General features: G+C 34.3%; 3 protein-coding genes and 1 long non-coding RNA gene across 13 annotated transcripts; 1 reads left to right on the top strand and 3 right to left on the bottom strand.

Moving 5' to 3' along the window:
- Positions 1-219: 219 nt before the first annotated feature.
- Positions 220-3,638, top strand: LOC112277561 (putative choline kinase 2). 7 transcript variants are annotated; one of them, XM_090247375.1, is made up of 8 exons: positions 220-348; positions 1,144-1,647; positions 1,855-1,976; positions 2,118-2,310; positions 2,539-2,656; positions 2,787-2,834; positions 3,027-3,118; positions 3,342-3,638. In XM_090247375.1, the coding sequence occupies exons 2-8, from the start codon at positions 1,195-1,197 to the stop codon at positions 3,438-3,440; spliced, it is 1,125 nt and encodes a 374-aa protein (XP_090103501.1). In that variant the 5' UTR covers positions 220-348; positions 1,144-1,194; the 3' UTR covers positions 3,441-3,638. The 7 variants fall into 7 exon arrangements, with proteins under 7 accessions (XP_090103501.1, XP_073387447.1, XP_024365804.1 ...); XM_073531346.2 differs by having other exon boundaries at positions 223-348; positions 3,018-3,118; XM_024510036.3 differs by lacking the exon at positions 220-348 and adding an exon at positions 414-569 and having other exon boundaries at positions 3,018-3,118.
- A 17,719-nt stretch (positions 3,639-21,357) lies between these two features.
- On the bottom strand, positions 21,358-22,309 carry LOC141044958 (uncharacterized). The gene is made up of 2 exons (XR_012216787.2): positions 21,923-22,309; positions 21,358-21,683 (listed from the first exon to the last, which is right to left on the bottom strand). It is a non-coding gene; the product is annotated as an uncharacterized LOC141044958 (long non-coding RNA).
- Positions 22,310-24,828: 2,519 nt separating this feature from the next.
- LOC112277518 (uncharacterized) lies at positions 24,829-29,399 on the bottom strand. Its single transcript, XM_024509963.3, has 4 exons — positions 27,197-29,399; positions 26,556-26,740; positions 26,243-26,385; positions 24,829-26,059 (listed from the first exon to the last, which is right to left on the bottom strand). Exons 1-4 carry the CDS (start codon positions 28,150-28,152, stop codon positions 25,241-25,243), a joined length of 2,103 nt encoding a protein of 700 aa, XP_024365731.1. The 5' UTR covers positions 28,153-29,399; the 3' UTR covers positions 24,829-25,240.
- A 17,148-nt stretch (positions 29,400-46,547) lies between these two features.
- On the bottom strand, positions 46,548-55,069 carry LOC112277409 (uncharacterized). 4 transcript variants are annotated; one of them, XM_090247385.1, is made up of 10 exons: positions 53,902-55,012; positions 53,715-53,789; positions 52,115-52,685; positions 50,677-51,594; positions 50,089-50,393; positions 49,541-49,806; positions 49,150-49,325; positions 48,184-48,518; positions 47,797-48,051; positions 46,548-47,633 (listed from the first exon to the last, which is right to left on the bottom strand). In XM_090247385.1, exons 4-10 carry the CDS (start codon positions 51,095-51,097, stop codon positions 47,529-47,531), a joined length of 1,863 nt encoding a protein of 620 aa, XP_090103511.1. In that variant the 5' UTR covers positions 51,098-51,594; positions 52,115-52,685; positions 53,715-53,789; positions 53,902-55,012; the 3' UTR covers positions 46,548-47,528. The 4 variants fall into 4 exon arrangements, with proteins under 4 accessions (XP_090103511.1, XP_090103513.1, XP_024365405.1 ...); XM_090247387.1 differs by having other exon boundaries at positions 53,924-54,528; XM_024509637.3 differs by having other exon boundaries at positions 53,715-55,069.
- Between the last annotated feature and the right edge of the window lie 5,879 nt (positions 55,070-60,948).

The following is a 60,948-nucleotide window of genomic DNA, read 5'->3' as shown; positions in this document are numbered from 1 at the left end:
GCTCGCAGTGTGAATGCAACATCTCCCCCACTTTAGATGCACTGCTGGCATCGACCAAGACGTGGGGAGGCACTTCCTGCCAAATGGGAGTGACCACTCGACAAATTATTCCTCGCCGGTTTCCACTCCCGGTTTCCAAGTGCCTTCGCGGCCACACTCGCATTTTATCCAAAAAAATTGCAACCAAATCAACGGGGAAAAACACCGAAGTTGCCAATTTTAGGGCATTCCTTTTTGCTGACGCAGACTTGAATGTTTCGAGTCAGAGAATGGCGGATTTGGGTGTTTGTGGGGGAAAAAGAATGTCAGGAATGGCGACGAGGAGCGTTGGATCAAGATCGGAGCATGGTACGTAGAGAGTGGTAAAGCTAGAAAAGAGGGGAGAGGGGTGGGTTGGCTTTATAGCGGTGCGCCTGAATAGGTCGAAGGTTGGATCGTCGCTGGTTGCCTCGTATTGCCGTTGCCTATTGCCGAGTGCTTCTCGCGACGACTGACATCCATCTGCGAGTTTTCGGACACCGTGATTCCATACATCATCTGCTCAGACCATGCTGTGGTGCTTTTTGGGGGTGGGTGCATTAGATATGCAGTGACACACGTCTAGGTTTGCGGAACGGTTTCCACGGGCCTCGTTGGTGGAATTCGGTGTTGCAGAGACGACATGCGAAGGGCCGCTTTGTTGTCGTTGTTGTTGTTGTTGTTGTTGTTGCGTTGTTCCGGATCAGTCGAGAGCGTCGGTGGAGGACCGCAGGGAGAGCCTGACTGAGATCGGGTGTGAGTGGGTGAGTGGCGTTGCGAGGGTGGCAATTTGGCAGGTGCTGTTGGGTTTTGTGCGGATTTCTGTGCAGGGTTTAGTTTGGGGGTTTGTTAGATGTAGTGTGCTGTGGCGTTGCTATTGAGCATTTTTCAGGTGTTTGGCTGTTAAGTAGAAGAAGTAATATCTTGACAGTAGATTTCGTGACATGTTTTTGTGATAGTGCCAAGACTATTCGTGTTCTTGTTACCCTGCTTCGTGTTTTTTCTTTGTCCTCTTAGTTACTTTTGAAATAAAAAATCCCTCCCTCTCCCTCCTCGCAGTGTGTTGTTCTTTCCGGAATTCTACGTAATGTTTGGTTCATTTTTTTTTCTTCTCTCTTTCTGCAGGTTGGTTAGATCACAAGTCGAAAACGAGATCACATTCACGAGGAAGGCGGGATGGTGCTCGTTGATACAGTTTCACAGAGTTCTTTCCACACCACGACGAAGCCATGTACTGTAGAGAGTTGGCTGACTGGGACAGAGCCTGCGGAAAACGATACGGCCGATGCATCGTTGGTGAAACAAACGTCAATTGAGTTACCCGTCGAAGCCTACAAAGAGCTTCACAAGTTGGCTGGAAAATGGATGGACATCTTGGATCCCAAAGATCTTACGTTGACACGGCTCAAGGGTGCCATGACAAACCATGTTTATCAATGCCATTGGGAAAGAGACAATGGCCACCCACCTCGCAAGGTTCTTGTGCGGGTGTACGGGGAAGGTTCAAGCATGTTTTTTGACAGGAATGACGAGGTAATGACTTTCGAGCGGATGTCGCTGAAAGATCAGGGCCCACATCTGTTAGGCCGGTTTCCCAACGGTCGAGTTGAGGAATTCTTGCGAGCACGGGTTTGTACCATTTCTTTTAATGCCCCTACTTTTCAGAGTTCTGACTTCTTCTGAGGTCCCCCAGTTTGTACTTGAAGTGTGCTTGGAATAAACGAGTCATGTATTTTTTCGGTGATTGTGTTATTTATTCTCTGTGTATTAACGTTACGCTTTGTCCTCTATATGTTAGTCATCTTAAAAGGGTTTTTCTGGGCCTTGTTACTGCAGACACTTACGAAGCAAGACTTACGTGATCCAGAGATTTCGAAAAAAATTGCTGTGAAGCTGCAGGAGTTCCACAAGCTTGATATACCAGGGCCACGGAAAGCAAAGCTGTGGGAACGCCTCAGGTAGTCCTGTCTGTGCTATCTTGCTCACTTTAGCACTATATGTTGTGGAGAGTTTTTTTGCTTGTAGTTATATTTTTATCAGTGTTTTACTTGTTATTCATGTGTTGAATGAGGTTTCTGAAAAACTTTAGTGCTCGTCAGGGATTGGTTGGTGAAGATTTTGGAGCATCCCGACACCAGTGATGAGGATTTTGGGCTGAATAAATTGGATGATGAAATCAATGATCTGCAACGTCGACTGATGAAGCCTGATACTCGAATCGGATTCTGCCACAACGATTTGCAATATGGCAATATCATGGTTTCAGAGAAAGATGACTCCGTCACACTCATAGTACGTGCTTCTTCTCAAAATTACCTTTTAGTCGGTTCAGTGTAATGGTTAAAGAACGTGTTCTGCATTGTTGTCCTGTTCCCATCAGAATTATCTTTGAGAAGGAAAACACCTTTTACTTGATGTTCCAGATGCAAGTCATTTGCTGAGGTGGTCATTTTCTCTACTCAACATCTTATTACTTTTATGATTGGATCCCTAAGCTTCTTTTTTGTTGTATTGGAGCAGGATTACGAGTACGCCAGTTACAACCCCGTAGCATTTGACATTGCTAACCATTTCTGTGAGATGACTGCCGATTACCACTCTGATGAGCCGCATTTGTTAAACCAAGAGAGTTTCCCTGGTGAGCTTATTCATATGATTCTGATCTTGAATCTTCTTTCTTAATCGGACTTAGTTTCTACAAATGGGTACAGAACAGTTTCCTTTTTCCATATTTTATGACCATAACTTTAAAGGGGATTTCTTTGCAGACTATGAAGAGCGGAGCCAATTCTGCCGTGCATATCTAGAAGCTTCAGGTATTTGATATTAAGCATTTTATACAACTCTTATGTGTTATCGGATCCTTAATCATGTTAGTTGTGATTTGTATTCTCTGACGTGCGTAAACTTCCCCAGAGAAAGTTTTATCATTACATTTTTAATAGTGTTGCGCTGCCAACTTTTACGAAGGGAATATTATTGGATGTGGTCTAAAACAGGGGATTCAGTATCTCAGGAAGATGTGCGGAAACTTATTAAGGAAGTGGACGAGTTCGTACTTGCAAGCCACCTGCACTGGGCTCTTTGGGGCTTATTGTCGGTAAGAGTTCATTTTATTTATCACAACGAATCTGCCTCTGTTGTCTTTGGCTACTAGTTGTTGATTCGTTCTGACTTGTGTACTGTTTCATAATGAACCACAATCTTTCTGGGCCAAAGTCCGTAAGATTTGTCAGGTTGTGTCCATGTATTCGCATCATCTCGTCAAAGTTATTATGTTGATTGAAAGGTGTTGGAACTTCATGCCTTGAAATTTGTCACAGGCTGCACATCAAGACGTGGAATTCGACTTCTTGAGATATTCTCAGCAGCGATTTTCAGAATACTTTAAATTGAAACGTGAGTTATTTGGGAGCAGGTAGATCTTACAAACGTGGATATGTCTACTGCAAGATGAAAGTTGTTGATTGAACTCCATATGGTTTGATAGCACTTATGTATAGTAGAATGTTTTAGACCACTCTGGTAGGCTAGTTTAGAAGGAACACATGCATTCTATTGAGTCCTTACATCCAAATGTGCAGATTATTTGACATATCATTTACCTAAAACTTCTTCCATTTCTTGGTACTTGTGTAAAACTGTCTTTTCGTGCTGTATATGTCCGAACCATCATTTCTTGGGGGATATTAAGATGTGGGTTTTAAACCGTGCTCTTTGCTGCTCATTTCGTATTTTTAAGTTCCGAGGACCTTTGCTTGGTCGTTGGTCTTAAAACTGTAAACTCATATCTTTTATCATCTTTTATTGCTTGTATCATATACCAATTTGTACACATAGATGCTATGTTTTCAGCACGCTTAGTTTAGCACCAAATTGTATTTTTATTATCTTCACTTCCATCATTTTTTTATACACGTGATTTGGGATAGATCATCTTTTTAATCGTGAGGGAAATTGTGAACAATTTTAGATGCTCTACATGCATGTTATATTTTATTATATGTAAAACTAATCACAAAGAAGTTTTAAAAATAGGGTATTGCTAACCTCAACATAGCATTTGCTACTTCCACTACTAGTCACCCGATTTATATATTCTTTTAGTTTCAGTTTTTTCTTTTTAATTTTTAATTTTTTTCAAGCAATTTGAGGTTGAATTAGATTAGCAAAATACAATTGATATATTAGGTGTGTGAATCTCGATCCTTGCTTACCACATGCTATGGCTCTTGTTTGCTTGAGTTTTTTGCATGTGCTACAATGTCTTTCAAACGTTCAAAATCTAGAGCATCCACTACTAGTGACATACAACTTGTTGCAAGGATGAATAGAATATCAAATTGAAATAAAAATAAAAACAATTCAACTCTTAGTAGCTATGTTTTTATTATCCAAACCTCAAAACTTACAATATCATTTCAAAGGTTTTTGGATTTGAATCCAACAATAAAAAATGAAAGGAATTTAAGTCTAGTGTACCTTATGTTGTATCTTGTTGAGCAGTATTAACTTGATGTTACAACAGGTGAGAAAACCGTTGTATTTTAGATTTAGTTTTTTTCATGATTTGTAGATCATGGTTACATTGTTGTCAATATATATATATCCAATCAAATGAATCTGATGCGTAGTGTGCAGTTTCAACAAAGTGAATGAACAACATTGTCACTTGTTCCACTACATCATGATTTAACAACACTTTTTACTAGTTCCAAATGTTGTTACATTTTGCATTGTAAGAATGAAGTCTCCAATGCTTAGATTGAAGCTCTCACTTGCTCTTTCTTGCTCTCTTGCTCAATCTCATTAATAATTAGTATAATAATGCATTTTATAAAAGTTTACATGGTTTTTGCCTTGTCTTCTAATTCATCTTCCTATTTGAAAACATATTATTATAGAAGCAAGAAGATTGGAATTCTAATGCTATTCATGGTATAATTTTTAATATTTTTATTTACTTATTTACTTATTTTTATTATTCTTGATGTATCTTGATAATGAAAGGCAATATTTGTCATTGAATCAAAAGATAAGAGCTATTGTTAAAAAAAATCATAATCATGGCGATGTAATTTTGCAAAGAAAAGTCAATTCAGCAAGAAGAAGACTAGATCCAATGGTGACTAATGGTTGCTTGTATGCATTCATCTATTTGATAGAAATAGTTACACCATAGTCTATATAGAATCCATCAATTATTCTGTGCTAGGCAAGTTGTCAAAGATACAAATCTTGAAGAAAGAAAATCCTCAATACACTCTTGTGTCACTAAAAAGAACTAGAAAGTCACTCAAACATGATGTAATATTAAACTAGAATGGCTATTGCCAAAAACAACAAGACTAGAAAGTCTTGAAACAAGATTAAAGATTAAAAAGACATTCAAAAGAATGAAGCAGGCTTCACTCTTGCCTCTATATATACTCTTAATTAGAAGCTACATGATAATATCATATAGGACCTCCAATACATGTAGACATTGCAAGACACATATCTTAACTTGCAAGACAAGTTTTCTATATATACATCACATAGTTAGCTTATTCTGTAAGCTATCAACATGTGATTAATTTATTAATGAAGTTTTTAGCCTATCAATTAACTACAAATACATGTTAATTCAAAGCAATGTCTATAAAGCTTCTGGGAAGCTTATCTATAAGGTATTATGAAATTTACCTACTTCTACCTAATCATATAGGTATTTATTAGAGTATCTATGTATATCCATAATATTACCTCTTCTTTTACGAATGAGCTCCATCAAGAGTAATCTTCATATGTTGAAAAAATCTAAGATACATCAAATTGTATTTGCCACATAATCTAATCTTTGTTCCTTCAAAGATAATTGATAAGTCTTCTCAGCTATTGATAGTATCCTATACCAAAGTAAGAAGACCACCCTCTAATTTGATCAATGTTGAGGCCTTTGTAACTTCCTTTAAATAAAAAATTTAAAACACCATCAAGAGTTATTCCTACCTCTAATAAAATCACCACACATCGAGAGTCTCTTCTAAGGTCGTGATATCAAAGACGTTGTATCTTGCCATCTATTTAAGGAAGAACATGTCATTCTTGAAGATCTCAAGCTTGATTTCATCATCTTAATGGTTGAGACAATTGCAATGTCTCATTTGGTAAGTCTGCAAGTAAAAGTTCTTGAGTTGAATCTATTGGTAGTTGGTTCTGCATCTCTTTAATGTCACAATTATACAAAAGCTACAAAGAAGGGTAGAAGGTAGAATGCTACCTTCTTTGGATCTTATTTCTTTTATAGCAAAGATTTGCTATTCTTCACCTTAGTTTTGACAGATGTCATTGATGAAAAGATTCAACTCTCTTTATTGCATTTACAGGATTCTTTTTTAGCTCCCATGTGTGTTCATTAAAATCATATCCACACTAATGAAAAAAAATATTCTAATCTATTTTGGTGTTGCCTTAAATCTAAGAATTCTTCTACCTCAAACTCTTCATTATTATCCAATTTAATAGGAAGAAGTGGCATTTGTCTTCTTTTCAAGATATTCACAATTTTATATGGCTCAAGAAGAGACACATGAAATATAAGGTGTATCTTCATAGACTCTAGAGGATATAATCGATAAAGAGTAGGATTTATTTGTTCACTAATAAAAAAAGATCAAGCCTATAATAGTTAAACTTAATACAAGAATGAGTAGTCTTGACATTGTCACAAAGTAATTATACCTTATCACCTACATTGAATTATGGTTGTTCTTTGTGATAGGCATTTACATTAATTTTTTGTTTTTCTTAAGCTCCTTCTTATTGCGCCTTTACTATTGCATCTAGCTTTAAAAAATGATTTGTCAAATCTTTTGTCACACAATTATTAACTATTTAAAAGTCAAAAGTATCAAGTTGTGGATGATAACCATAATTGGAAAAAAAAGATGTTTGTTGAGTAGAAGAATGTACTAAATTATTATATGCAAACTTTGCCAATAGTAAAAGAGTTGTCAAATCATCTTAATGATAGTTGATGGTACACCTCAAGTACTCCAAAACTTGATTCATCCATTTTATTTGCCCATCAGTTTGAGAATGAAAAGCTAAAGAGAGCTTTATATCCACCTTCAAAAACTTGAAAAGGATTCTCCAAAATCTTGATATAAATTTAGTACCTTTTATTTGATATAATATCTTTAAGCAATCTGTAATAGTGATAGATGTTGTTAAAAAAAAGCTTAGCTATTTCTTCACATATGATAGATTTTGTACATGATACAAAATATGCCATCTTGGTAAAATGATCCACTACCACAAATATAGAATCATATAAACATGAGATTAGAAGATCTATGATAAAATCTATAGAAATCAAAGACCATGGTTGTTTTAGAATAGGTAATGGTTGAAGAAGTCCATAAGATCAATGGCAAATAGTTTTAAATCTTGAATAAATATCACATGATTGTATAAAGACTTTGAATACTTTTCACATTTGAGGCTACCAAAAATCTCTTGATATTAGCTCCAAAATCTTGTTGTATCTAAAATATTTGGCTATTGGAAAGTCATGACAAGTTTGAAGAATACATAATTGTGTCCCACCTTCTCGAATATATAATTGTCCCTCAAAATAGAGTAGGTTGTTCTTAAACTTGAACTTAGAAGTCTCATGAGACTTAGAAGAATTATTCTTAATATCACAATCAAAAAGATTAGGGACATACTTTACTGAATTTTCTTGATAAAGATTGAATCAATAGTCAATATTGATTTTGTTGCTCAAAGGTGAAAATATTTTAGCTTCAAGAGAATCATTTTTTGTTAATAAAAAGATGTATCTTCTTCTTTTGGTACAAGATAATAAAGTCTAGAAAAGGCATCCGATAAACCTTATTGTTTTTTAGGTCGATAAGTAATTTTGAAATCAAATCTTGATAAGGACATGCTCCAATGAGCTTGGCGACAATCTAAAATAGGTGTTGACATGAAATACTTGAGGTTCTTGTGATCTCTCTATATATATATCTAGTGACTAGACTTGAAGTGTCTTCTAAGTAATGACACCATTTTTGAAATGAATCCATAATTACAAGGAGCTCTTTGTTGTAGATCTCATAATTGATCTTGATTGCTGAAAATATTTTGGAATGACAAACTATTAGATGGATTTTGTCATCTACTCCTATTTGTAATAATATTGCATCCAAGGCTAAGTCTAATGCATGTATTTCTATAAAAAAATCCTTGGAGAAGTCAATATGATATAAAATTTTAATAAAATAAAACTCCTTTTTTAAAGCATCAAATGATGTTTTAGCTTCTTTACTCTACTCAAGTTTGCTTTTATAAGTCAAATGTATAAGTAAAGCTATAATTTGAGAAAAAATCTTGATAAAGATCGGATAGTAATTGCCAAAGTTGAAAAAATATTGTATATTTCTTATTATTCTTAGAGTCTTTCAATCTATGATAGTCTAGACCTTCTTTGGATCCATCATTAGTCCTTCATTGGAAATGATGTATCCTAAGAAGTCAAGTTAAGTAGTGTAGAATATACATTTTTAAAACTTTGCATATAATCTTGTATCTCTAAATTTTTGTAATACATGACAAACATGAACTTCATATTCTTTTGTGTTTTTAGAATAGATTAAGATGTCATCTAAACAGAAAAAAATAAAATCATCAAAAAATTCAAGAAAGACATCATTTATTAGATGTTGAAAAGAAATTGGTGCATTTGTGAGTCCAAAAGGCATGACACTATATTTAAAATATCCATATCCAATTCAAATTGTAATTTCCTATTCATCTCCTCCTTTAATACATACATAATTATATGCTCCTTGTAGATCTATTTTTGTATAGATCTTTACTTGATTCAATTGATCAAGAAGTCTTGAAATCAAAGATAGAGGATATCTATTTTTAATGGTGATCTTGTTGAGTCCTTGATTGTCCATACATATCCACAAAGATCTTTCTTTTTCTTCACAAATAAGATAAGAGTCCTAGCTAGAGATTTAAAATGACATATGAAATTCTTAGCCAAGTTCTTATCAATGTACTCCTTAAACGCAACTAATTCATTTTATAATAGGCTATAGATTGATCCAAATAATGATTGAGCTCTTTCAAGAATATCAATAGAATAAATGTAAGAACAATGTTCTAGAAGAATATTTACATTCTTCTTTTGAAAAACATCTTTAAAATCTTGATATTGACTAAGAATACCACTTGACGTCTTTTTGCCATCAGAAATAAGTATGGCATATAAAACAAAAGATAATCCTTCTTTTGTAGCATGCATAAAAGCTTTTGCACCTACTAATAAGGATTTGAATGTACTAGACTTATGTATTTTTACTTCACTAATGAAATTTTGGATTAAACTATCAAAAAAATTTAGGTTACAAGAAATCCAATCTATTTGAAGATTATATTTTTTTAATCAAGATAATCCTAAAATAATTGGATTAAATAAAGATCTTATTACATCAAATATTATCATATTATTATGATCTTTAATTGCTACATCTATAGGAAAAGTCTCATATATGACATGTTCAAAAGATAACAAACGACTATTTATGACTTTTATATATATAAATTTATTTTTTTGACTAACAATATCTCTTATTTTTTGACAAAATCTTTGTCTATAAAAATAGCTGAGGCTCCTGAATCTAATAAATTAAGACTTTTTGATTTTTTGATCCTAAATAAACTTCTATTATAAAATAAGGTGAAGGATTTGAGAAGAGAATAAGATCTTTATTAGGAGGTATGCAAGATTTCAACGGCATGTTGTCTTAATACATGAAGTCTTGCTTAAGATTGTTCTGGGCACCTGATTGTTAAAGGTAGAATGGAAATTTCTACAACAAAATCCTACTTCTAATTAAACACCAATAATGCTAAACCAATTTTAATCAAATTTAGAAAAACTTCAAAGGAATTATAAAGAAACAGTAAGAAATCTTAAAGAAATATGAAAATAATTACAAATATATCTTAAATATATCTCAATTAAATCTTAATTTAATCCTAGTTGAAATCCTATTGGACTTCATTCAAACTTTAGGCCAAAAATTAACTATATCTTAAATCCTAAATAAACTCAAATAAAATCCTAAACCCTAAATCAAACCTTGATCAAATTCTAATCTTTAAATCAAATCCTAAATCCCAAATCTTTAATCCTAAAATCCCAAATCCTAACCAAATCCTAATCCTAAATCAAATCCTAACTATATTCTAAATCTTAAATCAAATCCTAACAAAATTCTAACCCTAAATCAAATTCTATCCAAACCCTAAACCCTAAATCAAATTGTAACAAAACACTAACCCTAAATAAAATCCTAATAAATTCCTAAATCCTAAATCAAATTCTAATCAAATCCTAAACCCTAAATCAAATCCTAAACTCTAAATAAAATCCTAAATCCTAAATAAAACCTAATTCTAAATCAAAGCCTAATCAAATCTTAATCCTAAATTAAATCCTAACCAAATCCTAAATCCTAAACCAAACTTTAGTAATTTCTATAATAGATGTATACCTCAATAACTAATGAATGAAGTGTTGATCTTAACTCAAAATTTCCACACTTCTTAAAAAATGAGTTAAAAACAAGCACAAAAAATTTGAAAAGAATCGAAATAACTAAATAGAGGATAATCTCAAAAACATGCTTGGATATTGGTTGGTCTCCTTCTCCGACCTTGATGCCAATCTCCCAGAGCCAATATCTCTCTTTTTCACCATTTGATTGATTTTAAAATTCTCATGCATATAGAAAAATAAGTCTAATATCCTTACATATAAATTTCACTCCATTTCAATTAGTAGATTGTATGAAATTAAAAAAACCCTCACTAGACCTAAAATTCTTTTTTTTGAGACCTTAATTCACTTAAACCTCAATTATTCTCAATTAAACCATTAGATTGAGCTAAGATTTACAATATATATTAAGCACAACTATGACCATTAACCTACAAAATTTCATCTATTGATCTTTAAGAAAACACTTGAAATCACTAAAAATATCAACCCTATTTTATTTCAAAAAATCCTAGTCATTCAAAAATAAACTTGACTTTGTAAAGATCTTACAAAGCCATTTCAAATTCAAATCACCCAAAACCAACGCTTATAAAAGTCCTATCCAATTTGCTATCAAATTGCATTCTTTGATCTGCAAAAGAACCCTTGAGTTACCATAGGTGCTCGATTTTGTGCCTTAGGGTCTGATTTCTACCCAGGTTACTAACCGGCCCTCCTCGAGTATCAATATCTAGTTTTTCTAGATAATATTTGCTACAATTTACTTTTAACTTTGTCTTAAAGATACTTATATTATTTATTATATTGATCTACCTTATTTTGCCTTATTTATGGCCCTATAAAATAAATAGAAGTCACTTTTGTAAAAAGATAGTACTACTACTTAAAATTTTATTACCTTCCTATCTTTTATCTAATTTTTTTACTTTATCTTTTAACTTGGCTCTTTTATAATAAGATCCATATTATCATCTTTTACCATATAGTCATCTTACAACATGATAATGGTTCTTGTTATAGTTGGAAAAATTCGTTTTTTGATACATTATCTTCTTTGGCAACCATACTCCTTATTTTGTGATTGTGTTGTTTCTTTGGACAATAATGAACAATATATTTAGCTTCTCCATTATATAAGCATGATTTCTCTTAACATCATCGAGTCTTTTCCTACTTTGTGAGGAATTTAAAATGTATCGTATTAATTTTTATTGGATTTGATCTTAATCAATGAGTTTCTAAAAACTTGGAAACTGCCATGATTATTTGATTCATTCTTCTCTAGCCAAATTTTTATTCTTGACGTCTTTCAAAGAATCAATTATTGCATTCAATGGCATGAGCAATAAATTATTCTAAAGATTTTGTCTTTTATATTATCAATAATATATCTTTGATATTATCTTTTAAATCATATCAAAATTGATTGATAAAGGCTTTGTCATTCTAATCAATGTTGCAAGGAAAGTTTTAGAATTCAGCAGTATATATGGTGGCTAACTATAATCTTTGCCATAAAGATAAGAACTTAGTCTCTGCTACTCTTTTTTGATCACTTTTTCCAAATGTGACTATAAACACTTTTAAAAATAAATTCAAATTATAAAAGAGTCGTGAATCCTTTTCCATCAAAGGTGCGAATCAAGAGAGAATTCTTACTGATAGAAGTATGACTATAAAGCTTACTTGAGTAAATCCATCAAGATATTGAAAAAATATATCTGAGATAAAACTTGACTTGTTGCAGAAATCCACAAAATTTTGAACTTGTTCCATCAAACTTCTCAAGCATACTAATCCTTCTCTCCATCATACTTATACAAGCAAAACTCTTTGGATTTGGTTGTGAGGTTGATCTACTTGCTTCCTTTAATTCCATAACTTCTTATTGCAAACTATGAACTTCCATATGCGTAGTTATGGTACTTCTATGATTCAAGTTGGAAATATGTGAGATTTCTACTTTTAGAATATTGATAATTTCATAAAGATCAATAGTTATAAATCTATTTTCACTTCTCTTGAGAATAGCATCCATAATTTTTTCTTCTATAGATAATTCAAACAAATTCAAAAAGTTAAATTAGAAGAAGGTAATCTATAATTTTTAATACCAAATGAAAATATCTACAAAGAAGGGTCTCCACTCTCTTTAAGAAAAAGATCAATATTAGAAAATAAGATTTTTTTTAAAGGTGGGTAATCTGCAACCTTCAAAATACAACAATAAAAGTGAATTAATTTATTTACTTCTAAAATAATATAAAAATATTAAATTAGTACTCTTATCAAATTATCAAGGACATGAATCTTAAACTATTATATTTTTATATAATTATTTATTTAATTATCACTTATAGCCTTTTATAGTCAATACATGCATCTATTATATTTAAAATAGTAAAATGTCAAGATAATGATAAGCTTCTATATTTTTGATTCAAAGAAGACTGTTATTAAATAAAAATTATAAGATGATAGCAAGCCATGGTTCTTGAGAATGTAATTTAATGCTCAGCTAATGTAAGATTTTTATTTTCTATTTTTATATTTTTTATATTTTTTAAATATAAATAAAACTATTTTATAACTTTTTGGAGTATAAAGCATACATTTAACATTTATGGCCAATTTTCTATTTCCTAGTATTATTTATTTTTATATAAGATGAGCCAAATCAATCTAATTTTTTCAGCACATATATTTTTTTAAAAAAGACATGCCACCTAGGACTAAATTAAAGATATATTTCAAATCCTTAAGTGATTTATTTTAGAATAAAAATAATATTATTCATAATTAATTTTTGTAACTTTGGACATAGTTTTCTTTTTAAATAGTAGGTTCTAGACTAATAAAAGTTATTAGGATCATTGTAGTTATTATTCATAAGATTGTCTATGATAAGAAAATAATTTTTTTTAGCCATTGTATAAATGTTTTTACTTGCACATTCTAAATATTTATTTAATAGAAAGAGATTTAATCTAAGTATAGGAAGTAAATTGATTTGGTTGGATAATATGACGTTAAACATCTATTTCACAAAGAAAGCATTGATTGTTAAAATTTCTTAATAAAAGACTAAAAGGTATTCATTGCCTTAAGAAAGCTATTCAAAATAATAAGAAAATTATTGGTAGAAGTTAATATAATGTAATTTACCATAAGAATTCTCCTTATAAGATAAAATCATGTTACATACCAAAATATTAATTTTATTTTATATCCTTTGGATAATTTTTTTTAATAATTATAATTCTTATTTTAATTTTTTTAGACATAAAAATAGTGTATATCCAATACATAAGTAGAATAGTAAGAAACATACCAAAATACTTCTTTTTTTTATCCAAAAGATAGAGATAAGATTACTGAGAAAAAAAAAAACAACTACTAGAGCTAATTCATTTATATTATTGTGTAAGATTATATCATATTGAGATATTTTAAAAAATAAATTCTACTTAGGTATTGAAATATAAGTATTTTATTAGCTTCTAAGAATATTATCTAAAATGTGATGAAGTTATAAAAAAGTTGTTAGATCAATGCTTATAATTTTCATAAAACTTGCTTACCATTTGGTTAAGAACCAAGGCATTGTTTCATGCATGGTTTTTTTAAAACTAGAACCTAGCATAAGATTCTACAAAAGAATTTTTCAAATTTAATTGTTTGCAATTATATATTCTATTGGCATCTTTGATCTTGATAATATGGAATTTGGAATGCATTTTTTTACAACTTTAAAACACGTCTTAGAACAAATATTTCTTTGTGCCTTCTATCTTAATTAAGATTTTAGCTTTTGATCTTTAATTTTCTAATTTTTTTATTATTCTAAGTTAATTTAGATTCTCTTAATTTTTTTTAGATGCTATAATTTTGAAGGATTTTTTAGAAAATAGCCTAGACACCTTCTATATTTTATTTTATTTCTAATGATGTTTAGGATCTATACATTGTATGTCTTTTGCAAAGATACTTGTGAAATAGTCAAATCACTAATTAAACCATAGAAAAAGCCCACACCAAATGCTCCTTAATTTTTGTAGGCTTTGACTTTAGAACCACTCTCAAAAATCTGGCCACTTGATTTTTATTGTCTATTAAGGTATGGTTTTTTTAGTCTAGAGATTATTTATTTATTTTATATCTTATTATAAATGAGGATTTAAGATTGAATGCCAACCGAAAATTTATTTATTTCAATAGGTTGAGATAAGGCATATTTTTTTTCAATACCTATGTATTGAATAGAAAGTTAAAACACTATGTTTGTTAAAAGATTTGACACTGATTTGTACATGCAAATTCACTCTTAGAATATTGGTAAGAAATTATCATCATATAATAAGTGATTTCAAGAGCTAAATATAAATATAAAATTTACATAAATTCTATAAATATTTATATTATTTTATTAATTTTATATAATTTTATCAATTATTAATTATATTTAGATATCTTAAAAGATATAAATATCCATAAATATCATATTGGATTAGATTTGTGTGGATTGATGTTAGAACATAAGACAATGCTGAAGGTATGTATTATTTCAGTGCCAAATCAATATTGAATTCTTTTCTTTATAAGAGATTATTGAATTTTTTTTATATTAGTTTATAATAAATTAATCAAGTCTAATAAGTAAAAAGAGACTATTTATTTTATTTTTTATACTATAAACCTAAAAAATAAGAAATTAAGCCAAATTAAATCTTACAAAAATCTAACAATTTATAAAATCAAATTAAAAACAAAAATGGTCAAATCTTTAATATCTACAAATCTATATACTTATAAGGCAATACCATTAGATATTTAGATTTGAAAATTCTAAAATACAAATAAAAATCTATTAAAACTTGCAAAAGACCTAATATTTTGAAAGTCACAATCCTAGAATTTAAGTCAAAGTGACCATATCTTTCAAAATAAGAATTAGTAATATAATTTATTTATACCATTAAAATTCTTTTATAGCATAAAAAATATTACATATATTATTATTAATTTTATATGTGTTATTTAAATAATATTTAAATAAATTATCTTATTTTATAATCCAAAAAATGAATTTATATATAAATCCTACATTTTGGATATTTATTTTCTATTTCAATTTTTTAAATCTTTCTAACTATGTCTTGTAATTGATCATGTATTCCTATAATTCTATTTTTATCAATAATTGGTATTTCAATGTATCTAATATAAATTACATGTCTTATTTTAATAAAAAAAATGACTATTAATCCATATTTGTAATTTTTTTAAAATATTGTCATTATTTGACCTAATTTGACATAATTTGACATAATTTGACATAATTAAAATAAGAAATTAAGTCAAATTTTCAAGTTCTTGTCTTTCAAAATATGTCTGAAAACATATTCTTTTTTTCAACTTTTGAATTTTCAAAGCATATTCTTGATATGTTTCAAATCTCATGGTTAATTTTTTTATTTTTTTATTTTTTTATCTCCATTCAACTCTTTTTTTTAAAAAAAAACCTTTTTAAAGTTTTTTTTCCAACATCTCAATTTCTTTTTTTTTCCTTAAAAATGCTCTTGTAACTTTTAGATTTAATAGTAGGTCATTATAAGCTTAGAATATTTTTTCTAACCTCAATAAGTTCTTCAAGTAAGTCGTTTATTATCTACATGAATGAGCCATAAACAACTTCAAACTTGTTTCTTCATTCAATACTTTAAAACTTATCTTATAAATTATTTTATCATTAATAATTTATTGCTTTTATATCTTAAGCTTTTGCAATCAATGTGCTACCATTACCAGAAAATATATCATCCATAGACACAAAATCTTCAATTTGACTTTGATTTTTTATTTTATTAGAGACCAAGATTGTTTTATTCTTGATCAAGTATATTTCCAATACTTCTTGAGCCTCGTTCAATTCCCTTGGTATTGATTTAATTTAGAATTGTTCTAAAATATTGCAAGAAGTTGTATAGCCATTACACTACTTTTAATCTATTCAAAAAAACTTGAAGCATCATACATTTGCATAACATTATTTCATATAATTTTTGCTATTATAGTCTTGTCTATTCTATTTATCTAATAAGATATATTTTATTTTATATTATTTTAATAGATATTTTATCCTATATAAAAAAAATTCTCATGTAAATCATCCTATGAATAGAAATTCAACCATAGATTTAAAAAAGAATAAGAATAGTATATATATATATATATATATATATATATATATTCTGACTTTTAATTAGAAACTCATGATCATAATAAGGCATCTAACCATCAATATAGCATAGAATAGTTTGTACAAATAAAAAATCCAATCAACCCAAATTATTTAATACATACATACCATAATATTTTGCATAGATCTTACTATTAGCAATCTAATACATATTTTTTGAAATTCTGTAATTTTATGACATGTTCTTTAATATTCTAAAATATGGTGTATTTGTCCTACTAATTCCAAATAAAAACTTCTTTAATATGTTTAATCTTTCATACATATTTGCAAATTTAGGCCAATGTAAAGGATTCAAATTTTCATAGTCTTAAATAAGATTAGTTAAATCATCACAATTTGAAGATAAATTTGGCATTTCATCTTTAATCTAAAAATAACTTGATTAATATAATGGAAAAAAATATATAAATAAGATTAATTGACATGCTATTGTGAAAGTAATTGATTTTATAATGTCTAAGATTGAACTTAGAATAAATAAGAAATCTACAAAAAATAATTATAATAATGATAGTTTTAAATACATGGCTATATAGGCATTAAAAAAAAAAAAAACAATAATAATATGTCCTTTTGAAGCAAATGATTATTCACTTATAATAATATGATTTATGATTCTTTCATAAATTGATCAATTTTTTAATGTTTGTGAGATAAAAGAGATATTAAAGAGAATTGACAATGATGAAATATCAAATTTAGATCATAATGTGCAATACTTATGTCACAAAAATAAGATATCTCTTTTGTAATTTAATGTATAATATGAAAAAAAATTAAATGATAGATTTTTTTTTCTCTCTAAATATTGCTCAATTGTTTTTAGTTGATTTGATTTCTATGTGTAAATAATTATTTTTTTTTTGTTACAAAAAAATTAAGACTTTCATTGGAACTATTTTTCATTGCAAAATAATACCTTCTTAACTTAGAATGGCTTAAATTTCTTAGAATTTTTATCTCTGTAATAAAAAAAATAATCAAACCTAATATATATATTTTTTTTGTTGCACACAAAAGTCCTTACTACTTTAATTAATACTTACCATGACTAACTTCTTATGCCCCTTTCTGGCTATATTTTAATTTCTATTTAGACTACTTGGCCATAATTACTAAGGATCCTACTACCACACTCTAAATGGTAAATATTCTCAACTCTCTATACACTCAACCACTAAATACTTTGAGGCTTTTTAAATCTAATGATATATGTAATAGATCCTTGCTCTTTTTAGCACCAACTTAGTTAACACTATTTTGTTCATCTCTACTTACATTGAAATACCAATTTAAATTTAATAAAGACTTTTATGACAAATCTTTCAAAGAGATGAATTGTACGTGGATTGTACCTCTCTTAGAATAACTTGATCATTCATTATTTAATGGTCATTTATCCATCCAAGAACTATTATTTTACTCAATTTTAGTCTATATCTATTCTAAATATTGTAAAAATCTATCTAAAATTATTTAACAATAAAATGTTTAGATTATTCTACTAAAAAATAATCTACTCCTCTCAACTATCTATTTATTGTAAATTACTTATTCCATCTTGATAGATATTATTAAATAATGAATATATAATCAATCTTTTTTGGTACCAAATGGTACTTGGTGTTTAGGATTTAGGGTTTAATTGATAATATTCTTGAGAAAGTTTTAAGAATTATACTTATAAATTGAGATAAAAGTCAAAAAAACTACTTAGGTGTCAAGCAATCTTCTTTCTTAAACTTGATATCCAACTCCTAGTGTCAAGATCTCATTTTTATATTGTTAATTTTTTTCTAAAATTTTTTTAGATATTATTATTTATGCCAATTCAAACCTATTTAAATTCCCTTCTCAAATCTCACTTCTTTGTCAAAAAAGAATAACTCCAAATTTATCATAGTCGCTTGATTTAGTGCTTTAGGATGTGATTTCAATCCTAATTTTCAAAATATCATCCTTACTTATTAATCTAAATTTTTCTTTGATAATTTTTGCTAAAGACTATCTTTAACTTTCTCCTAAAGATATATATAATGGTTTTGTATCCAATCTACCTTGTTTTTGCTTAATTATGGCCTTACAAAGTTAATAGAGATTTGTTTGTTTTGAAAAAGATAGTATTAATATTAAGTTTTATACTTTCTCTTATCTGTTATCTATGATTTCTAAAGAAAAAATTTCCAAAACTATGGCAAGTACCAGTCGGCACATAATACAGTTGCACTGAGGCTGCATTCACGTTCACCCTCCCGATAACTACTCCCCTTTCCTCAGTCCTGTTGACATCCCGCTCCCTTTACCTCGAACTACCCACTGATTGGAACTCGGTATGAAGATCTCTTCACCGAGTTAGGGTGGTGCGGGTCACACGCGGTCTGAAGTAGAAAGTGGTTCTCCTTTTCTATGGACGGCTTGATACCCTGGATTGGGACCCAAATAGGATTCAATGGGTGTCTCCGCGGGATGCGGTCCCGTTCATGACCTACTCAGCGAAACTCGGTAGAGAGCTGCTGCGTACAAAACATATGATTCCCAAACCTGTAACCAGGAAATTGACCGGACTGCTCCCAGCCGACTTCAGATTACGTTCGAAGATTGTATGGGTAAAAGCAAGGATTAGTTAAGAAGCGGGGCTGCTGTGGTTGGTGCAGCACCCCGCCGTTGCGGTGAATATGTGGATGGGCCGCATCACTCAAACAGTTGCGATTCAATGTCCAGTTTGCCCAAGAAGAGCAGAAAAATCGGTTCTGCACCGATTCTGGGAGAGCTCCTCGGCTCAAAGAGCTTGGCAGTGGGGCATACACCTCCTAAACCTTTTAATTCACGGTATGGACACCTCCGGCCCATGGCAACCCCTGTCATGGCGGCAAGGCTTGTTTTCAGATCGCATCCCGCGTAAATTGAAGAAGTATAGCATGTTGTGGACGCTGATTAGGTCAGTGGTTCTGTGGACGGTATGAAAGGAGCGGAATGATGCAGTATTTAACGACATTACATGGACACCGCTCAAGTTACTCCAATCAGTCTGGTTAGGAATTGTGGACTATGAGCGCCTTGAGTGGTCTGTGGTGAGCCTAACAAAGAAAGTGACAGCGGCCCACGGTGCCAAGTTAGTCCAGCGATTCGAAAATAGGTGGTGTTGTCAGAACCTGTTCTTGTCGATGGTTGATGGTCAATCCCACTGGATTCTCACTGGGCCTGTAGCCGGGTTCGTGTTTCAACCACCGTAGAAAAATCAAAGTTACGACCCCGATCGCGTACACAGGCCTGATACAGGTTCGTCCCCTTCCTGTGTCAGTTGGGAGGGAGGATAATGACATGGTAGGCTAGGTACGGAGGAGTCTCAGTCCACGTCATAGGTGGTGTAATATTTCCGCTCGGGCTGCTTGCGGCTGGGCTGGTTGTAATGTACTTTCAAGGCAATGAAGTTTTCTTCATTTGTTTCGAAATAATTAATTAATGGATCCTGAGGCTGACAGCATTTGTCAACAAGGCTTTAATCAAGCATCAAAGCATCCAATGCCTGACAGTAGAGAGGATCTCAGATTCATTGGGTACGTTTGCACAACTTCAATGATGTCGTACCTTGGGCTACGTGGGCTCAAATCACGTAGACTTGTTCACCGATCAGTATTACTGCCAGGATCAGGGAGGAAGGAAGAATCTTCAACACACGCAAGTGTTACTGGTGATTGGGTCCTTCTAGTGCAAACACCCAGATGGCTCGTAGGACCAATTTTCAGCCCGGATGCTGCGATTAACGATACTAGATGTGGGTTTGGTTTTCAGCAGTCCAACTGCAGGTCCACGGCATGTGCCAGCGCTTGCAAACCCTGATTTCATGATACCCAATCTGGGGTAGAACCCTGTCAATTAGTATTTGATCTAAGGATTCCGTGACAGTGGAAATTTGATCCCATAATACATGCCGCCTACAAATTTTCCTCTTTCCCAGAAGTTACAATCAAAACATGACCAATGCCGTGTGGAAAAACCCAATTTCAAAGAAGATTGTATTAGATCAATAACCTGCTATGACCAACCAGCTAACCTCGAACAAAATTTCAGCCTACACAGGATTATGTGGAGGTAGAATTCATTGTGCAGTAGCAGTCGCCCACTGCTGTGTCACCAAGCTGTGTGACAGTTGGGTAGTTTTCTATCAATCGAATCAATTGACATTGAAAAATGCTCACAAGAAGATCACCAGTAGTTGGATTGGAAATAAAAGTGATTATTCGACGTTGGCTGCATAGGATATTAACCAGGATCAGAAATCATATGCTGATTAGCATTCCTGAACTTTTTCAACCTTAATGTTACATTATTTAACATGTTTCCAATGCGTAGTACCAAGTTTTCTAGGATCAAGTAAAGCAGGAAAACAATAACTCGCCTGCCTATAGGGATTCTATTGATTTTTGCATGAAATTCAAATCAAGCGTCGGACCTCAGTGTCTAGTTGCGCCAAACGGCTTTGGACAATAACTGCTTCACACCTGAGAATGTAATATATGGCTGTAATAGATAACATGATGTATCTGATCTGCAAGTGTTTGCATAAAAAACTGCATTAAAAGGTTTCGATGTCCTGATCAGCATGACACACCTACTTTAGAATTTATTTCACCACACCTTCTGACAATGTCTAGGATATGAGAAATGCCGAAGTCTTCATGTTAATTGGTCTCGCCACCGATGTCGGTCAGCCCACAATTCGGCCTCACAGACTCAAGGTCTCCAGCTTGGATAGACAACTAATTTTCAAATTGCTGCAGTGAACTTGAGGACGACTCTCTAGGAAGAAGTTGCAGATGGTGGGAGAACCAAAACTATCTGGAAAACGGAGTGCGTTACTGAATGGCGAACTCAGATGTTCAAGCTAAATTTGTTGCAAATACTCAGAAATTTGCTAGAGACACACAGTTACCCTCAAATAGACTCTTTCGTTCGATGCCATGAAAATCATCAAATAATTTCCAACAATTGAGAATTCACGGCAACATGCAGTCATGGTCACGAGGAACATTCGAGGTCACAAACAAGAACAAAATGAAGGTTCTCAGAGGCAGCACCTAGAACACCGATAGCAGAGACGCTACAGAATTCCAGCTGATATTGCTGTGGGCGCTTAGGGGAGCATTAGACGCAATCTGCAACGCTTGTGATAGTCCTTGAAACTGATCAGATCAGTCTCACAATCATCAACTTGGCAACGCGGAGTCTGCGTGCTCGGGGACACGGCGTGCTGTATCTTTCCTGGAGTTCAGAGTGCAGAGGAAAAAGCTATGGCTTGTCCTGTTACATAAGATTCCCGAAAGTGCGCCCTTCGTCAAAGAAACAATCTACGGCAGTTGCCTCCAATCGCCGCACTGCTGCCACTGATATGGCCTCCGAATGGTTGATCAGGGTTCAGTTCATCTGTTGGCAAATCTTCGTCGGCTCCTCACACGAGCCGCTTCAAGAAAAGAAGTCTATATATTTGATTTCGGGCTTGTACATAACTAGCTCTCCCCCATGTCTGTCTTGCTAATTTTTCATGAATGCAGCAGAATCAGAGCCATTATTTCCCCTGCAGATGGTCACATTGAAAACTCCAGACGAACGGACGTCACCGAATCTTTACTACTCCCTGAGGCGTGAAAATAGAAGATTTCACTTGGTTCGGAAGCTTCCACAGTAGTGAAGCTCAGCGTATTGCTGGGCGCTGTGGCTCAACCGTCGCTTAGCATGACCAGGTGCTCGTTTCCTAGCCGGAGGGGTAGTTCGTGGTTGGATCCTCACATTCCCAAGAGTCCACAAGATTGTTGCAATTCCAGACCGTGCTGGACAAACACTGAGAACCTTGAATGCCTGAGATGATATCCGAGTGTTCGAGGTTGCTCATGACACCCATCACCACATGCAGCTCGTTCGAGCACAGAAACTAGAACCGCTCTGACGAGTGAACCCTTGCTAGGGCTAGTCCTATGTGAGCCGTTGTTTGTCGCTGTAAAAGCCTACTTTAGTTAGCAGAACCGGAACCTTAAGTGCGACGAGAAGGTTTAAGAAATGTTGAGTGATGAAGTAGGAGACTTGAGACAAGCAGGGACTACGTAGTAACCTTGCAACCCTCGCACCCATGATAAAGTCGAAAGGAGGAGCAGAAGACGGTTCTGAACCAAAAGGTAACATGACCATGACCAGTAAATCGATGCCTTGAGAGTGCTATCCTGTACATGAGATTCAACACAAAAAGAAACATACAACATTAACAGCTAAAATAAACGCCCTACCCTGCTACATGGCCGATCGGTGACAGCGAGTGGGACAACTAACCTCGCCAAGTTTCAGAAGATTCTTGAAATTACAATTCGCTTGAGATAATCAATCGAAATCCCTCAAATCTTATCAAACGAACTTCTAACAGGCGTGAAGAGTCCGAGTTGCAAATATACTCTCGATGGTGCGTCTGGATGCTACTCGCATTCGTGTTGAAAGAGCATGCAGAAACTATCATCATTTTCTAAGTCTGCCTTTGCCAGTGAAAGTGAGACAGTGAGAGAGGCAAACACCATTCTAACAAACGATAAAACGATGTGCATGTGCGCACCACGAGCACACAAGCACCTCAAAACGTCGGCAATCCTGCCTCAAACAAATACAACCGACAATCCCCAACGTATAATAATTTAACCTAAAAACGATCAACCCACCAGTCAAGCAGAAGACTCAATCACTGGAGTATCAACACATCACAAAAGCGTTTTTCATCAAACCACTCTTTCATTATTATAATACGCAACATTTTTATTAAGTTAAACAACAAATCGACAAACTTCAATTGATTGCCATACAGTAGGTTCAAGCAGAATGTAGCAGTTAATTTCCTCAATTAACTGCTTCACTTGGTTGTACTGTCAGCAATGGTCGGTATTTCTCGGACATCACCCAGGATGTGTCAGGAAAGCAGCAGCAGCAGAAATGTCTACTTCTTACTAAATGCGGAAACTGAATCAACTATAAAAGAGAAAAGCACTGCTGTCAAATATAACCTGAGTGATACACTCAAAGCTTAAGCGATTTTAAGAGATTCATACTCCGTACCTTCGATGGAAGTTGTCCTCCGCAAAGTGCCTCATCACAGGATTACCGTGGTGGTTAAGAAATACGAGACAAGGTTGCTGATGAGTACAGCCGTTGAAGACCCAATTATTTCCACCACATCTCCTGCTCCTGTTGGATATTGATTACCCTAGGAAAGCACTGGAGGCGTCGTCCTCATTGCCTGGCGTTGGGTTGGAGAGGTTCGAGCAGGGGCTCCACCATCGGTTCGAGCAAGGGCTCCAGTTGGGATCTGAGATGACGAAATGTCATGAATGGGTGGAATCATAGCTTTGTTTGTTGTTTGTCGTTTGTCACCACGTTTCTCTGTACTGAGAGTACAACGAGTTCAACATGCACTCAAATGAGTCTCTTGGTGTTGGAACTAAGAACTTTCAATAGACTATGAGTCGTGCTGAAGTGAGGAGCATTTATGAGTGTATTGTAAGTTGGACTGGGCGTGGGGACTACTTTCAGAGTTATTGAATCTAGATGCGTGTGAATGTTGCTTTTAAAATCAGAAACCTCAGTTTCTGAGAAGAGTTACATCCGAACATCACATGTTAATGTGTAGAACTTGCATTGATGAAGACGATCGATGGTGCATGTGGCAGATAGACTTCTGGTGAATGACAATTATATGACTGGGGCCCATATGCCATAATTCATACTTCCAAAGTTGAGAATGTTTGATGGCAGTTGAAGAGGTTAGTTCAGTAAGAAAGCACGCAGGACAAGGGTGGAAGAAAAGTATTCAAAAGAAAGACTGAAGACATTAGCACAACTTAAGCTTCTCCCATATTGAAGTGGAGAGGAATGAAAAAGATCTCGCACTCGAGAGAAAAGGATCTTGACTTTTCCAACACTTAATTGACTTTTCCAGAGCTCACAATCTCAGTAGCCAGAAAATGCTGAATAAAGCTGCACAAATGGATCTAGAATACAATTTATAAACCAACAAGCCGGATCGAGTTTTCTGTCTCCTAGTATTACAGAGGCTGCTGCGACAGCCAGACTGTACCAGCTCCTAATGGTTAAAGAAATAGCAGCCTGAAGCGTGAAACCACAAGTGAAATAAGATCGACTAAATCTCAGCTGGGCACACAAGTAGTAGTACGCTTGTTCACCTAAAAGTTCCATGTCGCGATATTTCAACCGATTACACGTATGAAACAGACATATACAAAATTCCTAGTCTCCTAACCCGGGTTGATGAGAGCAAACGAACCCAAGATAAAATCTCATACAAAGAAAATTAATAAATGAATATTCCACAGAAGCTATTTCGAGTTTAGGTAATCGTCACTGCGTTACTGAGTGCTGAAAATCGAAGACTCAAAGGGACGTAGAGCGCTAAACCCATTGTATTGGCCACCGGAGACCTGGGAATGGAGTCCATTGCTGTGAGAGCTAGGCATCTGCATAAGATCGATTGTTGGGCGAGCGTGATGAGAGGAACCAGAGTTCAAGGCTTGAATATCCTGACCGGCCTGAACTAAGGCGAGCATGGAGTTCGTCTCCTCATACCCACCTCCTAGACTGGCCAGAATATTACCGTTACCGGTGGCAGTCAGCCCACAATTCAGCCCCACAGACTCAAGGTCTCTAGCTTGGACGGAGAACTGCTTTTCAAATTGCTGCTGTGAGCTAGATGACGATCCTCCAGAAGGAAGTTGCAGATGGTGGGAGAACCGAGACCCTCGGTTGCTGCTATCACTACTGCTGGCCACCAACTGCTCCAAGGTCGAGTCATACGCCTGAGAGAGGCCGAGAGACACTGGAGCAGATGCACCTGGGGGCGGGCGAGAGGCCCATGACTGCGATGACAGAAGAGAGAGAGCACGACCAGTGTTCGTCAGTCCAGACACGCTGGAGAGACTCTGGGAGCAGGAGTCAATACGGCTTTGCTCCAAGCTGCCCAGAGCCCCTCCCGTAGAAGAAGACAGCGATAAACCCTGGCCTAGTGGACCTACAGGTCCTTCCAGGAAGTGATGACCACCTAGATTCATGCCCGTGGATGTGTTCGGAGCTGGCATTTGTGTCTTTGGGTTCTGGAGAAGCGAGAGAAGCCGATCGGCTGTAGGGCGGGACAGTGTTGAAAATATTGACTGTCTCTCTGCGCTAGCAGCCTGTAAATGACCATCATCCGCCACAAACGCTGGATCAGATATTAGCACGTTAAGGGAGAGCTTCAACAGTTTGAGCCCCGGGTTTTGAGCCAGAACTAACTGACTACGTGGTGATGTTCACTGACCCAGAAAACGAGAATAAAATAAAAATTTGTAACCCCCGAAAGATGATTTGAAGCGTACCTGAAACTGACACGCGAGATTACTGTAGTCCCTCCTTAACGTGGACCAGGGGTTAGTACGCTTTAGGCTGTCTGAATAAGGGTGAAACTCATCCTCTAGAGACGACCCTCCATGACGATGCAAGAAGCTTGTCCGCTTACTATCTGCAGGGCCAGACACGATGGAACAACTTTGTAAGCGAACCACAATGAAAGACGTCGAACAACTCTAAGCATTTAGCAGGGTAACTGCATATAAGGAAGGTCGAGCTAAGTGCAACGATATGTTTACAATGGATCCACGGAGCCGTATTTTAGGGGAAACAATAGATTACCTAAAAAGTAGAATGGCGCAGCATCCATTGTAAGTGTGGATGTATCACTGTACAGTGAAGATGAGTTCCGCAACCCAAAAACGGAATGTGTCTCTGGGTGTGGCTTTCTTCGCCGTTCATTGTGACCTGCCAATCTCCTGCGACAGCTGCGCTTCCCTTCGTCGAACTCGGTGAGGACATGAAACCTGCAGCAGCCAACACCGACATCAATAAACAAGTGCCATCAAACTCTTTTACCGTGAATTTTTGCCTACACATGTGAACAGCAGAGATGGTTCACATTGATACGATTAAAACAAGGCCTTTTTCAATCCCGAAAACCAACTCCTGACAGTAGTAGATGTACCTCGAAGAAGCACGAATATTTTTAAGCAATCCTCAAGGCAACATACTCAAGCTGATTGAGCTACATTACCAATGAAACTAGCCAATACTTCCAGATCAGTCTGAATTAACGTTACGATCACTGAAAACACTGCAATACATCGGATACAAGCATTATCGAATTCAAAGATTTCCATACTTTCAATGCGGCATTGGCGTACTCTCACGAAGCCATGCATTCATGGTCACTACGAACATCCAAGTGCAAAGCAGATCTAAAGCTAAAAATACAGAATGGTGGTCTTCAGAAGCAGCACCTCGAACACTGTTGGCAGAAACGCTGCTCAATCCCAGCTGCAATGCATTTGGGCGCTTTGGAGTGCATCTCGCAAACCTTGTGACGCTTGTGATAGTCTTTGCAACCACTTAGATCAGCCTTACAGCCCTCGACTTGACAACGCGCGATCTGCACGTTAGGGGCCACAACGCGCTGCTTCTTTCCCGGAGGTGAGGGTGCAGGGGAAGACGAGCCTTTAGCCTGCCCTCCACCAAACGAATCCTCAAAGTACGTCCTGCGCCCGAGCTTCAGCCCAATGTTCAGCGAATCGCCTCCTCCACTCACCACGCTGCTGCCATTACTCTGGTCCCCAGCTGCTCTTGCACTCTCATTTTTCTCTGAAAACTTCTCCCCATTTCCGCGAGACTGAACTCCTCCCAAATCGAAAAGAAGTCTATCTTTATGACCACTTAGAGTGGCCGGCGTGCCCACCACTGTCCGCTCCATCCCATGCTCATCCGGCTCACTCTTCACTACTGAGGAGAGATCGGCGCCACAACTGCCCCTGCCAGCGCTCACGCCGGGAATACCTGACGAAACAGATAATGTGCCTGAAATCGTGCTACTCCCGGACGCCAACCCAATCGAGAAATCCGACGCTCCTGCCGAGGTGGTGGCCAGGGTCACAGCACTGCAAGCTGCGCTAGCTGGCCAATCATTATTGTGCAACCTCTGGTTTCCGTCACCTTGCCGAGGATACACCATGGTTAGATTCTCCGGCCATTCCCAGGAGTTTGCCTTGAGGTCCCACTCCATCCTACCGCTGCCGACGTAGTCTCCCTCGCCGCTTCCCTCCATGGAAGACGAATCAGTCAAGTTTTGGTGCTCCCAAGAAGTGCTCGACCAACAGTTTTCGGGAGCTTGGGTGCCTGAGCTGCTGATGCCAGACTGAACTTGACTCCCATTCAATGCCATCGCCATGTCTAGCTGACTCATGTGCAGCGAGTGATTATCACTTGCCTGAGTACTCCTTCGAGAATACAAAACCCTTTCTAGGGCTACTATCGCGGTAGCCGTCGCTCCCCAATCTCAATATGATCTACATTGGCTGTATGCAGGAAATAAAAGGGTGTGGCCAAGAAAAGGTTCCTGAACAAAAGCCTGATTGGCAGGAAGCAGCTCTCGAATAATGCTCGCAAATCGCAGCAGTGTACTGTACCGAATAGTGAATCACCGAAGCCTAGACACTAGGACGCAAGTTTGATGCCGTCCCCAGTGGAGAAGACAATGCTACGTTGCTTTGTTGAAACTCGCCAAAACACCCTACCTGATCGACTAAGTAACAGGGAAGGACGAGACCTTCCAAAAGGACGTCGACAATGAGAGGACAACGGCAGCTATCAACCCTTTGGTGATACGACTGTCCAAAGCGACCTCAAACACGACCCTACTCGCAAGCTCGAACATTACAGAACAACGTTTGCTAGCTAATTTCACCACACTTATAACAAACGCTAACCCTCACTCGCACGACGAATTAGCGGTAGTCAACTTGACCTACTAAGACCGTCGCGAATAACGATGCAAGAGGCTATTTCCATGGACTCAGCCACCACCATGAACACGTAAGTCCGATGGCGAGAGGCTGACACTAGAGGCGTCCGAACAAAGCCAACTATTCAGCTGAAATAGCAGCAACTGCAAGCACGCAGCCCACTAACTAGCTCAACTTAACGTAAAACGCGCCCACCACACCAAGCCAAGCCAAGCCAAAACTCGCTAACCAACTCGGCGCCACGGCTCGGGACACACAGCGGCAAACAACAACCACCGCCCGCTAACGTTGTGTGAAACCCCCCTCCTGCTTGGAACACCGGATTTTGCAATCACTGAGGGTAGCAAGGAGCGCTACTGCTTAGATACACCCTCATAATATGATCCTCCCACGCGACAACACTGGAGCTGCGTCACCAGGGGGGCTCTCTGATCGACATCGACACCGGCGCTGGCAGCACAGCTCCACCCACCACCACTCCTCCCGAGCCTAACCCCGTCCACGTCCGTCCCCGCGATCCTTCCCAACAACGACCACACACCTCCCGCGACGCCCCCAAAATTAACGCCCCCGCGCCATAGATCTGGACGTCACACCCTCCTCACTCGGCCCCCCAAACAACTGCTCTATGGCTCCCCTCCTTCCCCTCCCCTCCCCTCCCCTCCCCTGCCTGTATGCCTGTCTGCCTGCTGCTGATGCTGCTTCAACAGCATGGACGCTGCCCCGCAAGCTCACCATTACCAAAAGCCTTGCCCTCCCCGGTGGCGCGGTGATAGGGGTTCCTAGCGGTACCACGGGACACGGAACAGCCGCCAGGCATCCGTTAAGAACGGAGCCCCTTTGGCTGGCTCCAGGTTATTCTAAAGGCGCCCGCCCCTTCCGATGCTAATGATACCCAGCGGATTGCAAGTGGCATCATCCCCGACCTGATGGGAAAAAGCAACTCCCTCTCTTTTTCAGAGATGAACCGCAAATAAATGTATGCTCGTGTGGTGAAAGTAAACGTGAGGTAGGTCCTCGGCGTTCGGGAAGTTAGCCGGTAGATTTCGTTGCCATCTTTCTTCATTAGGTTTCTCTAGACACAAGTGTGTTTTTGAGTTGATTATTGCAAATGTTGAGGAAAGTGAGTCTGATTACCATCTTGGTGGTGGAACCCATTTCTGTAGTGTCATGGATCCAAATTCCAAGATACTTCGACTTACCAGATGAGATTCTTGCAGTGATTTTAAAATAAATAATTAAACAGACCTTCCAAAGTGCTTTGTGGCTATTGAGGGGTTCTAGAAAGACATGGAAGGTATTGTAAAATTCAAGAAGAAATGGAAAGCGTGAAACTATTTTAGATACTTATATATGATACTAGACGTGAAAAAAGAGAAAGTTTTTATTGAAATATAAAACAAAAAACTAATGTGTGAGAGTATACTTGTTCTAAAGAATGATTGGTTGGAAGTGACCGGGGGCAACTTTTAAAAAATAATTAAAAGGTGAACAGTAGAATGCAATTGTTTGGTGGGTTGTCATATGAAAAAGCAACATAAAGGCATATTTGCAGTTTGTTTGTTTGTTTTAATGATGTTGTGTAGAATTTGTTTTGTTATATATTATTTATTGTAAATATGAGTAAAAATATAGAGAGGGTCAAAATGGGTAAGGAAGGGTAAAAGTACAGCAAGGTGATGAGGGCAATCTGACGGCTGTAAATAGGGACAGTGGGTCCATGTCTCTTGACTTATTATCATTAACCCTGATTCCCCTGATACATGAATGCAGCTTCACTGTTCACAAAAATATGCTTGACCACTGAAGCAACAATCCATCACATGATGAAAATGATGATGATGATGCTGATGTCTATAATCCTGGGCCAAGGCCAGCCAGCCCTGCTACTAAGTAAGTGAGCCACAGCAGTCATGAAGTGAAAGCCAGCCCCCTATTTCCACTGCCACAGAATCCCATCATATCAGGGACTTTGGGTTCACATCACGTGGCTCACACAGCTTTAACATGGAACCCACACACACTTCTACAGTGTGTTCTTGTCAATATGCATATATCTATATATGTATATATATTATACACACCCACACACACACACATCCTATATACACACAGATAGAGAGATATATTGGTGTGAATGCTCCATGCTTTATGCAATGTTGGATCATAGGCTGTAGAAGAAGAGTGCCCCACCTTAGCAAATGTGTCCCATCTAGGGTATTTTGAACAAGCTCAGCATTGGGAAAGGAAAAAACACAGAGAAAAGATATATGCCAGGGTGGGTGTAAACTGCTACGTGGGGTTATGGATTGGAAACGCTCACTGAGTTGCCCTCAACACAACACTGGGTGAATGCCACCAATGGCACAACCCATTCGTGGTCAAAATCCTATGAAGAACAAAGATACTCTGCACTCAAATCATTCAAACATATTTATCATACTATATTATATGCATAGATGAGTATGAGGGGATAGCTATTAATGAGAGAGGGGGGGGGGTGAAAGGTGGACAATGTTGGCCTCAATCCCTTCAGTTGCCATGTCATCTGTGCTGGGAGCCAGTTAATGAGACACACACCACAGTTGCAGGAATAGTAGCCCCCTTTTGTCCCTTCAGTTGGGTTTCATTCAGTTGCTTCTTCCTCTTCCTTTAAGCCTGTTCTGCTCTCTCTCAGGTGGTTTGGTTTGTCTCCTTTTCATGGTTCACAATTGCAGTGGAGGCTGTTCCCATGAGAGTGTCATGAAAGGCACATGATTACCACACCCTCTACATGGGTCTCTGGATTGGGAACTCTGTCCACAAGATACTGTCATCAGAACAAGAGATAAAGTTATGGCAAAAAACTTAAATGGGAATAATGAAAAGAAAAAAGGTAGGACAACCACTTTGGGGTAGATAGTTCAACTGTAGCCCACGGGGAAGGAATGGTTCAAGACTGTGGTGTGGAGTTATCATGGGTCTCTCATCTTCCTTTCCCCAAAAAGGCAAAAAGTCCAAAAAGGAGATCTCCTCTGTGATCACTACAGTAGGTACCTTTTTGTGGAGAAAGTGCTTTTTCTTCTTCCTCTACTTCTTCTCCCTTCTCGAGCATTCAAGTTGGGTTCGAATAATAGTAATAATGTACATGCACAACACAAAGCCCAACATTAGAAAAATCTCAATATCTTGTCACTTTGTTTAAATAATGGAGGAATATCAAAACTTTACAGCTACCCTCAGTAATATATATATATATATATTGTAAATATGTATATACACACATCTCCTTAGACACATTTGCATAAACATGAACAGCTTTACTACATTTCACCACTAATTCAACGTGTATATATGTATATATATATACACATTGATAGTATATGGCGTCTATAGTATATGATGCCATATTACAAGTGAATAGAAATAAGGTTCAACATATGTTATCATTAACTAAGACATACACAGGATTAGCATGTAGCCACTCTAAAGCGTAAATGAAAGTCTAATAGCTTTAATTCAGATAATAAAATAATGAAATGCTAATTCTATTTCTGGGTCTTTAATGACCTGGGAGTAGTAATGCCCGTGAATAGAGTCCTAAATTTTATTTATAAATTTAAAATCCACTCACCCTATTTGGATATAATTCCATTTTGAACTCTTTGGATGGTATGTTTGTTGAAAATCATTTTAACAGTTTTATAGTCTTCATATATCTACGCCTTTGCAAATCATTCCTTTAATGTATTGCATCAAGGAATGTTGGTATACTTTATTTGATTAGTTTTTATGTATTTGAAATCAATACATCTAATTTTGGGATTTCAGGATTGTCTATATTTGAGATTGATTAATGTGGATAAATTGTAACATTTGCAACTACGATCTCCATGATTCCTATTCATGAATGCATACATTTAGCAAAAGTAATTTAAATTAAATGCAATCTTTTATTTTTTAATTTTTTTAATTTTTTTGTTGTTGCTAAGCAGAGTATAGACACATCCCACAGCCCCAGACCTAAGCTGGGATGCACAATTTGAAGCTCCTCCAATTAATTACAGAGGTATCACAGTCTGACCACAAAATAGTCTCACAAAAGAAATTAGGGATTTTGTAAAAATAATTAGGCAAAATAATTAATGAAACACTTAATGTCTAATGAAAATTACACAAAATTAGTTTGGGTGCAAATTTGTCTTATACTGCTTAGTTAATATGATGCACATAAAATGATATTGTTACATGCGGATAGAGAGATATGATATTATTATAAATTTAAAATTCACAAAAATAAATAAAGTATAAAATATAATAGCATATAACTTCAAATATTACTTGTAAGCAGCGTATATGTATTTTAAAAAATGAAAGATATTCAAATAAGTTCACCTTAGACATTAGAAAAAATTACATAAAGGTGGCATTTGGTAAGAAGGTATATGCTTGTAACTTCATCCATCCATCCATCTATTCATCCAAACTATATTGCTCTTTATTACACCTTGATGAAAACTATAACATATTTCTCCCAAAACCAAGCAAGGGACTTCAATGCTAACATATTTTATATATTTTTCCAATGCCTTAGAACGTGTTATACATTCTTCTTACAATAATCAACTTTATCTTATTTATTCACACTTGATTAATTAAATAAATAATTGATTAAGTTACCAATGTCAGTGTGGTTGAAGAATGTTTTATCCTACATTAAACATTAAGATGCTGAGGTTATCCATTACAAATAAATTGATCACATCCACATTTTGAAAATCAAACTGCTACCATTCTTCATTTATTATTGAGTGGCGATTTGAGTAAATCTATTTTAGTTGCCATGGTTTTGAACTAGTATTACTGATTATTTCAAAAATATAGTTGTTTCAAGTGTATGGTTTAGAGCTACATTATAACTCATAATGAGTGTAGATTTTAAATCCAAATGTAAAGAACATGAAAATAACTATGTCCATATTGAATTTTCTCACAAAATTTAATCTTGAAACTTAAGAGTTTGTATTATTTATATACTTATTTACGGAAGAAATAAATATTCTTCATATTTATCTTTTGTATTTTCTTGTAAAGAATCCAGTTTGAAATCTATGTTTGTTATTTTATTAAACCATGATTTAACTCATTTCTAAATTTCAACCTTTGGTTACATTAGAATATGTATCAAACAAATGTTCAACATCAAGAGTTTATTTTCTTTTTCTTTTTCTTTTCTTCTCTTTTCCGTTTAACGTTAAAAACCTAAATATTGTTTTCAGTGCAAAGATGAGTTTTTACCCCTACATTTTTTTTTTTTCCAATTTTTTTTTTTTTCCCCATTTGATCTGATCATATACAACATTTGGATGAGAATAGTTTCTCAAACCTTTGATTTCACCTCTATACTCCCTTATACCCTACGAGCTTAATGGATCTCAAAAATCAATAATATAAAGTAATTTTTAAGTAGATCGACAATTTTATACAACACCATTAAAGGTTTTTGCCAACGTGGTCGTACAGATGCCAATGTGGCTGGATATGCACCTAAAATTCATATCTTTAAATAGTTCCAAACCCAGATTCTGAATTCTACAACACTTTTAATGTGATAACAAAGAGTTAATTTTTCTTCTACATATCCATTGATACTTTAGGATTCAATTCACATAATTTTTTTCAAGTGGCCTATTACTACAGTCAAATGTAATAACATATGCCTTTGCCTATCCATTCACATGTAATTTCACATTCTGATTAGACAAAATCTTTTAATTATTCTCATTATTAATATTAATATTGTTATTTTGCTTTCTATAGCAAAGTCTTGTGATGGCGGGCAGGGACAAAATATTTCAATCAGACGATAAAAAGGCTGTCATTGCGCAACTTTTTCTTCAAGATTTTGACTTTCAGTTGAACTTTTTAGCCGAAGGAGGACTAATCACGGGCTACTGGAAGCATCCACCAACGGGTAGCATCCAACCCGGCTTTTTTTTTACCTGTATCCTTTGCCCATGACAAGATATGACGTAGAATACCCAGATACGTACATTTGCACACATATATCCGATGTTCGTGTAACAAATTCAGAGGTTCGTAGATTCATGAGTAATATTTAATAATCTTAATATGGTTCAATGGATGGGCAATGGGGGGAAAGAGAGGGGGAGGGGGGTGTGTGAATTGTAGCAATGGACATTGCACTAAACCTTTAAAGTGAACAAACATGGGAAAGAAGGTTCTCAAGCATATTCTACACAGAATCCTCTTTCACAAAATGGGGCTGCAATACTTTTGTTAAAACTGAATGTTGTGGAATGGAACCCTTTGGGGTCCCATTGTGTGTAGTATTCACAGAGGTGACTTGATTGATTCTTTTCTTGTAATTGAGACAGTATTCCAAATACTCTCTTTGGTAAACTCACCCCTCCCACAACTGTGACAGGATGAATCATCACAAAATAAAGATCAGGGTGTGTGTGTGTGTGTGTATGTTAGTATATATATATATATATATATATATATACTTTGAATTAGAATATTATTTTTTGTACATATATCTATATATACACACATACATATACACCTTGAGGTTTGAAACACATGATGTATGTGTAGATAAGAATGTGGTTTTTCTCATGTACTGTGTGAGGCTTGACGGCTATATTTTTGTCCTTGGCACTCCTTGAGCCATTGTTTTCCTTAAGTATATCTAATCCTAGCCAGCCCCAATCCCAAGGAGCTGGTACCCTTAGGGTTCTTTTCCCTCCATTTCATGTGAGCAATTTTACCTTTAAACGATTGATTTATTTATCTTTGAAAAAATAGTTTACATCATAGAAAATAGTTGATTACATGGTGGATCTGTCTTATAAACCAAGCGTAGAGTTTATATGAGTCCTTCATGGGTTGCTGTAACAATTTTTCTGAGTCTTATTTATTCCTTCAATTTGTAAGGAATTCATTTCACTTGTTTTTCCATCCATCCATCTCCTTATAATTTTCTAATTTATCATATTTTATTGCTTTATTTTTTATTTTTAAATAATCCCACAAATGCATTTTTATTTTCATCTAAATTTAAATGAAAATATAATATGATTTAAATATATATTTTTTATTTGATCAAGCTTAGAAGAGTTTGAGAATGTTCAAAAACATTCTAGTTATTTCTTTATTTTTCTATTTTCAGTATTAAGTTAACAAAGATTAAAATTAGTAATAATTTATTTATTGACACTGATTGTTTTGGAAGGAAATAATTTTCTTATATGTGTTGGAAATGTTTGTGTGAAAGTCTGTTTCAAGATAAGAATGATGTACATTTATGTCATTATAAGTTTTGATGAAGACTTTTAAATAACTTAAGAATTTCCTTTTCTTAATTAACTTGATTACAAATAATTAAAAAAAATAATCCATAACTTTGGTGAACTATTGACATTTAAAATGAAAGAATTGGAAATATAAATTATTCCTACTACTATTTATTTGATGTGCACGCATTTAATATTGAACTAGAAGTACAAGTATATTTTGAATTGTAGTGGTTGAGTTATAAAAAACACAAGAACTGATACACTAGAATAAGAAAAAATATTACAATAACTAATTTTTGAATACATTAAGTAAAAAAAAGATGATAAATAAAGCCAATGAGTGTGTACAAAAAGTAATAGAAAGATTGAATATTTTTTGAGAAACTATAAAATTTAGTAACTGTAGAAATCAAAAGTGTTCTAAATTATCATTTACACAGACAATACGAATATTAGTTTTAAAACAACTTCAACCAGTTTAAGTTCTTACTCTTTGTAATGAATGATTTTAGGTTGTGCAACAAATAATATTGAAATTTTGATGGAATGATATTATTTTCACATCACTAAATTTACATATACTCTATACAACAGTGGATCTATAAAAATTAAAAAGTATACGAAATCATCTAGAGTACGTGTTAAAACCAAATATTATTTGTCAACTCTGCCAATTCTATAATCAAATACAGAATTTAGCAAATACTTTATTTTGAACTTGTGAAGTTTTTTTTAATCTTCCTGTATGTCTTCTTATTTATTTACTTATTTAAAATATTAAACAAGTTGTAATAATGATATAATTTTGAAATACTGGTGAGAACAATTGAACCAAAAATTTACATGATCATGGAATGAATGAAACAAAAACAATTTGATAAGTAGAGCAATAATAGCAAAACCTTGTGAAAAATTTGAGAATTACAATCTAAAAAAATGTGTTTTTCAGTTTACACAAATATCATGTAGTCACCGCATCAACATCAGATCAAATAAGTTTTTTAAACAAGAGTAACAATTGGCTCATTCTTATCTCATAATTATTTTTGTTTTTTTGTTTTTTGTTTTTTGTTTTTTTTTGGAGTATATAAAACATTTGAAGGAAAATTAATGAATGTTCTTACGAAGAAGCGGTCTAGAACGCAAGCTTCAAAACACTGTAATTTTTGTCTGCAATGATCTAAAACTACTAAAGAATGATAGGTTAATATGAAAAAAATTTGGTATGCAATATATCTGAACTATTAGAAGATGGCATATTGTACATTTGTATTCTAAAATTGTATAAACGAGGGTGGAAATTTACATATTGATTATAAAATCACAACCATGCCCAATAAAACCTTGCTCAAGATTTAAACAAATACATATAATAAATCTTGAGCAAGGAACAAATATATATAATAAAAAGCTAGCTATGGAATTCCTTGATAGATACTAGTGTAGGACTAATGAGTTTCATATTTCAAAAATAATAAATAAATAAAATTATGGAACTATATTTCTGTTGTACATCCAAGTTAATTTGTTTTATTAGATATACTTGGACAAAAATTGCCCTTGCAACAAATCGACATGAATAAAGGAGAACAAACACACAAAACAAACAGACAGAGGGAGGAACCGTGTCCCATTGGACTCATTCAAGTGTGGGGAGAGGGGAGGGCGGGGGGTGTACAGCTGGCAACCTACCTAGCCCACGCGGCAACACCAAAGGGGTGTGCCCTAACCGACACACACCCACTCACCTACCCACCCCACTGCTGACTCTCCCCGACCCCTACCCCGACTCATCCCCACCCTTGCCAACTCGGCATCGGTACATCCAGGACGTAGACGGATGGATGGATGGATGGATGGATGGAAGGATGGATACCAAGAGTGGCAGATGGATGATACGCCACGCTGTTACCTGTCCGTCCTGCCACATCGGATTGCGGGGAGCGGGGGGATGAGTCAGCAGTTGGCTAATCCAAAACGTGATGTTCCTTATTTCAAACATTGTAATCTACTAAACTCTTGTTGGCTTTATATTTACTCTTGCAATTTTTGTATTGTTTACTACATTTCACGAAATTGATGTAGAGCATACGTAGAGTTATGTATAGATTTTTTCTTTTTACTTCACACATTTGACAATATTGATGCAGATATATATATATATATATATATATATATATATGTATATATATTGTAATGGTGATCACTATCTTGTGGACTTTATACTTCGTTTTGTTTTTCTTTCTATTATTTCTTTTTGTGTTTCTCTCTCTCTGTTGTTCTACGACAGTGATCAGACCACAGGTGGAATGAATAACTCTTTAATAAATTAATTATAGTACGTCAGACACAATATTGACGTGGCCATTTAAAAAACTGCTCGTTTGATCTACAATTCAGAATATTCAAACTTATTACATAAATATTTTATGTACATTAGATTAGTTTAAGATATGTTTTTTGTGCTTCAGTTGTATGAAATCAAAAAAATATTTTCTTGAATTTTTTTTAAAGTTGATAGATCTTAAATTAAGAATATTAGGTTCAAAATACGTTCAAATTGAAGTGATATTTATACATATGTCTATAAATATAAAAAAACTAAGATTAAATTAATTTAGCAATAAAATGAAATAAAAATATGCTGCTGCACAGTATTCTATATATTTTATGAAAAAACTACCTATCAATATAACTCCTTAAGTTAGAAAAAAATATAGTTTAAGTTTAATTTTCATTACATGTATTTTAAAGTAATATAATTTAAATTTTTAAATATTAATACTGAAAGTGATTCAAATATACACTTAGATTCATTAATAAAGATAGTTACTAATACTTAATTAGTAAATTAATATTATATATATAATTCTAATCTAATTACTAAAACAATTTTAAATATATATATATATATATATATATATACATACATATAAGTGAATGTGCTTGTAAAATAGAAATTTTTAATCACTTTAGTTTGTTAGATTGATTTAAGAATAAATATCTATATATATATATATATATATATAAACATCTATCAGGTTTTTATAAAAAACATACAATATTTTAATATCTAATACGGTTGCTATACCTATCAAGTATTTAAAACATATGTACAATAGCACCAAATACTTATTTTAATGTGTTTATTTATTTAGTTACAAATAATCATAATTTCTTAGTAAGTAAAATATGTTAGTTAATATAATTTGATAAATATATCAAACAAATATTTTTCTAATTATTTTGACTATTAATTTTTTAAAATAAATAATTAGAATAAAAATCAATATTTTATTTTTTAGTATATTTTTTTATACTCAAAGCAACAAATGACATAAACTAAAACTTATATAAGACATACAATATCTTTAAATATCATTTCAAAACTCATGTTAATGATTATTTTTTGATTTTTATCATCTATTAGTCTATTTAGAATTTATTTATTTATTTATTTATTATTATACTAATAGAATCTTATTAATATTTCTAAATTAAATACTATATTTTTAGAAATTTAAAGTTTATATTATATCTTAGTTTTTAATAGATATATATATATTTATATTAAAATAAATTATTTTAAAAAATAAGTAAAGCTTATTTTAGAATAATTCTTGAAAGCCTCAAATTTAAAAATTGTCAAAGTATTTGAATAATTTGGTGATATCCAATTCTAAACATAGATTCTATATTATTGAACAGATAGGATTTTTTAAACATAGTCTTTTTTAAAATAACAATGTTCATGATTTGTAAAGGTTATTATTATGAATTTATAAACTTTTAAATCTTATAATTTATTTATTTATTATCCAATATCTAAAGACTATGGCATATTTTCATTTATTTGTTTATTTATTTATTTTTGATACAATAATTTAATTCCATTAAAAATAAAAGAAAATATAAATTATTAATAATATTATTATAAAAATTATACTTATTGATATTGTAGATTCTAAACCACAATATATTTAATTAAATCTATTAGTTTTTAGAAATATATGTTTTAAGGATAACAAAAGTAATAAATAAGTATATATGAATATCTTATTCTTAGATTTATAAAACCATTAAGTATATTAATAAAGTATTATAATGAATGTAATGTAAAACCAATTTTACCCAGATAATTGGTTAATGCTTTTGTAAATAGTATTTTTTTAATACAATAAAATATTTATAAATGTTTGAAAATATTTGTGCTATTTGTTTTTTAAAGATTTTTCCTTTTACAAGTTGATAATATCATATAAAGAAATTAAAAAAAGATCATAATAATATTTACACAATAATAAAAATGTAAATAAAAATTATATATATATATTTTTGTAAAATAAAAAATTTAAATTTGGATTAGATGAAATAATAATTTTTTATTTAGTAATCTTAAGAGCAATTAATTTAATAAAATTAAAAAGTTGAAGAATTAGATGATTTATTAGAAACAGAAAATTTTATTTTCATATCAGTCAAAACACTATAATCAATAAAACTATTATTATTATTATTATTATTATTATTATTATATTAAAAATAGACAATAAAGAAATGGTAATAAATCAATACTACCATTTTATAGTAATAATGATAAAAATTATTTATTTAATGTAAATTATTAATTATATTAAAAATTGTGAATTAATGAATTGAAATATGTTATATGTTGGAATAGATATAATGTTAGTAATACATGCACAATTCATCTTATAAACGTATAAATACATCAAATAATAGATTCTAGTTATTTATTAACAATATCTATTCAAATTAAAGTTTAGCTACAAACAAAAATGATAAAATATATATATATATATATATATATATATATATATATATATGTGAAATTCAAAATTTCTTGTGTAGATTTGATAAAAAAATGTAGAATCAATAATCATTAAGTTTATTTTAAGAAAAATTATTTATAATTTAACTTATTTTTATGCAATGAGATAATGTTATAAATACGTTGACTAATTACATAAATTTAATAAAAATAAGTAATAATAAGTTGGCCATGTATAACATGTATATTTTTTAGAAAATGTAATGATTTTTTTTTTTTTTTAGATATGGATTGAATCTTCACTTGTTCTTATATGTATTATATTAATATGAATAAATCTCTAATATTTTCAATATGGCTCTCTTGCTAGTCAAGACATTCAAAAGAAAGATTAGATTTATGTGTAATTTTGATAATATCTTTCTTGTATTTCTTTAAGGTATTAATTAAACATTCTTTAATTTATTTCTACTATATATATATATATCTATATATATATTACTTCTAATGGATTTGATTAAATTTATGTCATTAAAAATTAATACTCAGCTCTTTGTAAAATGTATTTATTTTCTAATAAAATCTCAATTTGTTTTGATTAGTGTGATTTATTTATTTTTAATCAATTTAAATGATCATTTTATTTTTATTTAATTTTTTAAAAATATTTTTATTCTTATAGAATTGATGCTATATATATATTTATATATAAATAAATAAATGTATTAAAAATTAATTTACTGTATTAATATTAATACTACAATCTGAAATTTCATAAATATAAGTTTAGCCAATCTATGTGTTGTCTTGATACTTGCCACAATTAAACGTATAATTTTGTGTATCTATATATATCATTCTGTTTATTTTTATTTTTTAAAATTTATCGAAATTTATTTTAAAAAGCATATACTAATCTTGGTCTAATTGGTCAATGAAATGTCATAAACATTACTTCTATGTAAAGTGAAAGTACAATTTTTTTCTTCGATTTTCAATGTTTTTATTTATTTTGGATGTAAGATACTCTATTTTACCTCTAATCAGTACAATATATTTAAAAATAACTAAGATTTTTAATAAGTTTTTGTTTTAAATAATATTTAATCATTAAAATTCAAAGATGATTCTCTATATAAAGAAAATTAACAGAATAAAAAAAAGAATCATTTTATTATTTTTATTATGAATTAATTAGTTGTTTAAAAATAGAAATATCGAAAAAAATATTAATATCTTAAAGATATATTAATGATAAGCTTTACAAAAAACTAAAACTTCATTTGATTCATTTGATTCTTTTTCTATATAATACAAGAATTTTAATGACTGAAGTTTTAGTTTTTTGTAAAGCTTATCATATAATTGGTTACTTCTAGAATCCTTCTAGCTGCATTTTCTTGTAATTAGTCATTGTTAGATTCTATTTTGATTTTATTATCTTTAAGTAATATTTAAAAACAATTAGCTGCGACCCGCTCTAAGTTTTATTTAAGGCCTAGATCTTATCCGATTATAAGCAACATAAGTAGTAAAATGAAGTTATTATTGATTGAAAAATAACATGCAGGACATGTTAAACTTTGATGTTAACTCTGATATCTAGAATACATTTTTTTATAAGTTTTTCTTTTGTATGAAATTTTATTATTTTTATGCATTTTTATACCATAGTTAATTGAAATTAAAAAATAATTATCATCCCATTCAATTCATTAAATGTGACATATATATATATATATATATATATATATATATGTGTGTGTGTTTTTTTTCTTACTACCAAATAATAATTTGTAAATAATTTGTCTAAAATTTTGTGAAAAATATTTTTTAATATATTTTTTTATAAAAAAGCGAATAATATTAATTTCACATAAAATTTTATTAATATATATATATATATATATATATATATATATTTTAAAACATATAATTTTAGTTTAACGAATTATTTTACAGTAATCTTGTCTCTAAGACCTCAAAATAAAAATTAGAGTAATGAAAGTTATATAAATAGATTATTCAAGCTATTATCTTATCAAAATAAAATAACTAAGAATGTTATTCAAAAGTGATAACAACTTTTGAAGTAAAATAGAACCAACAATTTTTATCTTATAAATAAATCACAATATATACTACAAAAAATTAAGTAGTTAAGAAAAAATAAAATCAGAGACTAATGAGTTATAGATTTTTTTGTTATAGTTCTAATTCTGTTATATATCTCATCTATTTTATCCAAGCTTATCTTTTTCTTTTTCTTTGATTATTTAGATTAAATTTCTTAGTATTAAGTTAATAGAATGAGGCTTCTAAATTTAACAAATTAAAGAAGTTTAAAGTTGAAATCTTTTATTTATTTTAAAATAAAAATATCTTTTAAATAATAAAAATATGTGTATATATATATATATATATATATATATATATATATTTATAATAAATATCTTTGCATCATAATAGAGATTAAATTGGCATTATGAATTAAATTCATTATTCATTATACAAGACAACTTGGATATAACACAAAGAGACAAAAACTCTTTGTGACTATTCATGAAGAAGGGAATGTGGAGAACTTGGGGAACATAAGAACAAACATATAAAGAAGAGAATACATATACCATGAAACATGAAAACAAAGAAATCTAGGAACAGTAGAAAATAAGAAATCAAAGAGCATGGGAACCAATAAACATTGATATGTGGAAACGAGGGAAATTGGGAACAAGAAAGCATAGATGAATGAAGAAATGGATGGATGTGCCAAAGATTGCAATGCCTAAGGGCATGGATATGCTAGTCCTTTAATATGTAGGTATACACACACCTATATATATATATTATAATAATAATAATAATAATAATACAAGCAAGACATTTTTTTTATAGTTTTCTTTATGCAATAGCACATAATTCTTTTTACATCACATTTTCAAATTTAAAATATATGATTGTATTTTATTATATGAATATAAAGTTTAAAAAATTAAATAAAGTCTCTACCAACCAAATGATTAGATAGTTCACTTATGACAAAAAAATATTTAGTCAACCTATACTTATATATATCTAATATAAGATTAAAAAAAATAAAAAAATAAAAAAATTATGTATAATATGACCAGAAAATTCTATCGCTATGAATTTTTAAAATATCTATCATAGTACTTGAAATCCTCTACTTATAATTTAAAAATGAAAAATATTTTATTAAATGTTCAAAATAATGATTTATTGTTATTTTTTATTAATAAATATTAAATGTAAAACATGATTCTTGTAATATAGCAAACTTAAAAGTTTTAAAATGAAACTTATCAAACACAATGTAATAGAATTAAGTAAATAAAAAAAAGAGAGTTAAACATAGTTCTTTAAAATAGTCAATGTATAGAAACTTATATCTCAAATCATTAATTCACTTAATCACATTTAAATAAAAATCTAAATATAAAAAACACTCTCAATAGAAATTTTTGTATCTATATTTTCAATAACGATTTATTTATTTATTTATTTTGTTTATTACTATGTTTAATAACTGCAATGGTCTTAGATATTTATATTTTAAGATGTTTTAACATAAAATTAAATATTTTTTCTGGTTTTTATAATACAATAAAATATATTTTAATTATATATGAATATATATTTAAAATTATGCAAATAAAAGAATTAAAATTCATTGATGAAAACTAAAAAATATATTTTTAAATTATTGAAATGAGATAATAATTTCGTTTGGAGGAATATTTTTGAAAGTCAATCTTAAGTTTCTAAGAAGAATAGATGAGGTAGAATTTACTTTTTTCTTGTATGGAATGAATGGTTTTTTCTCCTTGAATTTGTATTGGATCCATTACAAGAGATGTTTTGAAGAAATTATTAAAAAGTTATGTTGAAAAACATTGAAAACAAACATTGAATATATATATATATATATATATATATATAGATAATTTTTAGTATAAAGATATGAGCTAATATATTTAGACTTGTAATAAAATATTGGTTTGGTGTGTTTCACTGCTTCTTTCACTCTATATACTATATCTAAAGGCCACAGCTTCTAAAACTGGGCTATTCTTTATGAAGCAAGGAATCTTAATAAGGTTTATAAACAATTATATTCTAAAATAGGCTTTTGAAGTATTTTTATAAAAATTATAAATATAAAATTTATATATCAAAATAATTCTATATATATATATATATATATATATATGTGTGTGTGTGTGTGTGTGTGTTCCTTAAATTTTATAATATTACTATTTTTCATTATATTCTTATAAAATTACTAAAATAAAAAAATCTTTTAAAAAAAATTGATTGAATAATTTCAAAAATTTGACTAAAATATGTTTAGTAAAAAAACGTTTGAGTAGAGGTTTTATTTTAGCAATATACTATTAGTATAAGTAGTTTATTATAAGTAAAAAAAATATTGTATGTGAAATCAAACTTGAGAATTCTTTATGTTGTAAAATGTGAAAGACTTAACCAATATAAAAATTTAATCTTAAAATTGTAAAAATGGATGTATATATGCAAATATTTCCTTGTAAACTCAAAAGGATCTTTAAGTCTATCTAAAGGATAAAATTATAGTTCAGCAATTAAACTTTAAATTTCTTGATACTAAATGTGAATAAGTTTCATCATGGTTTTAATAGAAGTATATTTTGAAGTTATTGATGAAATAGATAAAGAGTTGGATACTTAAGTAAGTTTTTTGGAAAATCAGATGCAGCATAGAATGTTTTGTAACTTCTAAATGGCATTGTAAAGTGGTTTTTGGTATACTCTATATATATACACGGAATGGAAAACTTATTACATTAAAAACATTCTTGAAAGTATCATGTGGTTAAAAAATATATGTTGAAGAAATCCCTTAATCCTATGATTTTTCTAGAACCTCTATAACAATTATCATAAATGAATAAAAAAATTAATATTAATTTCAATCGTGTGGATTATTCTTTCCAGAAAAAATCAATTCCAAGAATTTTATAGTTTAGTGTATTACAGCAGAAAAAAATTCATACTTTGCGATCATTAATATTTATTTGTATATAGTTTTTATTTATATTGGAATAATTAACTAAGTGAATTAAATATCAATATTTAATCAATAAAACAAAGACTAAATTAATTTTTATGCAAATGTCTTTATTTTGAGTGTTAACCTATCTGATATCCTTTATAAATCTTAAGATTCAAATCTTTTATTGGTCTTTTTGGTGTGACGACATTTAAAGCATTTGACCTTGCATCTATTGGTCAAATGGTATGTAAGGGCCTACCAGTCAGAGTTCTTAAAATATTATTTAACAACACCCATATTGATAAAGAATCATAAAACTTGTAAATTTACTGCAGATCATATTTCAGTAAATAATAATCTCACTGAGTTTTCCATTCCATATGTATTTTACAGAGAGAGAGTATACCAGAAACGATTTCAAAATCTCGTGTCCAGACAAAATTTGCATTATGAACTTGTGAAGTTGAGCAGTGTTATATTAAAAAAATTCTTACCAGGGTGAATGTAAAACTATAATTTTTTTGCATTGACAAATAAAATACAAACTTGACTTGATTTATTTAGTATGACAGCCAACCATCTATATATGTCATGACTTACAGATTTGTTTAGAACTAAAAACACTCATTTGTCGTTTTGTAAACTACATATCCCAAATTTCAGAACGTTTTTTTTGTTTCATATGTATAATCTTATAATTGTAAAATAATTTTATTTTGCAACTTACAAAAATAACAAGCGATAAATGAAGGATGGACGACCACCACATAGTAACAAAGACTACAACTTAGAATATGTGAAAACCGACACAATCCACTATGACACGGATTTCAGTGAATCTACCATGGAATGAAAAAAACCACCAAATCAATCCCATAATCCACTTCCTGCTTGTGATAAGTTCTCCTACAAAAACATACTAAAAGGATTATTTTTTGGGATTTTCTTTTCACACTGATGGACACTTCCGGACGCCAAAATCGAAACCCACTTAGTTTTCAGAAACACGAGACAACTAAAATTAGGAATGATAAATGCGGTGATTCACCTCGCAGAATCTGGGCTCCAGGATTCAGCAGCTGTGTGGCCCAAGTCTTGCTCGTTTGCCTCAACCATCACCGGGATTTCCACCAATCCTTAGAGCTCTGACCAGATGAGGGAGATGAGATAAATCTGTCTGTCCCTGATTTAGTGCAAGTGTGTTTCCTCCAGTGACACAGCCCAGGAAAACATTTTGAGAATCCATGCCTTCCAAATATAGTATCTTTGACGACGAGGACTGCCTCCAATCAGTGGCATGATTGGGATGACCAGACCGCAGATGGCCAGTTTCGATTAAAATATCCAACGAGGAGATTCCGAAAAAGGTTCGACTCTTCACATCGGCTCTGCTTTGAAGCACACTCCCGCTTTGGTTTGAAGCACTCCTTTTCAAATTTACTAAAAGCGCTTCGATTGCTATTGTTGAATTAGAGTACAGCCATCTATTCCAACACTCATTCAGACTTTGGATTTCATCGACGAGTATTAATTCTTTTCATCCGAACTTCCAGTTTTACCTACATATTTTTGTAAACCACAAACAAAAAAATCAATCTGGGAAAACAGTTTGCTGGCGATGAGAGTGATCGTCTAGTTTTTAGAATTCTCCAACAAACAGGAGTCGCTTCAAAGCATCCACTCGGGGATGGTTCCAAGCATCCACTCCGGGCTGGCTATATCACAAGGAATTAGATTCTGGCTTGATGGAGAGTAAACCTGAACATCATGCTCCTGCAACATTGCTTGCGATTAGCTTTTGATGTTGATAATAAGGACTGCACGGACGAAATCACAATTATACAGGACACGGATACGTTCTTGTTCTGGTGACCTTAAAGATTGCAACGACAATTAAAACTTGATGGCTGTTTCCTTTTGTTGCGCAATTGTGTACCTGAGAGTTGGAAGAGTTCGCAGAAGCTGAGGTGATACCAGACTTCGAGTCAGTGGACATGAGATGCTGGTAATTCAAGGAACCCAGTCTTCCAACCACCTGAGTCAGTTCAGACCTCGTGTTGGAAGGCCTCAACCATGACACCCGAGGTTCCATTCCGTTGTAAGTTGTATTGGGCATCGTGTGAATTCGTCCCATTTGACCTCCAAAGAAGGAGAGTGAAAGATTGGGTCCAGTCTGACCTGAATTACCTGCCTGCATTTAGCATCCACTCCAAGTAAGTCAGATGGTTTCCGAGCGTCAACTTCGAAGACAGGATATTCGTGCTCCTCCTGAATACTGTCTGTTTCGCAAGTAGAGGTAGGCTACGTCACACATCACAAGTACCTGCAGATGTTGATGTAGGGAATGGTCTGGACCATGATTGCTAGTTCCTTCTGTCATGGTCCTCTGCTTCTTGGTACTCTGGAGCATGAGGGGTACTGTTGACATGGAAGAGAACAAGGTCTGAGCTTCAGAACCTGACACAGCTTGACAGCTCATCTGCATTCCAGAACGAGATTGAGGTTTTTCATCTCCAGCTCCTCTCCCATATTCCTTCCCAGAGGAGCGTAAGTTCGGATTGTTGCCGACTGAGCCAGGTTTCTGATTATCAGAGTCTTCAATAGACACTGAGCTCAGTGAGCTTCTACTCTTTAAAGGCATGTTCATCGTTTTTGAATCTGCATGCCACTCAAGTTTAGTAATTGAAAGTTCTAAAGCACACTATGCAATTATAATCCTTAACAGACCTATGATGGTATCTTTTCCCAAGTCTTCTGTCGTTCACGATAACCTGAGCTTAGTTGTTTAGAAAATTACTATTTAAGTATATAGTAACACTTCGATTGATGAATTTGATATTGTTGTTAGAAATGTATTATGTGCAGCTGGTCGAATCTGCACGCCGAGGTTGATGTCCGTCGGTTTGATTCATGCGTTCTGATCCTGTGAAGTGACTTTGAAATATACTCTTGGACTATCTAGAATTGTGCCTTCTACTGTCGAACTACATTGATTTGATTCTAGGCGTTCGGGGGGCCATAGTTAAGACAAGGAATAACCCAAATATATGAGTTCTGAAAGTTCCCAGCCTTACTTCAGTGATGTTTATTGTCTACAGTTATTTTACATAACGATCCCCCAGTTTAATGATCAGTGGCTGTTTGGACCTCATATACACCAACTGACATCAATTTTTTACCATCATCCAAAAGAAGACAGTCTGGACACACTGTCTCAAAAATGAATTATCCATCTTGTCGCATTCAGGCAACTTCTAACGCTGTCTTATTCATTTGAAAATTCCCTCACCATTGGTACGATTGAAGCCCGAGAGATTGTCTTCCCTCTTCATCCCTGGAGATTCAGCTGTCGTTCCTCCCGGCGCAGACGCATTGGGCTGTGGCTTTCTTCGTCTCCTGTTATGGTCTGCAAGACGCTTTCTGCAGCTTCTTTTACCATCATCAAATTCACCTAGCAAGTGGAACCTGGGAAAATAGAGAAATTAATGTCACTTCAGTGAGGAACTGGCCTGGTATTAACATTGTATGTTAGTAATAGGAACTCATCACAAAATTGATTGCAACACTCAAGCAATAGCTTTTAAAAATAAAAGAATTACTGCAAGAATATTCATTAGACTGAAATTCGTTACAGCAATCACATGTTTGAGCTTAATACATGCACATAATTTTCAACATACCTACTGCATTGCTGGCAAAACCTTTGGGTTTGGCCGTTAGCAACGACATTCAGAGCTTTTGAGTGGTGCTCACAAACTTTGTGACGACGATGGTACTGCTTCGCCTGGCTAAGATCGGCTTTACAACCTTCTGCTTGGCACATGGGTACTTGAGACCCAGGTGAACCTGCAGTCGGTCGCTTTCCAAGGTTCGCAACGGTCTCTTTCGTAGAAAAGTAAGTTCGCACACCAAGGTTAAGCCCAATTCGAGAATGCCCGTCGTTGTCCTTTGAAAGAGACAAGATTCGATGAGACCCAAAAACATGAAGGATTGTGTGCTTCAATTCAATGGTCTACGATAAGTTAGCAATGGTTTGTCTTCTTAGATCAATAAAACAACAATAGGACTATTTAGAATGAGCACTGCGGATACACATGAACAACAATACAAACGCATGGGACCTGCCTGCAAATATCTGAACATCAATTTACTAGAACGTTTGCCGTGTATGTATGGAATCTAGATATGTATTACGTAATATTAACCAGTCTGACCTAGTGTATCATACCTTTTCTCTTTTGACATGATGATTGTGCATTCCAGCTGCAAAGAACTCGCGCCGACGCTGGTCATTACAGCGAATATCATTTTCAAGGCCTGCGCCACTCGCCGCTGCAAGGCCAGGAATGCCAGATGGTTCATGGACACTCTGTGTGTTTGGTTGTGTCGGCACCTGGGCAGGTCCGTCTAAAGATCCAAAGGTTCGGATCCCAGCAGAACTGTAAATTCCCATGTGGTTCTGGGTAAAGTTGGATGGTAGGCCGGCGGAAAGCATATTGAAATTGTAGGAAGCTCGTAAGCTTGACATGGTGCCTGTAAAATATGGATGAACAAATAAACTAGGAATAAGTAACTGCAGCAGCATCTGAACAGTTTTTTCTGTTGATCATGAGTTAGAATCAAAACTGTCATCCTAATATTGGTCCGACTGACTGGCAAAGAATATTTGACAGATTGAGCAGATTTTCTTCTACGAAATCATCTGATCATGCACCTCATCACACAGGACTCAGAAGGATGGTGTGACTACGTAAAAAGAGTACTTAATACTTAAAAATAGTTGTTATTAGCTATGTCATGACCGACTTGGGTATACCTGCAGATATTTGGTTCTTCATGCGATCTCCATCGACGTCGTCAGTTGATCCTCCACTACCAGGGTGCTGAGCAAGAATCATTGGATCCCACTCCCACTCTCGGCGGTTTGCACTACGGTACTGGCTTGGGACCTGATCAAGTGTGACGACTGCAACTGGATTATCCCAATTCTCTGTTGACCGCCGTGGGTCGTCTTGCTGCTCGTTGGTATTTGCAGAAGAGATCATCCCATATACCACGAAGGATGGCAATACAGGTATCCTCCTGATAACAAGAGTCGGCTGGATGACAAGATTGAGTGACAGGGGAGAGAGAACACGCCAACTATAGGAAACCTCTAAACACGCCTTAATTGCAGAAACGATCGTATATAAACAACCTGTACCATATGTAATATTACTTTTGGAGAAGGACCACATTTAGAGCGATTGGTAAGGCTGCTCCGTAACTGGCTCTAACCAATTCGACTCAAGTTGATTGGTTTATTTGCAATCAGTCGATTCATCCGCCAGGGCTAACTTTTAAACATACTGAGCATGGTCTAACCCATATGAGAAAAATCCGGGCCTATATTTGGGATAATGGTCAAGTTTGTGAATACCAGCTATCCAATATTTTAGTCGTCGGAAATTACTCTTACATGTGGCGGAGAAGCAGTAGACACGGTTAGACAGGTGGAAGCGAAAGCAGGATCAGTAAAAGGAGCAAAAAGAGATGGCCAGCCACAAGAAAGGCCTTTCTTATTTCAGTTAGGGACAGATGTATGTTGGCTTGCATTGGTGTGCCCCCTTCAGAGGAATAAGTAGCAGATTAATACCCGTGCATAGATCAAACTCTTTATCCACCAAGCTTGGAAGCCCAGTACGCAGGAGGTCTCCTCTTAACAAACGGAAGGGGCGACTTGTCGTAATCATACCTGCCATAACCACCATAGACTGCCACTGATAAGCCAGAGAACCACAACCACAATGCCCGTAGAGCTTAAGGAACAATAGGACAGCACAGTATGAATTAGATGACTACATTATTGCTTACATTATTCGAGTTCTCACGGTGATGATTACAGTGGAAATTAAACTATCAGTATCATCATAGTTGCTAGTTTACAACTCTTGGAGGCGTAAAGTTATTTTTCGATTTAAGTTTAACAAAAATATATAAAAGTGACCCTTCTCATTTCTTTTGCACGCACAATACAAACTATAGCAACCGGCAATTACCAAAAGTGCTCAGGATACAAGAAACTGATCAGAGTCATCAACAAGTTCCATTAAAGTTGAGAGGTTTGAATATCAACAATAAAGAATAGAAGATAACTTCCACCATTTACAAATAGTTAGATCCTTCTCGTTCATCCCGGTAAGAGTGAATAAGAATACCACAATTCCCATCAATTTACGCATGCAGCAACTAATTGTACACATCCAGTCACGTACCTGCACAGACCATTGATCTTAGCCGCACGTTCTGTGATTACTGTCGAGGAAGCATGAAATCTATCAGAAGTCTTAATGCTGGCGTTAAAGCTTAAGGAATGAATGTTAGCTCACTTCTGCACTGGCTTTGTTAGCATTTCACAGCACCTTACTTGGGATACTCGTGTTCCCGTATTGAACTCACACTTGGATCGGCGAATGAGATGGTCGTTAACGTTTACTTTACGCTTTCATGGAATTTTCTGCTGACAAAGAAGAATGATCGAGAGCGTACACGCCTAGTAGCCTCGTCGTTCCTCCTCGTAGTTTCACATCAAAAGAACTTCTCCTGATTTTGTCCGTGCTGCCCAACTTACATAAGTCCTTCGAATGAAAGCGGAGTTTATCTAACTGACCACTGGCTTGAGCTGTTTGTGTTCAGATGAGTATGTGGTAGCCGTTTTCCGTACTAAAACTGATGTAACTTACCGCCAATTGAAGCTATCTCCAATTATGTTCAAAGGAATGAAGAGGGCCAGCCTTATGGAAAAGAATTTAGCGCACCTCAGAGTTCCTGAAATCCCTGCTGCCCCTAGGAGTACACGTGAATGAGCAACAAATTATTAGTCTCGTCATGAAATCTTTCATTAGCTCGTAGATATTACCTTAGAGTCACAACTTGGAACACACATGCCAATACACTTTCCAAACAACCGATTTTTATGTTCCTATTCGATTAATAATCTGGACGCTATCCTCTACTTAATTTCGAGTAATTCAAAGATGACGGAATTGTGGAAAAGATTTTGTTGGACTGACGGCTTACAGGATTCCTGTTGAAGCAATTTTTTCAATTCACTTAAAACTTAGTCCATAAATTTCTTTTAAATTTTCAAAGAAACAGCTCTGTCATTCATCCTTTACAGCGGTCTTACTAGAATCATTTGTCATATACGGTAAAAGCTAAGTAAAAAGTGTGCAATCACCACACTTACAACACATGTTTCAACCAGGGATATGGAAGCCCAAGTTCAGCGGACTGCAAAGAAAAAATATATATCAAAGCCAGTTGGACAGCATTTCTCTCCAAAGGCTACTCTCGTGCGGCTAAAGGCATTCCATGAAATGTGGAGATAACTCAACCTATGTCAATGAACAGGGACGAGTGTTTTCGATTTCAGTCACTGCTTACTTGAAAATAAAATCGCTACTTACAATCTCAAGACCCTACAACTGTTCAAACCATAGCACACAGTAGATAAGCTGTTCTACTCAACATCATAGTTCATATGACAGCGTTCAACTTTCGCAGCATTTCAGTATCAGCTCTCATTCTACGACAACACAAACATCAGGTCCTAGCACTATCTCATGTGTCCTAACTTTCTATACAAGTCAATCTCCTATTACGTTTTATAATGGAGTAACATCCTCATTCAACCGTCGGCAGGTAACTTAGGTTAAAAAACCAAAAACAGTATTTAAAAGGTAGAGTTTACTGCTGAAACTAAACCATGTGTAACCTTCGTTTATGATTCCGTAAACATCAAAGTTGAGTCAACCTTGTGGACCGCATCACACAAAACAGGAGCTCTACCGTTTAAACCTTCGGATTCATTACCTTGTCCATCTGAGAATCTCGTCACTGAGAACGCCTCGCTCGTAATTGAAAGGTCGTACTGTCCTTCTAAATCAGCTGCGGGCACTCAGCAAGAGCTTAGAAGTAATGTGTGTAGTACCCCTATCTACACTCTGAGTTATGTAACAGATTTCCCTCACTTTAATAGACAAGAGCAAACATAACCGACCTGATCATAAACTGCGACCTACCGGTGCTGCTCTTTCCTAGTTCTCCTTCCTTACAGGAACGGCTTCCGTGAACATTCTTGTTCTATATCTCAGCTTTTACATCCACAATCTGCTTCTGGGGAGCTATTGGGTAGCTGTAACATCCAAGGCTTTCACTTCGTGACTTCGATCAAAACTACTGCCAATAACAGCAGAGCGCCTCCATGAAAATCAATCTCATACTCCTGCTTCATCACCCTCCCTTCTGTAAAAGTGGACATACTGGCTCACGAACATAAGCACAACCTCCATTTACCGACAACATCTGGCTTCCAGCTCACTTACTAATTAACTTGTAAAACAATCTATACAGACAGCAATGTGAAAGCTGAGCACAACAAATCTGCTCACCCTCACTCAGAAATACCGTTCTAGGTAACCTCCCGATTAGACATCACAAATAACCTACGCATCCTCTGCAATCGTAACTTTCCAGGCGATCACTACCGCAGTTCATGGCCAGTTTCCTTACGGCCCAAACCCGAAAACCGTTACCTGCAAGCTCTTACTTTTCCACTCCTCTGCGCTGTTCTCACTTAGCATGCCCAAGAATTCTCTCCGTCTTTCTATTCTCCACTCTATTGCACATTTCTTCTCTCTAACAAACCACTATAACACAACCTCACACGACCTGCCTCCGTTGATCTCCCACGGCGAGATACTCTACTCGTATCACTTTCCGGTCTGCTCTCCCTCCCGTTTCTCCTCCACTTCCTCTGGCAGAAACATAATAATCCCAGAGAGATAAGCAGTTCTATTCGAAGGGCTCAGCCTGTCAAAAAAAAAGGAGTCAAAGCCGAAGCGCTCCGGCAAGCGCTCCACCTCCACCACCACCTCCTTGAGGTAATTCAAACCTCCAGGCTACGACTAGACGACGGTCGTCCCCTTCCAGGCTTAGGATCCTCCAACACACCCATAAACTTCCACCATACCCAGCAGACAGTGCGCGCAGACACCAGGCTGTTTTCGCCGCCGCTGTATACCACTCCCCCTCCCTTCCCCCGCCGAAAGGTAGCCACCACCACCACAACCACCACCACTACCTCGTTCGATCCTAGCTAGACCGACTCTTAAAGAGCTGGCAATGTGTGCAAGTAACAATAAAAATCACCAACGCTATAATTCCTCTGAAAATCCACCCCTCCCTACTGAGCCTCCTCCTCTCCTAACCTACATCAGCATCCCAAAACTACACGCACACACACACACACACACACTGCAGCCGAACAGAAGCACATGATGAGCAAAGCACGTTGAAAACCGCGCTCCGCCTACGCCCACTGCCCCATCCCTTCTCTTCTTCCCCTTGGGCGCACTAGCAGCCCATCATCACCATATTCATTACGCTCAAGCACATTCAGCCATGAGCGAACAAATTAAGTACGATCACCATCGTCGTCTACGCACTGTCCCAGCTCATTGAACAACAGTAGCATCCCGGTCGGAACGGAACCTGGATCTGCAGCTACCGCTGCAGCGAAACCGAGAGAGGGCGGGGTTGAGGAGCTGGCGGGGTCGAGAGGAGAGAAACAGCAGACCCCTGGAGTTAGAATAGGCTGGATGGTGGGACGGTCATAGGGGCTGCTGCACCCAGCTGCTGTCAGAGCATGACGTCACTGCCGAAGCTGTAGCTACCCAGTGCCTGGGGCTGGTCGGAACGCCTTTCCTCGCGTTTATGTTGGCTTCGTCCTTCCTTCCTCGCTACCTGCCCTCCCCCTGCTCCAGCTGCTGGCTGACACCCTGGCCCTGATGGCCATTTTTAAGTGCCTCCTATTTACCACGCAAGGGCGACTGGAGACGGCCTCCTCAAATTGACCCCAAGCTTACATCGGATGCATGAAACATCATGGATGATACTTCCTCGGTAACCTATTTAGGGGCATGTGCCTTCATCCCCCTCACACCCTCTTGGCTTTTCTTTACGGCATCCGCACCGGTAGATGCCGTGAGGATTTGGCGCACGCGCCATGGCGGCCCGGAGCGGTCCCCACCCGTCGGCGCCATCCGGCGTGTTGGAAACCGGTGGGGCCGGGTGTGGGGCCCCTGCGAGCCCGTAAGGGGCATCCAGGTGGCAGAGGGCCCGGCAGCTACCGACCACCCCGCTGGGTGATCGGCAGCCGTCAGGCCTACCACCTGGCGGTCCCATATTGACTACCGACTAGGATCCTCTTCGAGGCCGGGCCCGGCCATCCGAGGTTCCTCGCACGGCAGGTTGGCTGCCGAACGCTCGATTTTGGCGTGGCCGCTCTTACCCCGCCCTCAAGCGGGCGTTGGTGGGGAGCTTCTTGAGGGCGGGGGAGCATGGCCGCCCGATGGCGAGTGTGTCGGCGCCACCCGTGGCCATGCTCTTAGGCGTGTGAAAAAACAGCGGATTCCTCATATCGTGGATGAACGTATCTGTACGTCCTTGTGGCATCTGCTTCGTTGCTTTCATCCGTTTGTTTTGAGTCGTCGATGAAGTTTCCAATTACAGCACATGAAAAATAAAGGAAAAAAAAAAAGTGCATTTTTGGTGGTTGTTAATTTGTTTTAATTTTTTCAAGTACTTATAGACATGTACTTATAGCAGTTTTGTGTGTATGCATTTTGGCCATGAGAAGTTCTAATATTATTCATGATTACTTTAAAAGTAAAATCACTGTATGCCAATTGATTTAATTTTGCCAAGCTATGCGAAATTGTCGAAAGACAAGTCATAGGACTGAAGGACTTCGTTGGATTCGAGGCCATTCTACAATTTTTCAAAAAACTGAACCTCATACCATGTTGCGTTATTAATATTAATATTATTAATATTCTGTGTACAAAGTGGAGGAACTATGTGGCAGGGTGAGGTGAGCGCGGAATTGACGGTTCGGGCAGGAAGAAGCCATAACTTGCAGAGCCTGGGCGGGTGACAGGGAAAACGATAGTCGACTGGGTTGAAGAAAACTGGGCCATGCTGGGCTTTCCATATTGTCAGGCTGGCTATCCTTCAGCCATCATGTCTTCATCTTGCATAGATCATCCATCCGTATTTTCCATCCATCATCTGATTGTGGGATTCTCGGCCATGTGACTCGGCTCGCCTCTTCGGATGCTCCAACGTCCCACGTAAAAGGGCTTAGCTATGCACAGCACCCAACTCTTAACAAGGGGGGGAGGTATTTTGATATGATTTTATCCCCACCACGACAACTTTTTCTTTTTCTTTTTCTTTTTCCATTTCCTTCTGGATTTTACTTTTCAAGTATGTACCCATAATTATAAAATACACACAAAGTCTTTGAATTATATTCAAGTCGAGATATATTGATATTTCAAAATGTAACAATAAAAAATGGATATTTTTGTTAAAGGAATCTGCGTGATAGAAAAGGTATAAATTCTTTTTCTATACTTTTACTGCTACCTTCCAATTGGGGGTGTTAGATCAGGAAGATGGCTTAATAAATTCTTCTTAAAAAACAAGGGAACTTCTAGGCGATTCTAAAGATAGAAGCAATAGGTGGAGGAAAGAAAACAAGAAAATTGATGTAAGCTTAATCCAATCATAATGAAGTTATATGAAGGAAATGGAAAATTTAATCCAATCATAATGAAGTTAGATTATTTTGTTGTTTTTTTTATAAAATATTACTAGTGTTGGAAGATTGTTCAAAAATATCTTGTTTAATAGGAGAAGAGGCCCACCTTGATCCAACTTTCTTTGTCCCCTATTAGAGTGTGTCATTTTTTAAGCAAAAATGTAAATTCATAACATATTATCATTGGTGTCTCTATTTCTCAAGAATGATTTTTCAAACCATCTTCTCACTTTGATGTCTCTTTTATAAGACTACATTGTATTGAAAGAGATAATAAAAAAAATAGTTTTAAAAATTAATCATAATAAATAGAGATAATTTGGACCAACATGGGTTTTCTTTTGTGGAGAATGATTTATGATATTTAATTACTTATACATAGTTTTATTCTTTGAGTATATTAAGATAGTCTCAAATCACCGCAAATAGATTTTTTTTTGTTATACTTTCAATTATTTTATCTCTACATGTTCCCTCCACTTTACTGTTTAATATGGAATGTTTTTTTATTTCTCTCATTCTCCGCATCCATGTGTGTGAAAATTGTTATGACAAGTAATATATTTTGTTTTTTATAATGTATATGTCTTTACATAAACGAAATTCAAAAGGGAAAAAGAAAAGAGAAGAAAAAAGAAGATGACAAGGATGTGATAACTACGTGTATATCTGTAAGAGAGAAATAAAATAGGGTTTGGGAGCAGTTAGGGTTTCGCCATAGAGGAGCCAACACCAGTTTCCCCTCATGGCAGCGGTGCCGAACGAAAAACGAAGAACGTAAAGGGAACTCCGACGAGCTCTTCCCGGCAATGGCGGCCCTTCCTCTTCTTCTTCTCACAAACTCAACGACCCCTACACTACTCTGGTCTTGCTCGCTCAGGCAATGGACATGAGCCTCCTTCCGTGTGGCAAAAGAAACAACAACAACAACAACAAATACAATACCCAATTCTCAGTGCCCAAACAACTCCAAGAGATTCGAGGCACACTGGGCACAGAAAACGTGACATCGTCAGCAAATTTGGTGCTGCTGGGGGTGAGGGTGGGAGTGAGAGAAAGAGAAAGAACGAGCGAGAGCTTTGCAGCGACATCGGTGCCACGAGACTTCGGCTTTTCCGGCCCTCGATTGGTGTTCACATTTCCCGGTGGAGAAGGGGATCCCAGCTCTCCCCCTCCCTCAGCTGGGTCTCACCTGTCTCTCTATCCCTCTCTCATTCTCATTCTGTCTCGCTTCTCGAAAGGCCTTTCACCACTACAGAGCCCTTGCGACAATGCAATTGCGTCTTCCAATGCAGCATTCATCGTCATCGTCATGATCATCGTGGTAGTGGTGGTGGTCGTGTTGTAGTGCTGCTGATGCTGCAGCGAAGCCAATTCTGTGGTTCCAGAGCAAGCACGCATCCTAAGACCAGGAGAAGCAAGGCACCTGGGCTGGGCTGGCTGGGCTGGCACAGGGTCAAGGCTTTGGGCGTGCAGCCAACCTCATGGGGCCGAACTCCAATCCACCACCCACTCCTTTCCCCCTCTTTGCTTGTGCCCCTTTCACACCGCGGCTACTCCGCACCCGTGTGAATCCCACCCAATCCTCCTCTTCATCCGTTCGTCCTTTTATCGACGAATGAAACAAATCACTTCTCATCGTCGCGTGTTCGATGATGCTTTCTTCTTGTTTATCTACGTAATGAAGTATATGAAATTACATCACATTGAATTCAAGCTATCTATGACCTGGTAACATTTTGAAAAAAAACCCATTAAATTCAGATTAGTAAATTATTTTTTCAAAATAAAAAATGTGAGTAGGAAATATCTATTCAGATTAGTAAATTATTTTTGGTTATGTACTTGTATATTACAAAGACATTATTCTTATATTTTTACTACATTTTTACTTCATCAATAAAAAAGATTTAAATATGTTCTTAGTATCACATTAAACCAAAGGTATCATTAATTACTTTATAATAGCAAAGTCATTTTTATAAAAAAATGAAAATAAAAATCATTCTTTAAAATACTAAATTTATTCATCTTATATCTCTTCTAAAATATTATATTATTATCCTGTATTTAAATTTAATATTTATTTAATATAAAATTATAAATAAATAAATAAATAAATAAATAAATATATATCCATGATAATAAATAAAATAAAATAAAATTTAATATGTTATTTATTATATATTAATGTATATTCATCTATCAAAAATTTTATATTTTTCTACCAAAAAATTTAAAAATTAATTGAAATTCTTATCTATTATAAATTTTATGAATATATTTGCCATATTTATATTTGAATATATTTATTTCAAGCAAACTTCTTCATTAACAATGACATCTTAAATAAAATGATGTTTAACATCTATGTATTTTTTTTTTAAAAATAAAATATTTAATTCTTTATCAAATATATGACACTTTTATATTCACAATGTAATAAAGTCAATTCTTCTACTAAATCAAACTTATTTGCAAGTCTTTTTAAACTTATATTTTTTTTAGTTTCTTCTATAATATCCAAATACTCTACTTTAGTTGTTCAAAGAGGTGTAGTAGATTAAAAAAATAGACTTTTGACTTAAAGGTCTATGAATCATTGTAAAGACATAATCTATAAAAGACCTTTACTTATTAAAGTTTTAAACAAAATTTTCATCATCAAATCTTAAGAATCTCCTTCTTTTCTTATATTTTTTTTATCAAAGATAGTGTAGATGATCAAAAAAATTCTTTAGATATCAAAGTATTCACTTTAATACTTTTTTAGATTTTTTATATATTTTTTGAATATACTTTTAAAATAATAGATATTTGATTTAATACATACTATTGCTTATATAAAATTATCTATTATACTTGTATATAAATACATATTATTTTCTTTTCCAATTATTATGTATGCAGTGTCTAGTCTCATAGGATCTTGTCACAACCTTGTTATTAACTTCAAAGGCCCGAGTAACATAAATACTTACTAAAAGAGTTTATTATATCATATATTATTATTTTTAAAATTATTTTAGTTTTTTTAATCTTTTATATCTTTTTAAAAAATAAAAAAATGCTATTATATTTAAATAGCCAAATGTCATAGACATACATAATTACTTAGATAAGAAGTATTAGATAAAAAAAATGTATATATAGATTTAATAATATCTTGTAGAAAATCATCTTTGAGGTTTTATAAATGCGAGTTTGACTTTTCAAGTATTTGCAGTTGATTAGTAGGTTGAAAACTTGGCCAATAAATTAGCCACGTATCATATATGTTAGTGACTTGTAGTAAAGTTGGCCATGTGGCACACATGTAGAAAACATATATTACATGTCAGATACATGTCTCACAAGTTGGACACATGTTTGAGGTTCTATAAAATGTTGCCATATAGCTCCTAGTTAGTATATATGGAAGTAAGAGTGATGCCTTCTTCA

Source organism: Physcomitrium patens, chromosome 25 (assembly GCF_059467195.1).
Source record: "Physcomitrium patens ecotype Gransden chromosome 25, ASM5946719v1, whole genome shotgun sequence".
Lineage (NCBI taxonomy): Eukaryota > Viridiplantae > Streptophyta > Bryopsida > Funariales > Funariaceae > Physcomitrium > Physcomitrium patens.
Note: the sequence above shows the minus strand (reverse complement) of the source record. Positions and strands in the feature narration are given on the sequence as shown.

Coding starts and splice junctions, on each gene's coding strand:
- LOC112277561 (XM_073531346.2), top strand. CDS start 1,195: ATGGTGCTCGTTGATACAGTTTCACAGAGTTCTTTCCACACCACGACG. Junction 1,648..1,854: donor AGGAATTCTTGCGAGCACGG/GTTTGTACCATT, acceptor TTGTTACTGCAG/ACACTTACGAAGCAAGACTT. Junction 1,977..2,117: donor AAGCTGTGGGAACGCCTCAG/GTAGTCCTGTCT, acceptor AGTGCTCGTCAG/GGATTGGTTGGTGAAGATTT.
- LOC112277518 (XM_024509963.3), bottom strand. CDS start 28,152: ATGAGTCAGCTAGACATGGCGATGGCATTGAATGGGAGTCAAGTTCAG. Junction 26,386..26,555: donor TGCGCCATTCTACTTTTTAG/GTAATCTATTGT, acceptor CTGGCCCTGCAG/ATAGTAAGCGGACAAGCTTC. Junction 26,060..26,242: donor ATCTCGCGTGTCAGTTTCAG/GTACGCTTCAAA, acceptor GGTCATTTACAG/GCTGCTAGCGCAGAGAGACA.
- LOC112277409 (XM_024509637.3), bottom strand. CDS start 51,097: ATGTGGTCCTTCTCCAAAAGTAATATTACATATGGTACAGGTTGTTTA. Junction 49,326..49,540: donor TTTTGCCAGCAATGCAGTAG/GTATGTTGAAAA, acceptor CTATTTTCCCAG/GTTCCACTTGCTAGGTGAAT. Junction 48,052..48,183: donor CCCTACATCAACATCTGCAG/GTACTTGTGATG, acceptor TGCTAAATGCAG/GCAGGTAATTCAGGTCAGAC.